The sequence below is a fragment of the Marmota marmota genome, unplaced genomic scaffold (genome assembly GCF_001458135.2).
Source record: "Marmota marmota marmota unplaced genomic scaffold, marMar, whole genome shotgun sequence".
NCBI lineage: Eukaryota > Metazoa > Chordata > Mammalia > Rodentia > Sciuridae > Marmota > Marmota marmota.
Window position 1 is genome coordinate 4,821,696 of NW_025999913.1, and position 60,039 is coordinate 4,881,734.

The window sequence follows — 60,039 nt, forward strand, 5'->3', positions numbered from 1 at the left end:
ACGGCCCCTCCCGCAGGCGGACAGCTTGGCCTTGCTGTCCTTCCCCTGCCCAGCGCAGGGTCACGTTACCCCGCACTTCAGCGTCCCAGGGGGACCTGCAGCACCTGGCCCCCACACGCTGCCTAGAGCCACCCTCTTCGGGCCCTCCCACCCGGGAGCTGCCGGGAGCTGGCTGGCGAGCCTGGTCCCTGGGGCACCTGGTCTGCAGTCCCCGCTGCCATCTGCCTTATTGAAAGTTCCCATCACTTCGCCAGCCTCCCTATTCCAGCCTCCTTCCTCGGGCAGACCGCAGGCCTGTTCTTACTCTCTGTCTGCGATTTTCTACTTGATCTTTCAACAGGGGACAGAATACAGAGAGGACGGGAGTCAGACAAGGTGTGGCTCCGACCCTCAGTCAAACTGCACACACACACACTATACATACACACACATACCCCACATACTACACATACACACTACACACACACTGCATACACACTGCACACACACACACACACACACACACACACACACACTACACACACACCACACACACACCACATATACTACACACACCACACACATACACTACACACACACCACATATACTACACACACTACACACACCACACACACACTACTCACACACAATACACACACCACACACACTACAGACACACTACACAGACTACACACATACTACACACACTACGCACACCACACAACACCACACACACACTACACAACACCACAAAACACCACACACCCACACTACACACACCACACACACACACACAAACACACACACACAGTCTGTGTAATTTGTTGGTATTTGTGGAGTGCTCCCAGTTTGTCACTAACTGTGCTAAGTGCCTTGTCTCCCTGAATGCTTATGCGCCACATAAACCTCTGAAGTAGCTGCTATTATTTCCATCGGGGGCAGATGAAAGATTGAAGTACAAAGAAACAATTTACAAGCCTGTTCAGGGGCGGAGCTGTCTGGGATATGGAGCCAATCACCTCAACCGCTGCCTGCCAGGAATTCATGAGCCTGTGGACTTGAGCAAAGCTACTTGACCTCTCCAATCCTTGACATTCTCACGGATAAATAGGGATGTGAATGTCTACTTCCTTGGGATTAATGGGATTATGGACACTATGGCATTCCAAGAGGCTCCATGAATGTTGCAGTCTCCTTCTGTTTCTGCTCAGTTATTCGCCAAACGTCTTTCACATCTGCCTCTTCTGTGCAGCCTCTCTGGAAGATGGAATGACCTATTGACCTACAGTGATTTCTTTCTTTTTTCTTTTTTGGTACCGGGATTGAACTCAGGGGCACTCAACCACCGAGTCACATCCCCAGCCCTAATTTGTATTTTATTTAAAGACAGGGTCTCACTGAGTTGCTAAGTGCCTCACTAAACTGCTGAGGCTGACTTTGATCTTGCAATCCTCCTTCCTCAGCCTCTTGAGCTGCTGGGATTATAGGCCTGCATCACCGTGCCTGGTTATGATGATTTCTTCCTCTTACAAAATTCAAAAGTGCCAAGACTTAGTGTAAAATCATTTTCCAACTATTTCACTTAGGTTTTAGCCTTTACTTCCTCAACTAAAGTTTTTTTACAGGGCAGTAGCCACATTTACATTTCATTGATATCTCTTGTACTTAGAAAAGTACACAGTGAGAAATAGATAAATATTGACTGGCTTAGCAACACAGCTGTTATTTAAAATAGCTCCTGCTAGAAATGCATATAAGTAGGTATACGGCGAATGTAGATTCATAATCTACCATTTATCCAGAAAGGGTAAATTATCCAGAAAGGGTGAATTAAAAACGAGGAAGGAGTCTTAACTTTCTTACCTGTAGATAGCCTAGGCTATGATGTACCCAGCTGTTGAAGGCTAATAGACTCTTGGTTCCTTATTAAAAAGTGACACTGTATCTTTCGGAACTGCTGTCCTACCAGAAAAATAATCTATATTAAAAAACATGTGTCCACCGACCTTCGATGTATATGGCAGCCTATTAAGATTTAAGTGCTTCGCGGACATGCTGATTATTCATGGCTGGTGTTTCCCTCTGGAGTGAGTTATGAAGACCAGTAAGGAACTGTAATTTATAGAGTTGGCTAACTATTGTGTTAAGCCAGTCCTGGGAATGAGCCAAGATAAGAACGCCAGGAATGATTCCACTGATACAAACGAGAGCCTGCAGGGTTAGCTGCAGACGCAGTTCATTGCTGGGGAATTATTAACGAGGCCTGAATCAGGTTCCAGCATATTCCCCAGAATGAGTGAGATGCCAGGGCCTCACGTCTGGTCCTTTACCATCCTGAAAACCTAGCTGAACTCCAACCCCAGAGCTGCCCGTGGTCCACTTTGTATCCATCGTGCGAGATCACACAAGCCCTTCTTTTGCTTTTACCTTTGTCACTGACCCTTCAGATGTGATGAATTTTACCTATGGCTGTTTTTAATGAAGCAAACGGACCCGTTTCCACATCTAGTTTCTCCATTTGAGTTTCTTGGAGGGAAGTGAGTCAGTGGGAGTTCAAAGGACACAGAAGCAAGAGGGAAGGAGTTCTCTACCGAGGACATGTGGCCAGCCACACTGTCCCATCAGGCAAAGGCAGGGCTAACTGGAGAGAGATCTTAAAGAAGAAAACCTCACTGTGACTCTATGTCAGTGCCCTTTCCATCACGGTCACAAAAATCTGATCATTAACTTATAAAGAGGAAGGATTTATTTTGGCTCAGGTGTGGAGGTCCCAGCCTATGGCTGGTTGGTTGGCCCTGTTGCTTTGGGCCTGTGGCGAGGCGACACCTATGGCAGGCGTGGGCGGTGGAGCAGAACCACTCCTTCTCATAGCTAGGAAGCGAAAGAGAGAGAGAGGAAGAGACCAGGGTCCCACAGTCCCCAGGCAGTGACCTGAGGATCTCCTACTAGGCCACAACTGTTCAGTTTCCACCACCTCCCAACAGGACCATCCAGGGGACCAAGCCTCTGGGGACACCTCGGCATACCACAGCAGCTCGGCTTACGACTTATGGGAACTGGTTGGTTTCTGATATAATAAAAACTAAGTGATTTTAATTGTAGATTTCATACTACACTTCTAACAATTATATATTTCATTCAAGAAAAGGTCAGACAAGTTGATTCTGGTGCATCAGAAGTCAAAATCAATAGCCTGGGCTTCCAAAAAGGGATAAGATTGATGAATACCCAAATAAGCCAGACTGAGAACAGCAGCCAGCCTTTGGGGAAGCTTCTGGAGCCAGCCACACACCCTCCCTAAGGAACCTTGCAGAGAGCGTCTCCCTTTTCTCTTCATCCTGCTGGGGGGGGGGTCCCCACGGTTTTTCTCAAGATACCAAGAATGGATGTGCCCGGCTGATGTACCAGTTTCCCTTCAGATGAGAATTCCAGAAGACAACGTCTAAATAGTAGCAATCTTCTTGTTCTTTTTCACCATGACTACCGCAAAGCGACCTTGGTGATGTTTAGATTCTTAAGGATTGGAGAAAAGACAGCTCTGAGGAGCATCTGCTAATCCACATCCACAACGAAGGAGCCAAGGGGTTCAAGAAGCTCTCCCACTACGACCCAACATGCTCGGCTGCAATGGATATGCATTCTTTCTAGAAAGTGTTCATTTCTTATCTAGAGAGTCTGAAACAGAAGTCCTGAATCCCCTTTCAGAGTAAAAGTCCTAAAATAAGTCTAACTGCAAGTAATCCTCGGGTACCTGGACCCCCAACCCTGCAGGAGTAAGAAGGCAGTACCTTGTTCACAGACCACAGCCCCTCTCAGTGACACTGAGTGGAATTAATTGTCTCTGGTCACTGGGTCTTAGTGAAGGAAATTGGAATCTCATACCTTCATTCACAACACCGGCTCATGGAATTATTTTTTCCGGATTCCTTGGGAAGTTTAAGTATTTGAGAAGAATATCAGGAACTGTTGTTTCAGCCTGTTTTGTGAGCAGATAATTGCCTTCCAACTCCATTATTTCAGGAAATGATGTGTGCGGCATTGTTCCTAGGTGTGTGGGGGTGCAGCAGGACCCATATGCATGTTAAAGCAAAACAAAACAGAGCATGCCATCGAAGTCACTTCGCTGAACTCAGACTTTTTGAATCTGGTCTCCAGATAAGAGGCTGGCCCCAGACAACGTACCCACATACCAATCACATTCTTTTGAAAGGGTGTAAGCATGCCTTGTTTTGAGAAATGAGAGATATCACCAAAATTTCTAAATGTGGTCATGAATAACTTGGGTACATTAAATGCTATCAAAATGAGTTCAGCAGAGATCTATTGGAAAGGGTCAACTTTTCTCCATATTGGGTCCAAATCCAAAACCAGCCTGGGAACTACAAGTAAAACTCATTTCATCCCAAGAAGTACCTTTGATTCCATGGAATATATTAGCCGATCTTCCTGAAATGTGACATCATTTGTGGTACCAGCTGGATGGGTGTGCCATCTAAGGATTTACAAAACTAGTACTTCTTTGCCTTTAATGTGTATTTTAAGACCATAGAAAGCAGGCTAATCCAGCTAAGTGCTCCAAGGGGAATCATTACAGACTTCAATTTAAGAAGCTTAAACTTTTTATGATCAGAACCTATCAACCTTTTTATGGCTGATCACACAGAGTTATTCCCCAATGGACATCTCAAATCAATGATGATGATGATGATGATGGCGATGAAATTGCTATAAAGCAAACATTAAGTGAAATATTTCATGTCAGGTTCTTTAAACATTATATACATGAACTCATTTAATTCTCCAAACAAATCTACGAGGAAAGTATTGGTACTTTTACGTCTCTCCTTCACTGAAGAGGAAACTGAGGCACAGAGAGGTCAAGTAACTCGCCCCCCGTTGCCTAGTTAGCAAGCAGCATAGCTGCTCTGGTGACACTTTTATCCCCTCTGCTCTGCCACCTCTCATGATGTGAAGACAGTTTTGTTTGACTCAATAATGAGACAATGGTTACATCCTAACAGAGGATATTGAACATACTGACATTTTCTAGTGAGGCTCTAAGTATTTTCAATATCAAGTGTGAGAAAGTCCAGGTGAAAAGAGCCCCAGACTGTAGCCACACACCTGTCCCTCCAATCAGTAAATTCCATTTTCCAGGCACTGGGAATATAGGACAGATGAGGTGAACAAGGTTCCTGCTGTCACAGAGTTTATATTTCAGCGGGGGGACATTGAATAAGAATGGAAAGGCACTATTTAGACTGGGTGACCAGGGCAGGCCTCTCTGAGGAGGTGATGTCTGAAGAGAGCTAGAAGTGAGAGGAGGTCTTGACAGGACCTGAGGGAAGAACAGAGAGGCGGGGCTCCCAGGTGGACGGGAGCCTGGGCATGTCTGAAGGCCAGCAAGAAGGCCAGCAGGGCCAGATGAAACCCAGCAAGTGCCAGGGGTGGGAGGTGAGGAATGGGACAGACAGGACATCAGAGGCCACGGCAGGGACTGTGGGTTTCATTGTGTGGGAGAGTCAGCAGTGTCCTAAGGAGGAAAATGACATGGTGTGGCCGGTGTTCTGTAAGACATGGCTATTTTTAAAAATAGTTAGTGGGAGCAACCATAAAAGCAGATTGGTTAAGAGGCACGGCCTGGACTCGGGGCAGGGGAGATGGTGGGGATGGGTGGCTTGATTTGGGAAGGAGGCAGGGTCAACCTGACTAGCTGATGAGTTAGATATGGAGGAGGAGGGAGAATCAAGCATGATGCTTAGATCCTGGCACAAGCAACTGGGTAAACAGTGGTGCTACATACTGAAATGGGGAAGACTGGGGCAGGGAAGGAAGAGGCGTGGAGTTCTGGGTAGATACTGAAGCTGGAGACGCAGACTGAGTATCCAAATGTGATGTTAGCCAGGCTGCTGAGTGTGTGAAGGGGAAAGTGAGGCTAGAGGTGTCAACTGGGAGTCCACAGCCTGGGGACTGGCTGCAGGGAATGGCCTGTAGGGAAGAGAGGAGCCAGAGGTCTGTGCTTAGGGCCTATTAGTCATCAGACATTGGAAAGAGGAGACGTGCTCAGAGGCAGAAGGCAAGCCAGGAACAGGCTGCAATCACAGCCAAGGGAAGAAAGTGGTGTGCTCCACGGAGGATGCTGGTGATCCTGATGAGACTGGTTTTAGGGAGGAGTGGAATTGAAAGTGGGTTATAAAGGGGTCAGGGGAGAACACAGAGTTAGGTAAGTGGAGACAGCAGAAAATACCAGCAGCTCTCCCCAGACATTTTGCTGTACACATGAACAGATACTGGGGCCCTAACTGAAGGACAAATGTGGAGACTTGGGAGGGCTTCTTGGGCTTGGGTGGCAGTCACACCACACTTGTGATATGTTCAATGATTTTTAAAATAATCTCTAAATTCCTTTCTCTTCATCTCCTAAAAAGATGAAAATAAAAATTAGTTTAGTTGATAACAGTTTGAAATATATTTTTCTTCTGTAAACATTTAATCTGTGTACAGAATATTATTATTTTTTTGAGCCATGAGGTAGCATACAAATGGTTGTGTGGACGTGGCTCAGCCGGTCAGCGGGGCCATTGTAACCTTGAGTTGACCACTTACTTTTCAGGGGCTAGCTGGAGTTCTGCTTTCTCTAGCACTTTGAAAAGGGAACTTGACCTCTTCTTTGCTGAGATCCAGTGTAGTCGCCCCTTGTAGGTGAGGAGATGAATCTGCCAAGGAAAGTGGTAACGAGCTCACAGGCCCGACACCCACTTCTCCTCAGAGGTCACTGCCAGCCGTCACGCCCCACACGTTTGATGTGGAGGGAGAGCGCCTTTCTTAGTTCCCTCTGCACAGCTGAGATCATGTTGGAACATTTAAGCAAGGTTTCATGGAGGACCTGGGGGTTACAAAATGGAAACAGCCACAAATAAAACTAGAGAATCTGGTTTACAAAGCATAAATCACTCATCCTTGGCTCGGGCACTCCTCCACAGACGGGGCCTGCCGACTAAAGTCCACCTCCAGGTGGTAGGGGTCATCTGAAACTCCACCCCGTGGAAGAAGAGGCAGAGAGAGAAGGGCAGGTGGGCAGAGTGAGAGGAAGTGACAGAGGCAGGTCCTCACACCTGCCTGGGCCTCTCTCAGGATTCACCGTTTCCTCAGGCCATTGACATCAATGACGTCCCCTCACTCCAGGACTCAAGAGTGGCTTGAACTCTGTAGCCTTAACAAGATACCTCCATGAGATTTTGAGACAGTAACTCAACATCGATCCAGGGGACACACATCGGCACGAGTATCAGATACAGAAGGTCGGAGAGTGCTGTGCCACGTGTGGGACTCACGTGTCTGTGAGGACAGGTGTGGCTGGTGCAGACAAGAAGAGAAGTGGAATTCTTGGGGGGCTGCTCCCTACCTCAGTTGTTCTTTCTCCAGCCCCAGGGTAAGACTGTAGGCAGTAATCTCATGGCCAATGTAAGCACCTCAGAGTATCAGAGACCCTGGCTGCAATGTTATGGAAGCTCACTGAATCTGCAGGTGGAGATGCCTTGACCTGGTGACGGGTTTGAAGAGCATGACCGCCAACTACACACACTTAAAAATGTGGGTATTTGTGTTAGGGGTGAGGAGAGGGGTCCTTCTCGTCTATTTCTTATTCTCAAGAAATCACATTATAAACCTCAAAAACCTCTTTTAGCATCACTTAAGAAGGAAACTGAGACTCCTTTTTTTTTTGAGATGAAGAACTGTTTTGAGGCAGTAGGGTAGCAACAGAAAGGGGAGTGTATTGGTGGGAGGCCAGGGCTGGGGCCAAAGAGGACTTGGCCCTCAATAGAAGCCTCCCTCAGTGACCAGGAACTAAGAGATTCTGCTTCCTCTGCTCCTACCTGGCAATGTTACTTTCACAGCTGCAGCAAAAGCCTACATCCAGCTCCTACTAGGCAAGACTGTGGATCAATTTTTTAAAAATCATTAAATGTAGTGGCTGATTATGAGCTTTTAGCATTACAGACTGCTACTGGTGCTATAATATTTTGAGACATGATTGTCTCTGAGGGCCAGCTAAGAGCCTAATCACCACGGACATCATTGTTTCTATTAGGAGACTCAGTCTGAGTTCCAAACAGATGACCTAAGTGAAGTTTTAGAAAAATAAACTATTTGTTAATTGGGGGTAACTGTTTTTTTTCCAAAGAAGTAAGATTTCAAGTTTCTATTTTAGCTGTATATAATTTACCTTAAAAACTTTCCAGATTTCCAGATGAAGAACTGAACCAACAGGAATTAAATAAATCAACCATTTGGCTAGGAAGTAAGCAGATCCAGATTTGGCTACCACTTCCTACCTTAATAATCTAACCATCATTCTACAGTGAAGTCCATCTAGAAAACAGTTGGCCCCACGAATCCAGAGATTTAAAATGAATAAACAAACAACAACAACAAGAAACTTCCATTCATTTAGATCCTGAAGTTCCTTTCTAGGGTACTCAGGCTGGGGACAGTTATATGCTAAGCCAATCAGCTAAGAGTTGCATGTGGCATGTTCATACAGTGATGCATAAAACAAATGGCTGAAGCAGGATATTTGAACAAGAATTGCAACATGCAGCTTTCAAGATGGATGGTGGTCTCAGCAATTACGTAGCCAACCTGTTCACTGTATCATAATCATCATTTAAAATAAAAAATATATTTAAAAACAAAAACAACAGAATAAACCTTTCCAGAAAGTTTCCAGGTACAATGGTGCAGATGTATAATCCCAGCTACTTGGGAGGCTGAGGCAGGAAGATGGGAAGCTTGGGGTCAGCCTGGCCAACTCAGTGAGACCCTGTCTCAAGGAAAAAAAAAAATAAAAAAAAAAAAAGGCTGGGGATGTGGCTCAGTAGTAGAGCATCCCTGGGTTCAATCCCCAGTTTCACAAATAAACAAAATCTTTACAGAAAGAAACAGCAAATATTTTCAATGAGGTGATCAAAGACTTAAAAGACTACTTAAAACCTGACAGTATAGATTAAAAATAATGAAACACATCTAATCTTTATATATTTCTTCATATTCCACACATATATAAATAGCAAGGACAATTCAAATATTTTTTAACCATACTCTTGATGGGCCTTATAATGAATGTGGAGAACTTCCCTTTTTAAAATACATAGTCAATGCATATCTGAAGCATGGGATATAAAAAACTCATAAAATATTCTTTGTCTTTGAACAATTTAGTCTTCTGGGAAAGGAAATGGGAAATCCTTAAATAGGAGTAGCGGCTTAATAAAACCTCATAGTATTTCCTCACCAACTAGATAAAAGCAAAATATTTCTTTCAAAGACATACAGAAATAGCTTTAATAACTTTCTTGATTTTCCTAATTTGTAGTGGTGGTGTTTTCAAAAATTCAGTCATGGGGACTAACAATTATAAATATACATAAAAAGGAAAATAGGGCAGATTATCTGAATCCCAGGCTGTGCCAGTAATTGTAAGGAATATAAATAGTACACAGACGTATCTAAATATGGGTATTAAAATTCCCATAATCTTACATTCCAAACTAAGATCTTCACCTCTACCCCTGTCTGTCTAGGAAATGCTATTTTCAGCTACATTCTGAAAAATCCTATGTGGGCTGGCAAATTCTTTGATCCATCAGTCATTCATCTGAGTCCACAGAGCAACCTTCCTGTAACATTTCTATGGTGGCTCTTACTTTAATAGTCTCATTATCTGAAGGTTAGGCACAAATTATAGAAGTTGGGGACAATGTGAGAACCATCCAAGTGATGTTTTTGAAGTCCCTGTATAAATTTAGTGATGTAAACATGGCTAAAATGCAAGGCTCTGATTCCCAACCCAGGGTGCTTTACAATTTCTGGTCTTATCTACCACTGTTTGGATATCAAGAAGTCTATGAGTTACTGTATGGATTTTCCAGGAGTATCTCTGGTTGCATTTTTGACAAAATAAGGGCAGAAAATAAGTTTGAGGCACCCTTCAGCCCTAATATCTCCTAAGAGTACAAAGTGCTGGGGAATACTGGTGATCCCTAAGTGCTCACTAAACTAAACCAATCGGAAATACTCTGCCAGCTTCCCATTACCCAAATCCTAATGAATTATTTGTCTTTATTACAAATGATTTCCTAATCATGAGTCACAGAGATGGCTCCCACTGGAATTTACTTATTTTAATCATGTACTGTTATGCTTGGTATAGAATGATCTTCAATGTAATATTCAGATCTTTTTTGGTCTTGGTTGTCAATTTTATTATTGTATGTGCACAATTGGATTGTAAAGTCCTTCAGGATACAGGGCTATACTGCCTGGATTTCTTTTAGAACACCGACCCTGCACAGGGCTCCGATAAACAAATGCAATTCTACTTTTTGCTTCCACACTAGGTGGGAAAAATTACCCAAATACTAGCTTTGAATTTCTATTGCTATTTTCCACTGGTTGCTATATTTTTGTGTCTCTAAATGCTGATTTAAAAATTTTGACTCCATCTTAATTTTCAAGAAAGGAACAAGGAGGTTTTCAGATTCTATATAAAAACATTGGAAATATTTTCTGATTTGGATTTGCCAGGAGTATCTATGGTTGTGTTTTTTTAAAATTTTTAATATTTATTTTTCAGTTTTCGGCGGACACAACATCTTTGTTTGTATGTGGTGCTGAGGATCGAACCCGGGCCGCACGCATGCCAGGCGAGCGCGCTACCGCTTGAGCCACATCCCCAGCCCTCTGGTTGCGTTTTTGACAAAATAAAGGCAAAAAATAAGTTTGAGGCACCCTTCAGCCCTAATATCTCCTAGGGGTACAAAGTGCTGGGGAATACTAGTGATACTGTTGGTTATACAAACGGTAACCTCGTGATTTGTGTACTATTCTGTATATCCATATAAAATCCAAAAACTGTGTTTTTAAACTGTTTTTATTCCCAATAAACCCATCACTTCAACTATATAATAAAGGAATCTGTATATTTGAGACATGAAGAAAGGTAAGAAAAAAATACAATTATCAAAACCATCTGGGAACACTGTGCATGTTTTGCTAAATTACACATCTTTGTCCACGAATGTAATATACCCACTACACAAAATTGCTTAGAAAGTAGAAGGGGAAAAAAAAAAAATCTGTTATCGTAGTGACACCTGCTGGTGAGTATTTAGCTACAAATTTTAGATCATTTAGTCAGAATTTTTCTTAGTAAAATAAATATCAATGTTTTCCATTTTAATAAATTATTTGATGTATAAGTAATCTTAAAAACAAAGTTGTTTCGTATACAATTTACCAGATTTTTTTCCTTTGTGACAATGATGTTACTGTAATCTTTTTTTTACTGTAATTTTATGAATCCTTCTCTTAAAAAAAAAAATACACTTCCAAAACAGCTGCTTAAGTATTTCTGATGACATAAAACTTAAAAAAATGAATCGACCTGAGATTTTCTTTTCAAACTCTTCACCACTTCTATTTTAAGGTAAGAATTATATTAAATCTTAACATTTACAGAATCTTTTCTCTGAAGAATTATGGTAGCAATCTGGGTGATTTCGTAAATGTCAGGAATCAGATTCACATGGAGCCAACCGAAGCCCTCTCTAGCCAATTTACACAATTTTCTCTCACAGTCAAACTTCACACTCGTAGATGGTGCTAATATTTGCTCTGCAGGTTGACTCTGATTCCTGTCTGGTTTCACCACATTTTCTTTTTGAAATTTAAAAAGAAAAATGATTACTCCAGGAACAATGAAAAGGCACACACCTTCATTTTCCGCAGAGCGCATTGGGGCTGAGCGTGGAGCTGCTGGTCACGAGAGACACGTCCTTGCCAGCCCCAGGTGTCCTGCACACGCCCTCCTCTCTTGCTGTCAGTAGTAAGTGCTGTGCCAGGGTGCCACTTCACTCAGCGGCTGGTTCCAAGCGGCCTTGAGTCACTCACTGCTCTCTGCAGGGTGGTACTTAACTGCTTCTTAACCTGGCCATGATCAACATATTTTTTCTTTTAAATTGCCAAACCATAACTGTACATATTTATGGTGTTCAATGTGATATTTCAATACACATATACATTGTGGAAAGACCAAGTCGGGCTCATTACCATATCTATCACCTCACTTTCTATTCTATCTTGCAGCACAGCCTGATGATCTAGTGAATGGTTAAACAAAATTTTATGTATTGATTTATTAATGTTTGTAACACAGAAGACTTTTTAGAAAGCTATGGAAAACTTTTTTGATCCATCTGTACTATGGATCTTTATGATATCACTTAGGAAAGTTTTTAAAAAGCATAAAAGTATTGTCTCATCTAGTCATGCAGTGGGTTGTTGGTAGGTAAAACACTATATTCCTCATATTTCCCTATGGTTTTTTTTCTTTAAAAGGGCCAAGTGGGTACTACTTGGTTACAAGGACAAAGTAAGATGAAATTATATATAAGGCACTTAAAAGTACTTGCAAGCTACATTATACAAATATATGCACTGTGTTTAAATACCTTACATTTATGTTGACTATTTCTTCAGAGATCTGGACCCTGAGTTTTTGTGAGGACCAAATATTAGTTCATTTATTAAGTTACTGAAATGTTGGTAATGTAGGTTTGTGTTCTCTTGCTTGTGGAACATGAATATAAATATCAGAATACTGCTTTGCTGTGGCTGCCAGAATAGTCACCAGAAAGCACTATTTGGGGGAGTTAAAATTTTAAAATGAGCAAGCCAGGCGCAGTGGCCCATGCCTGTAATCCCAGTGATTTGAAAGGCTAAGGAAGGAGGATGGCAAGTTCAAAGCCAGCCTCAGCAATTTAGCAAGGCCCTAAGCAACTCAGAGAGACTCTATCTCTAAATAAAATACAAAAAAGGGCTGGGGATGTGGCTCAGTGGTTAAACACCCTTGGGTTTGATTCTTGATACCAAAACAAATAAATAAAAATTTAAAATGAGCAGAATGAGGAAGAACAGGCAAACAGTAATTTGACTGATTTCTATTCCCTGTTCACTGAATAACTATGAGCTGTACCAAGAGAAAATATTAATGTTCACATTTTATGAGAATTGAAACTAGTGAAATAATTATAAAACATTTCTGAAGGATTAAGAACAAACCACAGAGTTACAAAGGGGTGCAAGAGAGTCCTCTGGGAAAGCCTTGTCACAGTCACATCTGTTTAGGTCTAAATTCACAGACAGCACTGGAACTGGAGAGGCAGGGCACCAAGGAGAAATTGACATTGAAGCTGCGTGGGGTTTGCAGTGTTCTGAGAAAGGTATCGGCAGTACATGGAAAAGTCCAGGGGACTATGAACTCACAACCAACAATCACCAGTCATGCTAAGACACTAGTCACCAGTCACCATAAGCTTGTTTCAGCCATAGCAACAAACTATAGGTTCAGACACACAAACACCTTACATACACCCCGCCCCCCAAAATACTACAATTATCACAGAATTCAAAATAAGGATTTAGTATGTTCAAAGAAAAGAAAAAAGGGACTAATAGAACTATCCTTAATTATAAGGAAAGTTCGAAAAAGTACCAAGGCAACACTTCTAAAAATGAAAAAAAAAAAAAAAAACCCCACAATAACTCTAAAAAATAGCAAAAGAGAAGTTAAAGAGGTGAGAGGGTGGAGAGGAGGAGGGAGAAGACAAAATTTGTGAACTGGACAACAGATCTAAAGAAATTATCCAGAATTCAACAAATAGAGGAAAAATATGTAGAAAATATGAAACCAAGATTTAGAGATCTGGAGAAGTCGGGGAGAAGGTAAAACACGAGGCTAATTTGATTTCGTGAAGGACAGAATAGAGAGAACACAGGAGACAAAAAATTCAAAGAGATAATAGCTAAGAATCTTCCATAATTCACAAAAGGCCTAAATTAAGCATTAATTTGGGATGATGACAAGAAAGCCTTAGCTAAACACATTGTGATTCGATGACACAAGGCTGTGGAACACCAAAGACAAAAATCTTAAACATGACTTGAGGAGAGAAGACAGAGTAGCTACAAGAATATTAGTCACACCGACAGCTGTCACTTCAGAAGCAAAGGAATAACTGAAGAAAGAGAACGAAGGAGAAATATCAGAGAGAAGACAGCTGTCAACCTAGAAGTGTTCACCCAGCTAGCTTTTTAAAAAAGAAAATATTTTATCTAGTTGTGCATGGACACAATACCTTTATCTATCTATTTATTTATTTATATGTGGTGCTGAAGACCAAACCCAGTGCCTTACACGTGCTAAGCAAGCAGTCTACCACTGAGCTACAGCCCCAGCCCCCAGCTAGCTTTTTTGAGAACAATAAAATAGTAAACTTGTAGGTAAGTCTAAACAAACATTGACTCTATAAAATAATTATATTTGGAGTTAAACCTAGACAGGACTAAAATTCTAGACAATAATGTATTTGTAAATTTAGGGGAGACTATCAGACAGTTCTAAAGTCTCTAATGTTTAGGATGAGAGTAAAAATATTAACTTTAGATTTTGTTAACTGTGCAAATTAAATTTCCTGATAAGCACTAAAATATAAAATTTGAAAACTTATATATATAACTATTACAAGTTAACATAACAAAACTCAATCTAAAAGAAGGCAAGAAAACAGGGCTTTGAAAAAACAGAAAAGGCAGGACAGAAACCAAGAAATAAAATAAACCACAAAATAATCCCTAAAATTAGTAATTTCAACAAATGTAAATAGATTAAACTCCCCAATTTAAAAAATAACCAAAAAGAAAATTATACTTTTAAGTAATTTGACTGCAGAACTGTATTCACTCAATGAAGTGATGGAAAATATTGAAGTTTATCATGAGTTCTGGTTTGAGGAAGCTACAAATTTGGCACCCAAACTTGATGTTTTAATGTAATTCCCTGGGAATTCTACAGGCCCAGTGAGGTAACCTGGAATCTCGGCTAACCTCTGAGGGCTACTGTAAAGAAGCCCTAAGTGTTCCCACATGAAGCACCTTACTCAGGAACTTATCTCAGAAAAGTACCTTCAAGGTACAAGCTCTTCAATGCTTATCTCTGGCACCTTCAGTCATGGAACAGCTCAAATTCTACAGGTCAGTGGAACCCCATGCTGACATGTATGAAAGTAGTGTACCTAATCCCATCACATTCTCGGCCGAGCTTCAGTGTGGAAAATAAAATGAAAACCCAGAGGGAAAGAGAGCCATTTATAGTTTTGAAGAGACCTATTTAAAACCTAATAGAGAAATCCAACAAAAGGATAAAAATCCCATATAAATACTAGTTTATATTTAAGGCAATGCAAAATGAAGCATCACTAGAAATAGATGCTATTGAAATTAGTAACTCCACTAGAAAATTCTAACATGTTTCAGAATATGAGAGATCAAGTAGAAGGAAAAAAGGTAACAGTAAAATAGAGAATTTGAGCAATACAAAAAAAAAAAATGTTAGTCTAATGAACAAGCAACATCTGGAAAATATGTATACTTTTCAAAAACCATTTATATAAGTTGACCACAGTCTAGGTCTTAAAGCAGTTATCAACAAATTTCAGCAGATCAGTATTATATGTATCTATTCTCTATAATTCCATTAAAGGAAGAATCAATCAAAATAGAATTTTAAAATCTGTTAGGAAATGAAGGAAAAAAGCCTCCTGCAGTCAGACAAGAAATCATAATGAATATTGGAAAATACTTAGAATTTAAAATAATTAAATAATTCTATAGTGCTTTAAAATCACAAAATATTACTTCATTTAATCGTATCATAATCCTGTGAACTTCAGAGGACCCACAGTATTTCTGTTCAACATAGCAGAAATGTAAATTATGAAATGATTAATATCAATTTTTACATAAAATAAATACATAACAAAAGTAGTTTGGAAAACTGGGAAACAGAAGCAAAAGTGTTCAGCACTAAAAATATCAAAAGGAGGATAAACGAACCACCCTTTTAGAAGTTAGGTTGAATAGCTAACAAAATTACAAAGAAAGGACTGAGTATCTTACTGTTTAAAGCTCAAGAACCCCTTGAATTTGTTTTGGTCTAGAAGTCTCTTAGATACTTGTGTAATATATACAAACTTACAAGGTAAAGTATTTATTCATGTGAGATTAACAAAAACTATCAGAAAAGTTTTCCTGTGCCAGTTGAGCAACCACAGAGTACATTCCCACTCACACATATAATCCCGAGTTCTTGGCTACAGCATCTGTTCAATGGTGTGTTGGCGATTAATGGCATTCCGTAAAGTGCCTATGATACAAAGGGAATTTTCATTTAAGGCTCCCCTCCCTTTTTATGTGTGGGATATTTTTGGAAGTTTTTTTTTTTTTTTTCCATCCACTGAAAGAATTAAGAAAATTCCAGCATGCCTTAGTGTCAGCAAGTACTCTTTTTAGTCCAGGTACCAGAGGATGATTGATGAATCTGTCAAGCCTACAGTAGCAGACAGAGAAAGTTGGCAGAAGTTCAGTGTTATTGAAAGAAATCTCAAATACTTATTTCATCTCCTCTATTAACTTTAATCACATTTTCAACATGCAGCCAAGAATGAAGCTTTGACAGTAAGCCATAAGTTTACACAGTCAAGCATTGTCAATTTTCTGCAGTCGCAACACTGAGATGAGAAAGTTAGGTATTTTCTTTCTTGTACCTTTCTTGACTGAAAAGCAATGAAAACTATTACAAAGATTTGGCCATACCTCAAATTCATTTTCCATAAATCTCCTGAAATTATTGCATTTACTTTTGCTTGGTTTATGGCAAACAAAATCAACTTAGTTCTTCAATTCAACTGTTAAATGCAGAATTTTAAAAATCACAGTGATGACAAAATTGGTACATGTTTCATCATAATACACCTGCTTATGAGAACAGACGTGAACATTAAAAAGGATTTACATTTAACATGGATCATTTGCCACGTGGACAAACACTTCTGGTTCATTCAGAGCCAGAATGCTTATATGGTTCCAGAGGGATTCCTTGGCAGAATTTGCTAATTACTCATTAAACAGTTGAACATGTATAGACGTTATTTATCTTATAAAGCTTACCCACAGAAAAACAGACACAAAAATGAGGTAAATACTATGGGCAAGATTGTGGTTCTTGGAAAAAGGCTAAAAGCCAACATATATTTTTGGTAAGCTTTTCTTCCTAAGCATGTTTCAAAAGATGAAAATACTAAGAGCTGGAAGGCCACAAAGCTTAACACACACGTCTTGTCCTCCAGGGAAACGAACAGCACGAAAGGCACTCTGCTGCACTGCAAAATCTGATCTTTCCCAACAGGCAGTGCCAGCACCACCGTGGCCATCTTTGTCATAGTGGAGACAATGCTTTGATCATTCCCTCTTTTAAATGTGATCTTTGTTCCAAGGCCAGCTGTTTGTTTACATTACTCACTGAATAACAGTTTATGCATCCTTAGGTCTCTCACAGCCAGGGAAGCTGTGGGAGGCAGCTATGCTACCTGCCTTTTAAGCTACAGTAATTAACATCAACCCTGTATGAGAATGAGTTGAAAGATCCTTCTAAGAAGTCTGTAGTTATAGTTCTCTCAGCTAATGATCAGAAAACAAATCAAATTCTGACAAAGAGTAAATTCGTCTCATTTTCCTCCTCTTCTTCCCCTCTCAAATGATCACATTTAGGCACTTGAAACAGGAATGGTAGAGCACTCTTCTTCTATTGGCCATTCAGTCAGGCTCCAGCTGCAGTTTCTCTGTGTGCCACTGAAGAGTGCCACTGAAGGTATTGCTAAGCTTGAAGCAGAGGCTAAATGTTGGTGGGAGTATTTTGTGGAGCAGTCAATGAATTCTTCTCCTCCATTTCTGAATGTTGTGGTTCAAGTTCTTAAAAAGTTGAGAATTTTGCTAGGCCCTTCTCCATCTCAGCATATTGTTCTTTAAGCCTCTCCATGGCTCTTCTGTGTTCTTCATCCACCTCAGCCTGACGGCGGGGTTGTTCTTTCATGAAATCCTCCCACTGGAGTTGATGCTGTTTCTCAGTAGCTATTAAGTGGTCATGATACATCTGAGAAAAGAAAATGTGAAAATCACCTAAGATCTTCTATACAGTTATTTTTATATGCAGATGAGACAAATGTAACTTTATTGCTTGATGTTTGGTTACTGTAATGATCAACTATAAATCACAATAAGAAAAATTACATTATCATTTTAACATCCAATAAGAATAGGACACATTAGAAACAGTGAAGGCTTTTCTTATTATAACTGAACATGAGTATTCACATTTTTTAAAATTCATAGGTGTTTAGTATCCTTAAATGACAAAAATCCAAGTAATTTTAATACCTCTAGTTTTCTCAAGTTCCAAACTACATATACTTTATCAAGTTTAAAGAACATATGCTAAGACAATCATAAGAAATTAAAATGTCTGTCTTACATAATATGTTTTGAGTACATTAGAAGGAATCAGATCATTAGCTACTGAAGGAGAAACCGAGAAATCTCTTCAGTTCAATTCTAGCCCTTAAAGCAAATCAACATCTAAAACAGGCAAATCAGTGTTTTCTCAAATATTTAAGGTCGAATATGTCAAATATCTAAATTCTTCTTGAGATGGTCCTTAAAATTTCTCTAAAGATGAAAGGGTTTTTCTTTGGAGCACCACAGCAACAAATAGGGAATACTACTGTAGAAAAACAACAGCAACTTAATTTTCTACCCTGAAAGAAAAACTTCAATTATTATCTTTGAACACACACAACAAAGAATTAAATAAAAAAAAGGGTATGAAAAGTAACTTTCTATATTTTCTTCAAGTATTCTACATGCATGTTAGAAGTTTTGATGTGGTTTTGATTCCCGCTACGTTCTTTTAAACAAACCAAGGGAAACTGTCAGAAGCAAACCACAGAAGCCTATAACGCATCTGAAATCACAACTGATTCCTCCATATTAACTCCACAGAGCTCTAATGGAAAGGGACACCTGGTAGGCTCAGAGACTCGACTGGCCACTCAGAGGCTGAAACCTGAAGCTTGTATATTAGTAGTGGGGATCTGAATAAGTACTAGAGTGGTGGTGGGAAAGGGTTCATAGACCAGGGGAAGAGAAACAACTTCAGCACACTCCTTTTTAACTTCTCAGCCTTATGGATTTCAACTCAAAAAAAAAAAAAAGGACAATACATGAAGAGTTTAATTAATTTTTTGGTAGGACTTCTGCCAAAAACTATTAATAGTCTCACAGAAAAGTCACAGATTAAAAACAATAAAAATTAAAACTTCATCAATATTGTTATCTTGCTTTAACTTATTTATTTACTTTGTTATTTATATACTTATTTATTTATGGTTGTGGAGATTTAATACAGGGACACTCAGCCACTGAGTGTCATCCCCAGCCCTTTTTGTTTTTTAATTTTGAGACAGCCTAAGTTTCTGAGGCTGGCCTTGAACTTGCAATCCTCCTGTCTCAGCCTCCCGAGCTGCTGGAATTACAGGCATGTGCCACAGACATAATTGGCTTAGCTGCTCTTTTGATCTGGCTGATGGCCTGGGTTCCTACTCCTATCAGGCAGCACTTTTTATCCAGAGCAGCTCAATGGAGAAAAATGCAGACTTGGGAACCATATGAATCTCACTTCAAGTTCTAGTTCACCCATTGCCAGTTGTCTAAAGACACTAAGTTAAAGTTTAATCTAAAAATGAGAAAAATATTACTTTGTTCAAAAATAAGTAATATTTATGAAGACTAGAGGTAATACATGTCAACTTCCTAGCTCAGTACCTGAGGTGCTTAAGAAAAGTTAAATATTATTGTAGAAATCACAAGCACAGCATCTAGAAGGCAGATTACTCCACTTTTTATCCTCTGGTAGTGAAGTTTTTGTTCTTTAATTAATTAATTTAATTTTTTTAAAAAAAAATTTTTAGTTCTAGGTGGACACAATATCTTTATTTTATTTTTTTATGTGGTGCTGAGGATCAAACCCAGTGCCTCACGCATGCCAGGTGAGCGCGATACCACCTGAGCCACATCCCCAGCTCCTTTAATTTATTTAACAATAGATTCTTGTAATAAATTGAAGCATACAAGTAATGCAAATAAAGTAAGTTTGCCCCTCCCATTTTTCAAATTCACTGCATTCCTCCTGGATATAGCCACTGCTGATGAATTGGCTGCCAACAATCAGTGTCTCCATTTTGTACTACACAACGTTATAACTAAAGACATACACACCCAAGTGGCCTTCCCACATCAGTTATATCACTTCTTTCCCTCAAGGTTCAGGAGACAAATTGAAAGCTGACAATTCCCCAGCCCAAAATGAAAACCCAGTCTTGCTTTCTTCTCCTGAAGTTCCTGAGGTCAGTCCACTTGACCTAATTTCTTAGTCTCTCACCATTAAAAATAATAATTGCTATGCATTCTTCATAAAAATTACACACAAAAAAACAGAGAGGTTGATTATATGTTTCCATATTGACAACACTGCAGTCTTCACATATATAAAACTCAGCTACCCGGGAAGAACATCCACTTGAGACTTAGTTGAGGAACTATGCAGCAGGGTCTTTGAGCTATCCAAAAAACAAACAAAAAAAAAGATGTAACAAAGTCCATTGGCAAGAACTGCTGTTTTCAGAATATTCTGAACCTATCACAATTCTAACTAGTTAACTGGTTTTCAGGACTACACCATATGAAAAATCACAAATAAGAAAAAGAAAGAGCTGATAAATGAGATATGAAGAAATGACAGTCAGCCTATGGCAAAGGAGGAGACAGAAAAACCCGAAGCACAGTATTTGAAGGCATTTGGTATAGAAACACAATCCTCTCTCTCTGACCCCAACCCCGCTCTCTCTCCATGATATAAAACTTATGCATAGAAGAACATATTTTTAAAGATTTTCATCCAAAACAGTTTTAAAAAGTCATATAAGAGCTCCATGTTTAAGGAAGACAAAAACTTGGGCTTTTTGGTAAACCTAGCTATATAATATTATAGAGGTTCCTCCAAACGTTAAATGTAGAATCACACATGACCCAGTAATTTCACTTTGAGGTCATACCCCAAAGAACAGAGAGCAAGAATGTAAACAGATATTTGCACACTCATGCGTACAGCAGTATTTTCCACAACAGCTCAAAGGTGGAAGCAACCCAAGCACCCATAGACAGGTGGATAGGTGCACAAAATGTGGTCTATACACATAATGGAATAATTCTTTAGCCTTAAAATGGAACTTAAGTCTGTAACATGCTACAAACACAGATGAGCCTTGATGATATAATACTAAAGAAATAAACTAGTCACAAAAAACCCAAATATTATATGATTCCACTTTGAGCAGCCAAATTCAGAGACAGAAAGCAGAACGGTGGTTCTGAGGAGTGTGGGCAGAGGGAAGTGGGAGTTAATGGTTAGTGGATACAGAATCTCATTAGTTTTGCAAGATCAAAGAGTTTTACCGAGAGTTGGTGGTGATATTACTGCAGCACAACAATGGGAATATATTTAAAGTCACTGCAATGTAAACTTAAAAATTTGGTTAGGGGGAAAAAAATGGTTAAGAAGGTGAATTTTATGCTGTACATATTTTACCACAATAAAAAAAATTGAAATCAAGTTTCAGATGAAAACAATTGCATTCTTAAATGGATATATTTGCTTTCTTTTGGGGATAAACTTAGAAAATTCTAAGTTTAAAAGAAAATGAAGAGGCAGTTTATCAGTGAGCTACAACATGCAGCAGAAGTCATAAGCGGCAATGGTGTTATATCTTTCTACTGAGTAAATTGTACAAATTAAGTCACAACAGAGAAAGAAATAGTAATAATATACTGAGATACCTATCTATATCTATTTATATCCCATAAAAGATAAATTTAAATAAAAACAAATCCTGAAGCTAAACTATATCTAGAACCAGTTCAATAAATAAAGTCCGGAATACAAACTAAAGATAGTTTTGCTCACATTAGTTAGAATCAGTGAGTCTCAACTGGGGTGGGGGGAGTGCTTCTTTCTCCAGAGATTTTTGGTCATTGTAACAGAGGTCAGGGGAGGAGCTACTGGCAGCCAACCCATGGTGTACTGGCAGCAATCCTCAGCAACAGAACAAAGACCTTTCTATCTGGTCCAAAATGTCAACAGCATCGAAGTGAAAAATGCTGGTGTAAGAAACAATTCTGAATAATCCAACTAAGGTTTAAAAGGTATTCTGGAACATATGTCAGCAATATACATGCTGTTAATTTTACACACACTTTACCCAGGCACAGAAAAAACTACTTTGGTAAGAAATATCAGTACAAGTGCCAAAAATTATTTTAAAGAGAAGAGCAGGAAATATTACTCAGTATTCTCCAAATCTTTTCAAGAATATGGCTTTATATGATCTCATCTCCCTCATAAAAAGAAATTATGAAGAAGCATAACCAAATCTAATAAATATCTGTGGACAAGACTGAAACAGTTACATTTATTTCACTGTCTCTGGCGTGGCTGGACGGCACTTCAAGAGTGGATGCTGCACATGAACCTAAATTTAAATTATTGACGATATCAATCACCTTCTGTCTCCTAATGGCCTATTTTTCAGAGCTAGTGAACTTTATAAACCAATTGCATTTTCAATTCACTACTTAGTGCTAGCACGCAAAATGTAACCTTTGTATTAATGGCAGTTCTCAAGACATGTTAAATAAGTAGGGAATGTGCATTTATTGTTCTTTTGAATATACTTTTAGATATCAATTGTGGGAAATGTGATTTGGCTGAATGATGCTTATCAATTTACTTCCGGCAGAATTCCACAAATTGTCTTGGCAAAAAAGAAGTAATGATTAATGGCAATAGTCTATTTTATTCCATCACTACTCCCATCTTTCTTTGCTTTTGAGAGCCTTTCAAATATACAAAATGTGGCCAACAGGATAAGCAAAAGCAACAATTAACATTAGCCTGTAAAATGCAAATAGAAGTCATTTTTATTTTCTACATATTTATCTCTCTCTCTCTCTCTCTCTCTCTCTCACACACACACACACACACACACACACACACAGACACGGAGGTGGACTGTACATATAGTCCAACACCCTGCCATGTGAAAATTTCAGAAAAAGCTAGATATGACAGTTAAAAAAAATCCTAAAGATCCATACTTCAAATTGTTCTAGTAAGTAGATAAACATTTAAAAAAAATGAAAATTTAAGACACAAGGCTCATTGTCCCACTAAGACTATAAAGAATTTTCACTTTTTGCTGGGCTGTGAAAATGCATCCCTTTAATACCTTTAAGCTGATTAATTTTACTAAACCATCTTGAGAGAAGAAAATCAGGGTGGTTCCTCACTAACAGAGGTTTCATATACTCTACAGTAATTCTCAGTGAAACTCAGCTTTGCAGTACATTCAAAAACATTAACTTTTAGTATTTTACAAAAATTAGTATAACAACATTCTCAGACATAAAGACAGTTAAGAAATATACTGGTCTAATTCCTTGAGCCACCCCCCACCCCCCCACCTTTTTTGGTCCTCCTCTCCTCCTTCTTCTTCTTCTGCCCCCTTTCCCTTCTCTATACTGAGGTCTGAACTCAGGGACACTTGACCACTGAGCTACATCCCCAGTCCTTTCTATTTTATTTTGAGACAGGGCTCACTATGTTGCTCAGACTGATCTGGGCTCAAGTGATCCTCCTGCCTCAGCCTCCCGTGTGCTTGAAGCTTAGGGACTCGTCCAAGGGCATACAGTCAGCTAATAAAAGAACCAACCATTATAAACAGAAGAAGCCAGATATTTTTTATGCAGTCTGGTCATTTTTCTCCTATATAGAGAAGGCTAATATGTTAAATATGAATATAATTCAAAGTGATAAGAGGAAATATTCCAATTATGGTTTAAGGGTTCATCCTACTCAAGAATAAAAAGAATTTCTGTTTATCAGAATTGTAACTGTTTTGACATGTCTGAAAGACCAACTCAGGTGTGAGTGCAAACTCACCCTAATCTGCTTACGTAACATTGCAACGTGTCAGAGAAGTAGATGAGGCACAGAATGCTTTTCCATTTTGAAAGCCAAGAGAACTACATGTTAAAATGTATAGCCAGTATTCTATCAGACAGTTATTCTGCTGCTTAATAACAGAAATGCTCCTAGTGCCTCCAGTAACAGATGGCTTAATAGAGCATTTCGGCTGGCTCCTCTAATACCTCCAGAAATAACCACCTGATGCTCACACACCAGCTCCATGAGACCACTGCTTTCCTGCATCTTTTGCCCTTGCATAGGTTACATTCCTTCCCTGCACTATCCTTCTATCATCCAGCAACTGAATTCTTATTGACTGATCAAGGTCAGGCTTGAATGTCACCATCTTCCTAATAAATTATTCCTTTTGCCAAATTGCACAAACTTTTCTTCAACTTGATCACAGTTCTTACTATCCTACATTGTGTTAGCTTTAGGGGTTTGGAGCCCCCCAACTTTTAACTCCTTGAGTGTAGCAATTGTCTTAAACTTAACAAATTAAAAAACTTTCATACACAGTGGTACCTAGCAAGAAGAGGATTAAAAAATCATCTGCTCTCCAGCCTGGCATGACCTACTCAAGCCCCCACGCCTGCCTTCGCAGTTTTAGGAGCATCATGCTGGCACTACACCCCAAAATGGACAGTCCGAACGAACTATGGCTCTATGACTTGCTATTTCATCCATGTGCTCAGCAGTGGCCGTGCTCCCTGACCCTGCCTGCTGGGACTCTACTACCCTTGGGCAGTCTTCCCATCAGTTGAGTCCTTTCAGTAAGACTTAAATCATCCAAATGTTGAATTTTCAAACTTTACATCTGGAATTGAGTACAGAGTGTAGAAATTAAAGCCCTGGAAAGGTTCATTCCATTATATACTTATGTAGTAACAGATCTGAACTTTGTACTGTGGATTAACTACAACATTTCCAAAGAGAGAGAGATAGTAACATTTACTGATATGCACACATGCAAAAAGGAATTGTTTTCAGAGTGACTTAGTATTTTCACATGTCTTAGTGTAACTGTAAGGTGTATCTTTACTTAGAGTGATGAATAAGTTACAAAAGCACTTTATGAAAAGTCCAAGTGAAAACACCAAATTATCACAGAAACTTAAATTTGTATGCTGTTTTCCACATCTGAATTTAGTTAAGATATAATTCAAATAAGCAAAGCACCGCCCATCAAGTGATTCACATACTCCTATGACTATTCATTAAATAACCCATCTGCAGGCATGAATGCTTCCTTTTCTAGAAGAAATATACATAATATATTCTATGCTTAAGGCTCAAAGGAAAGATTTATATTTCCAATCTGGTGGGTATTTTTTTGCTACATGTAAAACTTCTATTTTCTCTCTCCTTTATGAGACAAATACCACTTTCAGGGAAAAGGTGAAAATGCTGAAAAGATAAAAAAGAGATCTACAATTTGAATTATAAAAATATTGATGGTGTGACCATGTGACCACATCTCCTCAACCCATATTCAATAAATTAACTCACTGTATAAATCAAAATAATTCAGAGAATTTTCTGATCAAAAGCAATTGCTAATGATATGATGATAATAAACACCCAGAGAGCTGGGTGTTACAGTGCACGCCTGTAAGCCCAGTGACTCAGGAGCTGAGGAAGGAAGATCACAGGAAGAAGCTAGTCTCAGCAATTCAGAGAGGCCTGAAGCAATTTAGCGAGACCCAGTCTCAAAATAAAAAATAAAGAGTTCTTTAGCTGGGCATGGTGGCACATGCCTCTAATCCCAGCAGCTTGGGAGGCTGAGACAGGAGGATTGCAAGTTCAAAGCCAGCCTCAGCAAAAGCAAGGAGCTAAACAACTCAGTGAGACCCAGTCTCTGAATAAAATATAAAAAACAGGGCTGGGAATGTTAACTCAGAGGTTGAGTGCCCTGACTTCAATCCCCAGTAAACCCGCCTCACCCCAAAACAAAAGCTGGGGATATAGCTAAGTGGTAGGGTGGATTCAATCAACAGTACCAAAAAAATTAAAAAATGAAAAGAAACATCCAGGAATCACATGCTCATTATCTACTTTTACCTTTCTTCGTTCCTGTTCCCTCTGCTGGAGTCTACAGACGGAGTCATTAGCTGCTTGCACTGAAATAAAACAGACAGTTGGTTTACAATTGTTAGCCTTTAGTCAGGAGAGACTGACTTGGATTCTGTTAATCTCAAGAAACTACAAAAAAACCGATCATTTTGATGGCTGGTGGATGGCTAAAAGGGAAAAACAAGTTTTGCCAATATATTTGGGATATTGTAATTAGAACGACCATCATCGTTGAGCGTTGAGATATGCAAGCCAACGGCATATGAGTACTGACTTCAATGACAAGTGTCAAGAACAACCTCAGAATTCTCTGATCACTGCATTCTGAGGAATTATGGCTTTCCCTCATCTCTCCAATTCGCTGACCCCCACCCTTCCTCACCCACACCACCATTTTCTTGCAGGCAGTGCTTCACCTCTAGATAGTTTCAACAACTTTCTACCATTCTTCTCACCCCTGCTCTTTTGTCTTCTAATGCATCCTGGCAGCCCGGACAAGTTTAACTCTCCAGATCATTTCTATTAAGTCATTTCCATTTCTTAAGAACCCAAACTGCCAGTACAGGATGAGTACCCCTAATCTGGAAATCCAAAATCTAAAAGGCTCCAAAATTCAAAACATTTTGAGCACTACCTGGGTGTAGTGGTGCACACCTGTAATCTCAGAGCTAGGGAGGCTGAGGCCCTAAGCAATTTAGTGAGATCCTGCCTCAAAATTAAAATGAATAAATAAAAAGGGCTGGGGATGAGGCTCAGTGTTTAAGTGACTTTGGGTTCAATCCTTGGTACCAAAACAAAACAAAACCCTTCTGAGTTCTGACAACACAAGTGGGATATTCTACACAGACTTTACGCAGTAGGTCTCAGGCAAAATGCAAGCACACTAAAAATACTGCATAAAATTACCTTTGGGCTATATGAATAAGATATATATGAATTAGAGGCGAATTTCCTGTTTAGACTTGGGTCCTATTCCCAAGAGATCATATGTGCAAATATTCTGAGATCAATAAAAGAAAAAAAGCCAAAATTCAAAACGATTCTATTACCAAGCATTTCAGATAAGGGATACTCATGTATTCATTACTGAAGTTATTTGAATATTTACTATGTGCCAAGACCTGCACTAAGAAATTCACATGCTTGCCGGGTGTAGTGGTGCACACCTATAATCCCAGCACCTCAAGAGGCTGAGGCAGGAGGCAGTTGAAAGCTAGCCTCAGCTGAAGTGACATGCTAAGCAACTCAGTGAATTTAAATGAAATACAAAATAGGGCTGGATATATGGTTCAGTGGTCGAGTACCCCTAAGTTCAATCCTTGGTATTCAAAAATGAAATTCACATGCTTTAATCCCCTTAATCCTATTTTTCTCTTAGAAAACAGACCATCCCATTTTATGGATGACACATCTGAGGAACAGAGAGGTGATCCTGTCACTCAAGAAGATCATACAACTAATAAGAACAGGAAACAGCATTTCAAATCAAATCTTTCTGACTCTCAAAAGACTTGGCTCCATACTTTACTGCCTCTTAATATTTCATCAATGAAACCAGTTTCAATTCTTCAGTCATTCAAATTTTTTCATTTACCAGATCTATTATTTCTGTTTACAGGTGTTCTCACTTCACTCAAATAAAGATGTTTGGTATGCAGGCTGAGGAAGCCTTGGTCAGCCCAATCCAGGCTTGAGCCCTTGGTTGTGTGGCTGATCCTGGACATGTTTTCTCAGTCATTCATTCATCAAATATTTACTGAGCATTCACCATGTACCAGCACTGTTCCTGGTGCTGCTCCTACTCCCTTCACACCTTACTTCCTCACTTATTAAACGAGCATAACAACCAATAATAGGACTTCAGGACTGACATGATTGTTACATGAGATAACAGCAGAGATTATGCTTATAATAATTCAAATACTACTAATAAAATCACCCAAAATAGCTCTTTGCACACAGCCATTAGTCCCAAAATGTTATTGTTACTATTATTCTATTTACTGCACTACCCTATTGAAAGTGCTTTCTTTATTCCTTTCCTCTTTTTAAAATGTTTTGATTGTTTCAAAAGCTGAGTTCAAGGTCATTGCCTTCACAAAGCCTTCCTAGATTAGTTATTCTCTATAAAGATTTTTCCTGATTTGAAATTCTTTCATCAGATACACGTGTATGTGTATTCTACCACTTTATCTTGCATTTGCTTAAACTGGAGGTTGATCTAATTGTTTTACAATTATGCCTTCCTACCCCACCCCAGGCTGGGCCCAACTAGGTCACAAGTTCCATAACAGGGCAGGGACTGTGATTACTCTTTCAGAAAAATGTTAGGCTTCTCCCTCTGGGAATATGGTAAAAGAGGAGGAATTTGTTTTCAAAAAGCTATGTTTTTATCAGCAACCATTAATTTTAGTTATTATCAAAGATAATATTTAAGGACTGAAAATTAGGTTCCCAATCATTGTTTTTTCCCTAAAAGAAAAGATGAAAACAAAACAAAATAGGAGTTGATTAGATCTGCCTCCTTTCTGCAGCATTTATTAAGATGACATCATCTTTCCCAGGCAGTGGTTCTATCATTTCCTGTTTTTTTCCCCCTTCCTGGCTCTGTGAACATAACTTAAAAATCCAACTTGCTGTCTTTAGTTGGTTGCCATTTTCAGATCATTCTGAGCTTACTCTAAGAGTTACAGGACTGTGCCACTTATTTTGTCATTTGTTACATCCTTTAGTTATGACATATCTGACAAAGGCACACTTGTTTCTCAACAGAATTTTCTTTATGTCTGAATAGAACATCCATTTTAAGAAATTTCAGCCCCTGTGAAGTAACACATTTTAACTCATTAGCTACCCAACAGATAAAATTTCTTTTCTGAATTCTGAAATATGCTTTTGTAAAATCTAAGAAAATCATCTTCCTACACCAAACACTCTCTTCCTTCATAATTACTGATTCCAAGAGGAAAAAGTCCATTTCTCGGAGCTTTCCTATCACTTCCACATCTCTTACTGGCTCTACCTAATTCAGTACAAAGAAACTTCCCGGCTGTCTCACTGTTTTAGGAGGCTATGTTGACTTAAAGAATAAAAGGTCAGGAATTTAGCAGATGCCTTTCTCTTAACCAAGATTTTTCAAGGAAGTTAGCACCTTGATAGAGTTATTGTGCCAAACATGCAGCTAGCATTGTCCCGATTTTCCCAACATAAAGGAGAAACTCTATCATAATAATTTTGGTTTGGTGTTAGAAGCAGATGTTGGCTCACTCATTCATTTTAATGAAAAATAATTACTGAGCAGCTACAAAGTGCCAGACACAGTCATAGGTCAGACTATAGTGAACAAAAAGTCCCCAAGCTCAAGGAACTTGAATTTCAGTATGGAAAACAGGCAACATGTAGGTAAACATTCAGCATGTCAGCTGGTGAAGGATGATATGGATAAAGAAAGCATGGCAGAGAAGCCAGTGAATGCCAAGTGGAAGAGGTGGCCAAGAAAGGTCTCACACTAGCATCTGGGCAGAGACCTACAGCAAATGAGGGTGCTCAGGCATCGGAGAGAAGAGTGTTCCAAGGGAGCAGTATGTGCAAAGATGCTGAGGAGGGAGGGAGTATGCTCAGTGCATCAGAGGAAGATGAAGGAGGCCAGTGGCTGGCATGAAGGGAGGGAAAAGGAAATGGTAAGAAATAAAAGTCAGAATGTGGGACATTATGTAGAAACTTCCAGGTCATCGTGAAGATTTGGGCTTTTAATCTATGTAAGATGAGGAAATTCTGAGGTCAGTTATGACAAGAACTTAGTTATATAAAAGGATCGTTCAGGCTTCTCTGTGGAGGATGGACTATAGGGAGGAAAAAGAAGAAGTAAAGAGATCAGGTATGAAGTACTAGAATAATCTACATAAGGGATGAGAGTGGCTTAAACCAGAATGGTAGCAGTTGGTGAAGTAGCAAGGATGATCAGATTCTAATTAGTCTCAAAGTTGAACAAAAATAATTTGAAGTTTGGTTCTAAACATGTTATAGTGAGATGCTTATCAGACCAGGCAGTTGTATATGGAATTCAGAGGAGTGGCCTAGGCTGAAAACAAAAATATGGCATTATTGATTGGCATGCAGTTGACATTTAAAGCTATGATTCTATATGAGACCACTAAGAAATTAAGTATTGATGGGATGGCAGTTGGGGGTAACCCAATGTTAAAGTCAAAGCTCTAAGTGGGAACTACAAAGCTAAGGAGGAGCCTGGGTTAGAAGGGAATCTGAGAGGGTGAGTGAGGTCCCAGAGGAAAGGAGGACTTTTATTGGCTGTACAGAAGGTGATGGCCTGAAGCTGAACTTGGGCTCTGGAGTCAGCAGAATTTACTTTGCACTATAGTTCCTCCCATAGAACCAGGAGTATTAAACCACTACAAATTTCAGTTTCCTCCACTATAAAGTGGGGAGGATAATAAATATTTATTTTACTGGGTTTTATAGTTAAATAAAAAAAGAGGTGAAAATTCTAATAGCAAAATAGTATAAAAAAAGTTGAAAAAAGGTAAAAAATTCATCGCTTAGTAAATACGAAAAAATTATGACTGTGTACTACAAACACTGAAAAGTGGTGGCCAAGAATAGGAACAGATTTTAGTAAAGAATCAAGAATACAAATCCCATCTATCCAAGTCATCCCCCAAAAGTCAAAATAGGATAGAGAAAACAAGTTGCCAAAGCCCTTAGAATTCGAATGTACTTTCATTATAGATGAGCGAGGGGAGAAAGGAACATGATATGTGAGAACATCCATTCTGAAAGAAAACCTAATAAAATTCTTGATAGGTCCTTTGCCATACAAATCAACAATATGAGTTTAATGAAAGAAATCAAATGTGATGATAAAATACAGAATGAAATAAAAAGTGAGACTGCAGAGCTAAGTAAATAAATTGAGAACTATAATACCATTACAGATATAATAAATGGAAAGGGAAACTTAGTAGTAAGAGGGTAGGAGAGAGAAGTGAGGGGACAGGGACACAGCCCCACCACCCTCCCACTGGGGAGGCGTGCATTCATGCTGCCAACAATGGAAACAATAAAAATAAACAGCAGCAAGAACACTGCACCTTCTAAATGTTTTTTTATAGTTATTCTCCTTAGAATGATTTTTTAGTAACTACTATCTTTTATAGTAAAAACACTTGTTTTAAGGTATTGCCTTCTGTTTTCTTTAAATTTTTGTTGTCAAATGTAAATGAAATTAAAAATTAATACTTCAATTTAAAAATTACACAATATCATTGTTGCCAAATGTCCTTTCTTCTTTCTTCCTTTCAATCCTTCCCTATCTACTCATCCAATGATCGCTCCTCCATCTATCCTTCTATTGGATTAAACAAGCAGATGTCTGGAATGATCTTCACAAAAGTTGAAAAGCACTTGTTATTTTTAGGTAATTATTTAGTGTGATTTATTGTTTTCCTTTTTTTTTTTTTTTTCTTCTTTCTTTCTTTTAAAAAGTTCTCAGTTAGGGGTGTAATAACACAGGGGTAGATGATGTGCTTTCTTAGCTACAGGTGTAACTCAGGGGTAAATCATGTGCTTACATATGTGAGGCCCTGGGTTTAACTCAGGAGTTAGGGGGGGAAGGGAGGGAGGGAGGGAGGAAGAGAGAAAGGGAGAAAGAATTTATTTTTTCTTCATTTCTTATCACTTAAAAAGATCCTTTAAAAAATAAGAAAAATCACTGTACTTAAAAAGAGGGAGAGGGGAGAGAATATTCTCCAACTTTGGCCATGTAAGGTTATCTGAGGAACAACCTAGAAGCTTTTTGTCCTCCTTACTCTCTAAAATCAAGGACCCTTTACATTGAGGCAAGATCTTTTGACCTCAAACTTGGTGAAATTTATAAGCCTATTGAATAACCAATAAGTGGAACCCAGACACCACTGGTGTATTCAGAATGAGAATATGTAAAGGCAATATTTTGATGACCTTCAGGGTTGCTTTCTTGTATCCTGGTAGACTCATTTACTTTTTGTGGTTTTTAAGGAACCATGGATGAGTTTTGGCCTAAAATCTCTGCTCACCCAATCCCAGAACACTCTGCAAAGTGAGTAGTAATGTAGCCAAAAGCAGAAACGATACCAAGCTGAGGATTCTGGCCCAACTCTCCACTGGGAGACTCCTAGAGGTCCCTGGCTTCCTGTTCCACAGTCTGCTGTGTGTACAATGTCAGACCAGTGGAGTATGGTCCAAATCTGCAGGGTTCTAGGAAGACAATGGACTGAATCCCCTGTATGTTCTCAAACATGTATAGGAAGATACAGACATGGCGGCTTTATTAATAAGCACAAAACTAAACTCAACTCATCACTAGTCTTGTACTCTTTTAGAAAATATTCAATATATAAGCTTGCTTACATGATTTTGCAAAACTCCTTGATCAATCAGTACTGAAAATAAATAAGCTAACATATAATTTAGAATGTCAAGTTTTTAAAAATAAAACTTGCTAGGAATGACAGCCAGGTCCAGACTAATTTTTAAAACTACATCAACTTTAAAGGCAGATAATTATCTCCATTGTAACTGTTGACAGTCAGCATAATAGGCACAAGGAAATTCTTATGTCGGAGCCCAACTGAAGAAGCTTTTCCTGCTGTTAGCAGAAAAACAGCTCCAAAAGCCATTGCCTGGTTTCTAATGCCAACAAGACCAAAGTATTTCACAGATGTTAGAACCCCATTAACTTCACATTTTGTGTTTTAATTCATCCATTCAAGAAAATGTATTTTCAGTCCAGTATCCAAACTGTCAGTTAATATTTTTCTATTTCACTGGGAAGACTTTACTTTCAAAAGGCTGTCCTTATTCAGAGTTTCAGACCAAGAAGGCAACCAGTCAAAATAGCTGTTCATTGTTTTCTACTGAGTTTCACCCAATTTACTTTTATATAATCAAAGTGTGGAAAAGAAGAGTTATAGGCACATATCAAATGCATACATAAACATTCTGATTAATAACAATTGCAGTTTTCCTTTTAGCATAGTACTGGAACGTTTTTTGGGGTCTGGGTTCTGTACAAACATATAGACTTCTTGCTGTTCCACTCAAGCCAAATATGATCTCGGGAATTTACCCTTCCAACCCTCTTTTAGTATTAGAGTACATCAGCCTGGACTTAGTTCCACACAAAGCCATTTATCTCCATTATGAACCAAGGTCTCTGCTGATCTCCTTCACGGCCATTCTATTATAGGTCAGTTTTGTCCCCACCACCATCAAGGATACTTTTCCATTTTGTACTTCAGTAACCCATCATTATTTGCCAGTATATCATACCTCAAATGTTCTCAATATAAATCTGAGAAGCCTTAAGTTTATGATATACTGCTAATTTTAAAAACAGCTACTCATAAAGCTTCTCTATGTTATGATATTAAAAATACTAATAAATAATCTTTTGATCAACTATCACTCTACATTAGAATGTCACTTAATAAAGAAAAGTGATAAAATACAAACATTTATGAAAGGATTATTTTTTTGGGGGGGAAAAGAACGGAACTAAAACCTCTGATAGTCTGTTTGGAAAAAAATTTCCACTTCATATTCTAATTCCACATCATCAAACATTTTCTTACAGGTAACTTTTTAAAAATTTTTTTATTTTTAGATGGACACAATATCTTTATTTTATTTATTTATTTTTATGTAGTGCTGAGGATCGAAATTATGCCTCATGCGTGTGAGGCAAGTGCTCTACCACTGAGCCACAACACCAGCCCAGTAACTTTCTTTTTAAAAGGTAAAATTGTTTTGATTTTTTTGCATGCTAGAAGGACTGCCTTGCACACATCTTGCTTTGGAGATGCATGCTCCTAATACCAAGGCAACTTGCATTAGTCACTAGACAACCACTTTCATGTGTCCTGATTAGAAGTTTCTTCTTTTCCTTTCCCACCATAATACTTCAGAAAATAAATTTGTCATAGCATTAATTTGAAATCAAAATCAAAAACTTACATCTCTGGAGAACTTCTTTCAAGTTGTCCTGCATCGTTTCTCTGCATTTGGGAAGAGTGTGTTCATTTGTTTCATGGATCATATTCTTCAAATTTTCAAGAACTCGCATTTCTCGAAGACCACGTTTTTCCTATTAAAAGGAAGTAAATGACTAGTACTTATTGTGTCTGAAGTCTTAATAATTATTTTCTGAGCTTTCCACTCAAGTTCTGGTTGTTATGTTATTACTTACTATTGAAATTTACAGCCTTCTAATTATTTGGCAATAAATGAGGTCATAACCTGGAGGCATTTTTTTAATTATGAAAAGCTCCAAAAATTGCCATGAGTAATATTTTTATAGCAATGTTTGAAAATGGGCAAGAGAAATACTAAAAGAACAAGAGACTTAAGAGTACCACATATTTCACTAGGAAGAAATTAGACACTTTGATCCGACTTTAAATTTCATTGTGCATTACATTTTTTTACAATTTTTTTTTTACTCTCAATAATAAAAATGGGTGGTAAAAGTAATGATATGTAGATAACTCCCCTGATAGAATAGAACGAGCAGCAACAGACTGAGACTGCTGTCCTCAGAAAAGCCTGCTTGCAAGGCTGTCCTTGGCTGAGGACTGGAATCCTGACCAGTAATCAGTGTCCTTCACTGGTATAACTTTCCATAAATTATAAAACAGCTCACTGTGCCTAAACTGTTTGCACAAAGACTGCGGTTAACACTGACACCTTCCTTCTGGCGCATGGAATTCTGGTATTCGCTAGGCTGAGGATGCCTGTTTGACTAGTCCAAGTAGAAACCCTGGACACCCAGGTACTCTGAATGCACTCTGTGCGTGTTGTCACAACCTGTTGCTAGGGGAGTCAGGCACATCCGTGGAATTGGGACAGAAGTCTTGGGAGTTTCTGCCTGGTTTCCTCCAGACTTCTCTCAGCACCTCTTCCCTTTCCTGGCTTTGCTCTGGATCAACTGTAGCTGAGTCCTGTGAGCTCTTGTAATGAATCACAGCCTGGGGAGAGTCTTGGGGATCCTGCTATACCCACCCCCCAGAAAGTAGAGCTTAACTACCTTCCCCACCCAACTTGAGGGTGGGCTAGACTTAGTGACATGCTTTGAAAGAACAGACAAGGGAAAGGGGAAACCCTTCACTTTATAGGGAGGAGAAACCTAGCCAATGTGACCTCAACTGGGCCATGAAGGTTCATGCAATTAGTGGAATCATGTCCATAGCATGTAGCCCTGATGTGATGCTATGGGAAGGGGACTTCAACTCTGTGGTTTTCTTCCCTCAAATCCATAACCCCAAAAGCCTAATCATGAGAGAAAATCAGACAAACCCAGATTGGGAGGCATTCTATAGGGTACCTTGCTAGTATAAGACTATCAAGGTCAAGAAAAACAGAAAGACTGATAAACTGTCTCAGCCAAAGAAGTCTTGGGAGACATGATAATTAAATGCAAGGTGGTACCCTGGATCAGAGCCCAGAACAGAAAGAAGGCAGTAATGGAAAAACTCATGAAATCCAAATACAGTCTGGTGTTTCATTAACAGCAATGGGCCAATGTTGATTTCTTAGTTTCTTCAAATGTGGCATGGTAATATAAGACATCAGTAATGGGCAAAATTGGGTGAGAAGTATATGGGAACTCTATACTATCTCTGCAAATCCAAAATTAATACAAAACAAAAAGCTCATTAAAAAAGGGTGCTAAATTTGATTATAATAGTAAGTTCTACTACTGGGATTTTTATTTGAATCATGCTTATGAAACAGCTGTGGCCAGTTTTTCACTTTTTGTAATTTTCCCATAATGAAAAATTAAAAACTTATAAAAGTTGAGAAAGGATAATATAATGGACCCTCGTGTACTTGTCAACAAGCTTCAACAAGTCTCTACTCATGACTGATTTTGTTCCCTTTATAATACTTCACTGATTCCCCTAGAACATTTTGAAGAAAATCCTAGGTAGCGTATCATTTCACTGTAAGTATTTCAATATATCTTTGTAAAATAAAGATTCCTCTTAGGAAAAGAAATAAAGGCACATATTCTCCCCCCTCCCCCGAAAGACACACACACACATACTGTACACAAGGTCAACAATCCTTTAATATCATTAAATATCAAAGTAGTGCTCATATTCCCTCAAATGTCCTATAAATGTTCTTTCTTATCCCTCCATTTGTTTGGACCAAAACCTAAATTAAGATTCATATATTGCAACTGGTTAACATTTCTTAAGTGCTTTTTAATCTACAGATTTCTCCTCTATCATATTTTTTCCTTGCGGTTTGTTGAAATAAAGTGAGTCATTTGTTCTGCACAATTTCCCATAGTCTGTTTTTTAATGAATGAATCCCTGTGGTGTAATTTAACATACTCTGCTGTCTCTTCCCTTTCCTGTAAATTAGTAGTTAGAACTAAAGGTTCAAGCAGATTGAGGATTTTGTTTTGTTTTTTTGTTTGTATTAATTTTTCAGAGGTGGGTTATGCACTCTCAACAGGATGTTGGCATTCTGTCCTCATTTATCAGCAGGGATTCTTCTATGAAAGAGAAACTGCCCTTCCTCCACTATTTGGTTACTCTGAGGAATGTTCACATATGAAGGAAAACAAAACAACAACAACAACAAAACCACCCTTGATTTTCTCTCCCTTTATTTACCAATTTAAACAATAATGAGTTACTTCCTTAGTATTCTCTAGGGATGATTAGAAAGAGTTTTTGTTTATATACATCCTAGAGCTTATAGATTTAAGCCTACTTGGGATTTTCCAACCTATTTCAGTATTGCTCTTCAGTGATACTCAAGACTGTCCGAGCTTTGTCTAGTGGAAGTCTCTTCAAATTGGCTGTGGGAGGCTTTTTAGGGAATTCCACTATTCTTTGTCATTCTCTTTGCCTTCTGGTATAACCTGATGCTTCAGACTCATCCTATACATCTGCTCCAGAATCAGCAGTTCTCTAACCATTACACCAGCACCAAGAGACGGAATTCAGAAACTGAGCACAAGGGCTGCTGGCTGCTACCGGTTGGCCATTATTTCTAACCTTTCAGTAGACAAGGCTGGGAGCTATGTGAAAAAAAGGAAAAAAGGAAGAAAAGAAAAGAAATACCATGAGGTGATATTGACAAACAAATTCAGACTACAGAATTTTTTTCTGCCCTGTACTGCAGATTGAATCCAGTGACTACCATGGAGTTACACTCCCAGCCCTTTTTATTTTATTATTTTTTGAGACAGGATTTCCCTAAGTGGCCAAGGCTGTCCTTGAACTTGTGATGGACCCTCTTGTCTTAGCCTCCCAAGTAGTTTGGATTACAAAGTGTGCCACAGCATTCCCCAGGACTATAGAATTTCAAATTACCTTCCTCTGTTTTAACTGTTTCTTTCCAGGTTTTCAAAACACCAACCCAATTACTCATTTACCTTATCATAAATTTGATCAAATAAAAACACTAAATATTAGCATTAACAAAATGATTACTAAAAACAATTTAATATTTTTAAAAAACTTATGTGTTTTGAAAGTATATTACATTAGAAATGTATATTTAAGCCAGGCAATCCCCAGTACCAAAGAAAGAAAGAAAGAAATGTATCATCCAATCACTGTGTTTTAACATTATTAGGAATAATTTCTTTCTAAAACACAATTTGTTTCTCTACATTTAATTTGATGTTTTGAGATTGTTCCTTAAAGTTCAATTTTGATTTAAATTATGTAAAATACTTACATGGCTCCAAAACTACATCTGTGAAACAAACAAAAAATTCAAAGAAGCCTAGCTTTCATCTTTATGCTTTGTACCTTGTGTCCTCTATCACTTTCTCTTCAGGTAACTATTTTTAAAAATGTATCCAACCACTATTTTAGTGTAAGGATATATACATCCATACACATGTGTATGCATGTAAGTTGAAAATAATGTAAGTCAAAATGCACTTAATTCATCTAATCTACCAACATTCTAACTTAACACATACACTGGTGAGTACTGTTTGTTTCCTTTCATGATTGTGTAGCTGACTGGGAGCTGTGGTTTGAAGTACTGGCCACATGGTGAGAGGACTGGACCTCATGTCACAAGCCTGGGAACAGATCCAATTCAAAATATTTGAAAGATGGTTTCTACTGGCTGTGTATCACTTTTGTTCCACCATAAAGGAACATAAAGGTGAAAAATCTAAATTGAACTACTTAAAGTTGGAGACTGTATTTTTAAGTCAGCATTTTTGTTTTCATGGTTATGTATATACCAATTCTTTATGCAATAACCTTGTATATAATACCTCCACTTTTTCAGCAATAGTTTATTTGTTCTCTACATAAAGAATATATTAGGTGACCATCTTTTCTTTCTCTAGTCTTTCCTTATTCCTCAGGATCTAATTTGAAATACTGTCTATTATGGGTTGGGCCTTAAATGTCTTCCCACAAGCTCATGTGTTGAAGCCTGATCTCCAGCTACTGGAAGGTGGTGGAAACTAGGTGATGGGGCCTTGCTGGTCACTGGGATGTGCCTTTGAAAAGTATTTTTTCCCAGCCCCTATCTGTCCCTTTCCCTTTGTTCCCTGGTGGATAGGAGGTGAGGAACTCTGTACCACCATGTGCTGGCTTCCATGACATTCTGTCTTAACACAGGCTCAGAACCAAAAGAACCAAGTGACCGTGGACTAAAACCTCTGAAATAGTAAGCCAAAATAAAGCTTCCCTTTAAATTGTTTTTCTCAGGTATTTTTTTTTCCCACAGTGACAGGAAGTTGACTAATACAGTATCTTTTTATTTTCAGTTAATATTTATGAGGCAACCAGCAAGGGAATCCTGCTTTTCATACACCTTCCCATCTCCTTCCATTTGCTGATAATTATGCTGCGTCTTCACTGTTAGAACACGGAGCCACTGCATGTCACACTGTTCTTCTTCTACACTGTTCAGTCTTAATTCTTTAGCTCAACATATCTTTAATGCTTACTAATTCACTTTTTAAAAATATTTTTTAGTTGCCAGTGGATTTTTTACTTTATTGGTTTATTCATATGTGGTGCTGAGGATTGAACCCAGGGCCTCACACGTGCCAGGCAAGCGATCTACCACTGAGCCACAACCCTTACCAATTCATTTTACGAGGGAGTCTCTCCAAACATTTTTGTTGTCTGAAATTCACTCTGTTGGAAATGCTCATTTGAACAGTATTTCCAGAGTCCTGCAGACTTTCACAGTGTGTCTGTGGTCCTTATGTCTAGGAATCATTTTGGCTAAATATAAAACCCCCTATTGTTACTCCACTGTCTTCTAGCACAACACAGATAAATCTGTTAACGATCTGATTTTCTTCCTCTCATAAGGGACTTAGCCACTTTGTCTGGATGCCCAGGGGATTTTTTTTTTTTTCCCCTATAAAACCCAACAGTTTTATCTGCAAATGTCTCTGTGTTGGTTATACCAGGTTAATCTTCACATAAAGCAGTGTGCCCTTCAATACAATTCCAATAGTATTGTTAATATGGGAAAGTTTTCTTGAATTCTTGTTTTTACATTTGTCCTTTACATTGCTTTGGTTTTCTTGTTTAGGAGCTCATTATCACACATAATCTTTGATGGTCTGTATTTATCATCAATGAACATTCTTTCCTTTTGAGTCTTTATCTCTTCATCCCTGTCTCTTCGATTTTAAACCTATTTTCAGTTTCACATAAGGACTAGCCATTTTATTCAGTCTTGTCTTCTTTTTCATTTAGTTTTCAATTCTAAAATACTTCTAAAATTTTCTTTTTCCTGAATTCGTTCATCTCATCTTTTATTTCCCATTTCTATTCTATGCAATCATTTGGATAGAATTTTTCTGACTTATGTCATCATTCTCTCCTCACTTCCCAAATTTTCTTATGTTCTCTAAGCTCATTTTGAAGTATTAGCTTATAGCTTTTTATCTTTCAGGGTAGTTATTTTTCTTATTTTATTTTCTTGAGGGATACTATTCTGCTCTTTTATCTTCTAATAAATTTCTATGGAATTTGACTTCTGTGCAGGTTTAACTGAAGTTAGGTTTCCTCCATTTTTAGAAGGAAGTTCAGCCGAATTTCAAATTGTAGAACTTACCTCTTAAAAAGCCTCTATTTTTCAGCTGCTACTAACAACTACACACCTTCTTACTGATATACCTAGGTATTCAATAACTATTCAAGAAAGCACTAAGTGTATGGGGTTTGCTAAAAACTACACTGGGATTTGAATAGCACTATTTCATTTGTATTTCATAAAACTCATAGACTAACATGTATCTCTCCTCAGCATCATGAGAAAGGCCAGCTAGAAAGGTAATGGCACAGAGGACAACACCTTGACTCATAGGATTCCACCTGAAAGGAAGACCTTTCTGAACTTCTGTCCATAATTTTTGCAGAAAATCAGGAGCAAGACAGTCAACTCTCCTTAAACACTAATGAAAATACAAGAGCTCACACTACCAAGTACTTCAATAATTTAAGTAATGCTGCCACCATGTGGCACTTATTTCCTTCTTCTACAAATAAGATTTAATCAAGGAAAAGAAAACTGTTGCCATATGCATTAAATCTTTTAAATATATAAACAATTTTAGTTTTAAATGCTAGCCAACTTTTCTTAAAGTGAACTATATTTAAGTGGCAGAAGGAAGATGAAACTTCCAGGAAGTACTGATACCCCTGCTTCATCACCTTATCCTGTACCCCAGGACACTCTGAACAAAGGACATTTTTATTAAATATAGGATATTATTGTTGGGGCCAAAATAGTTTAAAAAATGTGTAAATACTGCAGATATATATTCAAACCTGAAGCCTCTCAGCTTTTCCCTTCTAATTTTAGAGGAAATGTGCGAAGATAACAAAAGAAAAGGGAGCTGAGCCCCATATGCAGAACAATTTCTATGCTGCACTAAGCCTGGGAAAGACCAACTGGGGTGGCAATTGTGTGAAAAGCCCAGATCAAGTACTCTTTAATGGGATTGTGGCTCAGCGGTAGAGTGCTCACCTAGCATGGGCGGGAACCGGGTTCGATTCTCAGCACCACATAAAAATAAAGGCATTTTGGGCTGGGGATGTGGCTCAAGCGCTAACGCACTTGCCTGGCATGCGCAGGGCGCTGGGTTCGATCCTCAGCACCACATAAAATAAAGATGTTGTGTCCACCGAAAACTGAAAAATAAATATTAAAAAAAATTCTCTCTCTCTCTCGGAAAAAAAAGGCATTGTGTTGTGTCCACCTATACCTAAAAAATAAATATTTAAAAAAGGAAGAAGAAGAAGAAGAGCACTCAAACACAGCTGACCAGGAACTTCAGAGCCCTTCAAGATCATTCCTTAATGACAGAGACCCTTCTTCAAAGCAATACGAGAATGCTCTTACATACAGGATACAAATGTATTTTTGGGTCCTGACATTATGTCTTACAAAATAAAAAAATTTTTTTTTTGTTTTACTCTATAGAATAAGCTTTTCACATCACAGCCAATGTGAAAATTTTATTCTTCAGTAAACATTTTCTAAGACAATGCTTATGCCAATAGTTCAGGTAAACCATGTTTTCCCTTGAGATATTAAAGACTGGACCTAAACTCACTTAAGTTATTGCAAATTCTGAATTAACACATTTTTGTTTGCTTGTACTTATTACAATCTTTTTCTTTTTTTTAATTCTTTTTTTGTAGTTGTAGATGGACAGAATGTCTTTATTTTATTCGTTTATTTTTATGTGGTGCTGAGGATGGAACCCAGTGCCTCATGCATGCTAGGCAAGCACTCTACCACTGAGCTATAGCCCCAGCCCTACAATCTTTTTCTTAATAGTTAGAAACATTTGTCTAACATCTATATACCAAGGATTTTTTAGATGACAGATCATTAAATCCTCATAAAAACTAAAAAGTTCTGTAGTGTATATTATTGTTCTCATTTTAATGACAAGGAAAATGATTCTTATAAACCAAGTAATCATAACTACCTGGATGCCAGGATTTGAATCTGGACACGTCAAGTTCTAAGGCCTATATTCTTCCTACCCTTCTATAGTGCCTCCTCTTCAAAAAGATTTTGAAGGACTTATTAGTGCAGAGTGCAGGTGTTATGGTTTGGATGAGGAATGTCCCCCAAAGGCTCATATATTGAAGGCTTGATTCCCAATGCAACAAGGTTCAGAGATGTGTCTCTAAGTATATACTAAGTAGGTTGAGAGGGCTCTGACTTCAGTGGATTAATCTATTGACGGATTCATAGGTGATGAGTTTCTGGGGGAGGTGGTGGAAACTTCAGGAGGTAAGGCCTAGCTGGAGGAAGTAACAGGTTACTGGGCATGCCCTGAAAGTGTATATCTTATCCATGGCCTCCCCCGATCCCAGCCCCAGGGCCCCTCTCTCTGCTTCCCAGTGGCCATAAGGTGAGCAGTTTTACTCTGCCTTACTTTAGGCCTAAAATAATGGAACCAGCCAACTATGGACTGGAACCTCTGAAATCGTTGAGTTTAAATAAATCTTTCTTCCTTCAAGTTTTTTTTCTAATTGATTTTTAAAAAATAAATGATAGCAGAATGCATTACAACTCTTATTACACCCATACAGCACAATTTTTCATATCTCTGGTTGTATATAAAATATGTTGACACCAATTTGTTTCTTCATACATATACTTTGGATAATGATGTCCATCACATTCTACCATCCTTGCTAACCCCCTGCCCCCTCCTTTTCCCTCCCACCCCTTTGCCCTATCTAGAGTTCATCTATTCCTCCCATGCTCCCACTCCCTACCGTACTATGTTGTTTTTCTCAGGTATTTTGTCACAGTGAGGAAAAGCTCACATAGCAGATAATGCATCTCTTCTCAAAAACATGCCTATTTTCTCTTGGCCAGCTATCTTCCAGCTCAGTTAAACAGGTGATGGCTTCAACAAGAAGCCATCTTGAATACAACATATTTCAAAGCATATATAAGGTATGTTTTGAGGTAAACTTAAACATTTCTTTCCTCTTCCATTCAAGACTCAAAGTTTTATTTTTATAGTGTTTTTACAGTCCTATTTTACACTAATATAGAACATGAAAAGAAGTATAATGACACTTGTATCTTAAGGACAACTCAGACACTAATCAATTAACTTTTCGACTTTATTTTTTGCTCTCCAACTTTGGGCTCAGTCTCTATGAGATGAAGGGTTTAGATTAGAGAAAAACAACCTAATTCCAAAATTCTATTTTTCTTTTAATATAAATATAAATTGGACCTTCAGAGGTATATTTATAAATATTGTTTTAATAAAAACTATTCAGGGGCTGGGGATGTGGCTCAAGTGGTAGCGCGCTCGCCTGGCATGCGTGCGGCACTGGGTTCAATCCTCAGCACCACATACAAATAAAGATGTTGTGTCCGCCGAAAACTAAAAATAAATATTAAAATATTTAAAAAAATAAAAACTATTCAGTATTACAAATTGACCAGATTAACAAAAAGATGACTCATAAGAAAGGGCATATTAAATGTCAAGAAAACCCAAATTTAAATCCAAGCTCTGTTGCTTGTTCTTTTAAATCATATTAAGCACCTACAATGTGCCAGGTATTTTTAAGCATTTTGAACACAAGAATATGAAAGATAAGCCCCTACTATTATGGTACTTACATTCTAGTGAGAGAAGACAGGCAATAAATAGTAAATAAAAACAATAAGTGCTTGTGGCAGACAAAATTTTAAATGGTCCCTAGATCCCCACTCTTAAGGCACATACACTTTCTCCCGGTTAACTCAATCAAACTCTAGTGCTATGGTGAAGGGATTCTGAAGGTGTAATTAAAATCTCAAATCAGGTGACTTTAAGAAAGACAGATTACCTTCAGTGTGCCTGTCTTGCCAGGTGAGTCGTTAACTGGGACTGAGCTCTTCCTGGCCAGAAAGATTTGAAGCATGAGAGGAATTTTCTGAGGGGGGAGCTCTTCACTTTTGGCTTTGTTGATGGGAGGGGGTCATGTAGCAAGGGTTATAAGTGTCCTCTGGAAGCTGAGGAACTGAGTCCCTCTATAATCATGTCAGTCTGGAAAAGAACTCTGAACCCAAAATGAGAACACAGCCTGGCTACTACCTTGATTTTAGCTTTGTGAGAACCTGAGCTGAGGTCCTAGCCATGCTGTGACCACATTTCTGACCTGGAGAACTCTGAGCTAATTAATGGGTATTGTTTATTAGCTCCAACTTTGGGCTCAGTCTCTATGAGGTGAAAGGTTTAAATTAGCAAAAACAACCTAATTCCAAATGCTATTTTTCTTTTAATATAAATTGGATCTTTAAAGGCATATTTATAAATTTTGTTTTAATAAAAACTATTCAGTATTTCAAATTGAAATAAGCTACTAAACTTCTGGTAATTTGTTACATGGCATTAGAAAACAAGAATAGCATCACAGTGGGTGAGAGGATAGAATGCCTTAAGGACTGCTGTGAATTAAGGGACCAAGTGACATTTAATCTTTAACCTAAACAAAAAATAGCAAGCTGTACAAAAAATGGAGAGGAGCATTTAGGAAAGATGAAATTGTGGGAGCAAAGACATCAAGATGTGTTAAAGAAAGAAAGAACGTGGCGGAAGCACAGTAAATGCATAGCTATGTGTAACAAGGTATGAAAGACAACTCGGAGTCTGTGATCACCCAGGATTTTTAAGCACAGCTAAGGAGCTAGATTTACTCTAAGTGTGAAGAGAGGACCTGGGTGCCAGACATAGACCCATTTGACTAGTGTGTGAAAAACATTCCACTCAGGTTGAAAGCAGGAAAATCAGGCAGAAGCCTATGGCAGGTGTCAGGGGACAGTTGGTGGTGGGCTGGATAACAGTAGGGGCAGTGGGAAGAGGGCTAAGTAGGAAGAGTTAAGGTATGTTTTGGAGGTAAACTTGATCATGTAGTTGCTGATTCAACTATAATTCTCACATTTGAGTATAACTAAATCCACAATTCCTATCTGAAACATTCAATGCAATTCTTAAAACATATTTATACAACACACTGTAAAGGAACATAGCAAGTTTCCATAGAAATTTCTATTATGTTCTCACAAAGAATTGGTGACAATCTTTACACAGCATATAAAGAATAGTCTCAAGATAGCTTTCGGTGTGTCCTACCTATTCTTTTCCTATAAGGACAATGAAAATAACTGATGGTTATTCCTAGGTACCACACAATATTCTAAGATACACACATGCACACACATGTGTACAGACATACACACTCACACATCTTTAATCTTCATTATCTTGTGAAGAAACAAGGAAATGACAGTTTTTGAGTTAGTCTGCTGAACTAAAAAATGTTTGTCTAATGCTACAGCTCAATCTATCTTGAGTGCTCAGTAACACAGGCTTCCTGTAGTTTTAAGGGTTTATTAAAGAGTCTTGGCTTTTGGCAGATTTAGACACCCTACTTGGTTGAAGTCTCATTTGAAAAGAGAACCCCAATATACACAGAGTCACAAAATAGTGTAATGCCATTTATCATCTGCCCAACAGTAGCTTGGGAAGTTATTATCTAACGTACAATGAGTCAATTACACACGTGCAAAACTAAGAAGAACAAGACAGCATATTGCTGGTAGTCAAATGCAAGGTGAACAGTGGCAGGTGGAAAAGCTTGGACTTCACCCTGCAGCTAACAAATACTTATCAAAGGCTTTTAAAAAGTAAAATAATGTTAGATCACTGTAGTAGCAAGGCAAAATCTTGATCTGACTTGGTTGAGATAACAGGCACACCAGTCAGAAGGAACTGGAATTCTAGATGCAGTAACATCTAAAAGACCTGCCCACTGGATATGGGCCCTCAAGGGAATTTGTGATTTCAACTTAAGTGTGTCAGTGAGTGCTGATGCCCCAACCGAGGAGAAAAAAAAAAAAGAATTCTCTATAGAAAGTTTCTTTCTAGAAAAAAAATTTTTTTTGGTACTGAAGATTGAACCCAGAGGTGCTTTACCACTGAGCTACATCCCTAGCCCTTTTTATTCTGAGACAAGGTCTTGGTAAGTTGCTTAGGGCCTCACTAAGTTGCTGAGGCTGTGATTCTTCTGCCTCAGCCTCCAGAGTCACTGCGATTACAAGTGTGCACTATCACGCCTGGCTATAAAAAATTTTTCATTTTCTATAAAACAAGCCTGGAAAATTCAGACCCATCAAGCCCTAAAATTTCTTTTTTGGCTATATTTCATTTTATAGATAAAACCCCTGCAAGCCATTGGCATTAAATACCTTAGAATAAGCACTAGAACTTGAACCTGAGTCTCTTGCTATCTGGTCTTGTACTCATCAAAGTACAAAAGTAAGTTTTGGGGACTGGGTATATAGATTAATGGTAGCCTAGCATGCACCGGGCCCTGGGTTCAATCCCTAGCACTCTCTTTTCCCACCAAAATATTTTCACCTCTTTGTACATAATAATAATAATTTCTACTCAGTATATTTTCTAAGCCTCTGAAATAAAACCAGAGGAATTTCCTTTCTGTATAGTATTATGTTAATGATTAGAGTAGTATTTTTACAAAATAAGCTTTTGATACTCACTTCAAATTCTTTTACAAAATAACGAGTTTCACCTTGAATAACTGGTCTGTGATCCAAAAGCCTTGAATGAATTTCTCCAAGATCTAAAAAAGATAAAATAAAATTTTGGGTTAATCCATGGTAAATGATGTAATCTCTAGCTTGTTTTATTCTTCCCCTTCCCCACAAATAGATGAGAAAGTAGGTTAAAAATCCATTTCTGACCTTGTATTAGGAGAAAATCTCATCCACTGCCAGTTGGTACAAAATTGGTACAACTACTTTTAAAAGCAACTTGGCAATATCTAATAAAATTGAAGACATATGCATCTAACAATTTCATGCCAAGATATACATTCAAGAAAAAAATCTTGCGAAAATGAATAATCCATCTGTAATTATTTACTATGCATAGGTATACTATCAAAAGAAAAATTAAAGAGAGCATCCTAAAAACATTCACACAGTGGGATACTACAAATCAAGTAAAAAATGAATAAGTTACACATAACAACATGGATAAATCTCACTGACATAATGTTGAACAAAAAGCAAGTTTCAGAAGGATTAAATGCATTTACCCAAACTTTAAAAATATGTAAAATAATACTTCAGACACACAGAAGCAATAAAAATAAAAGACATGCAGAAGAATGATAAACACTAAATTCAGGATAGTGGTAACCTTTTCAGAGGGGGAAGTCAATGAATGTAATTAGAGAGGGGTGCACAGTGGGTCTTTTAATGATTTATTAAGGTGGGTGGTGAGTGTTCATTATAAGTATCTTTACTTTTTGGAAGGTTTGAAAAAGTCATAGTTAAGTAAGAAAGTTCTGAAGTTTCAAAGATTTTGGTGAGCCTACTCATTCTTCTTAGTAACAAATAGTTTAAGATGTAAACCACAAAATTCCTGGAGAAACTGAATATTCCAAATAAAAATATGTATCATCATATTCATTTATCAGGTTAATTAGTATAGCTCTCACCTCAAACATTCAAAATCTTCTCAATTGGCTTTTCTGAAATATTCAATAGTTGTCAATTATAGTTATCCTACTGTGCTACACGACGCTAGAAGTTAGTCCTAATGTCCAATTGTATCCCTGTACTTGTTACTTGCTAATCGTTCTCTACCTTTGGAAGTCATTTTAAACAGAGAAAGCACCAATGAAAAGTCTCAAAATGTGAAAAATAAGGCACTAGCCAGAAAGTGGAAAAAGAGACTTGCTTACAATATGACTACTGAGATAAAAAGTAGAGCATCACTTTGACCTCAGCTGGGAAACGTGCAAATCAGATGACTCAAACTCTGACATTGCAGATGAACTTGAAATCACCACCAATATTGATTTTGGAGTTACAAGTTTGTTTTAGCAATTAAGTGAATTCAATGAGGATGGCTGTAAGTAACTAAATACTATATTTAAAAAACAAATCCAACCACATGGCTCTTTATCATTGTTCTATAATTTCCTACTATTCAAGAAAAATCTCATTTTCCTTAAAAATGTAAGAAATCCTCTATGGTATGATTTCCCCTAGCCTCACCCCTCAGTCACACTGAAGTAGTATCTGTAGTTCCCAAATACACCAGCCTGTTTCAGAACTCCATGCATGGCTCATGCTGTTCCAAACTAAGTCCCAAACACTAATCCTCTTTCTTCTCAACCCCCCAACACTGCATTCTTTAAGACCCAGACCAGACACTCATCTTCCAGCAGCCTCCGCAGTTTCCCAGTCCTCTCTTCCTACTCCCAACCAATTGCTGGCAACTCTCACAGACCCAGGGCATAATATCTATTTACATATTCACTAGAATCCAGCAATAATATTCAACAAATAGCTGTTTATACCTGATAGTCTTAAAATGAGATGGACTAAAAATTGTTTTCAAGATGAAAAGGTCCCACGAGAGAAATCAAGAGGGTGGAGTGGATAGATAGCTAAGTGGTGAAGTGCTTGCTTAGCATATGCAAGGCCCAGAGTTCTATACCTATCACTGCAAAAAAATGGAGTGGGGTGTTCCTTGGAAATTTTTTTTTCTTCTCTCAACTTTTATTTATTTATTTGTTTATTTTTGTGGTGCAGGTGATTGAACCCAGGGCCTTGTGCATGTGAGGCAAGCACTCTATCAACTGAACTATATCCCCCGTCCTCAACTTTTATTTTTTATCTTTTATCCCCTGGTTTTATTTGGGTATCAATTGACAACAAAAGTTATATACATTTAAGGTATAAGAAAGTGATGATTTGATACACATACATTGTGAAATGATTACCACACTTAAGCTAATTAACACATTCACTGCTTCATACGTATAATTACTATTTTCCCCCAAAGGAGAGAGTACTTATGATTTATTGTCTTAGCAAGTTTCAAGAACACCATACAGGACTGAATTATCTTTTTTTTTTTTTTTTTTTTTTTTGGTTCTGGGAGTTGAACTCAGGGGCATTTAACCAGAGCCACATCTCCAGCCCTTTACTGTATTTTATTTATAGACAGAGTAGCACTGAGTTGCCAAGTGCCTGGTTAGTTGCTGAAGTTAGCTCTGAACTTAAGATCCTCCTGCCTCAGCCTCCTGAGCTGCTCTCAGATTACAGGTGTGCCCACCAGGCCCTGCTGAATTACCTTTTTAACAAAAAAAGTACTGCCAGGCACCGAGGTGCACACCTGTAATCCCAGTGGATCGGGAGGCTGAGTCAGGAGGATCACAAGTTCAAAGCCAGACTCAGCAACTTAGCTAGGCCCTGTCTCAAAATGAATAATAAAAAGGGTTAGGGATGTGGCTCAGTGGTTAAGCACCCCTGGCTTCAATCCCTAGTACCAAAAATAAATAAATAAATACAAATAAAAAAAGCACTACCTCAAAGTTTAAAAACTTCTGTACTATACATCAAAGTAGACACAATCAACAAAATGAAGAACAACTGACAATATGGGACAAAATATCTGCAAACTGCTTTTCAAGGGAGTTAAGATCCAGAATACATAAAGAACTACAACTCAATAACAATAATGAAACTAACTTAATTAAAAATGAGCAAAGGACTTGAATAGACATCTCTCTAAAGAAGATACATAAATGGCAAACAAGTACATGAAAACATGCCTATGATCACTAAATATTACGGAAATGCAAACCAAAACCCCAATGAAATACCATCTTACACCTATCAGGCGTCTACTACCAAAGATAGAGTAACGAGTGTTGGTGAAGACATGAAGAAATCAGAAGCCTTGTGCTGGTGAAAAGGTAAAACACATGAAACACAGTATGTCAGTTCGCCAAAAAATCGACAATAGAATTACCATAAGATCCAGCGATTCCACTTTTGGATATAAATCTCAAAGTACTGAAAGCAGAGCCTCAAAAAGACATGTACATTCATGTTCACAGCAGTATTACTCACAATCACCAAAGATGAAAGCTACCCAAGCGTTCAGACAGATGCATAAAGTATGGTATATACATACAAAGGGCTAATATTCAGCCTTAAAACAAAAATTATGATATGTGCTACAACATGGATGAACAATGAGGATATCTGTAAGTGAAAAAGTCAGTCACAAATGTACAAATACCTTATGATTCCACTCATACGAGTTAGACAAATTCAGACAGAAAGTAGTAGGATGGTGGTTGACAGATGCTGGAGAAGAGGAGAGGGGGAAATGGAAGTTACTATTAAATAGATACAAAGTTTCAATTTTACAAGGTGAAAAGAGTTCTCTGGATGTCTAGTGGTGATGGTAGCACAACAATGTAAAGTTACTGAATTATACACTCTAAAACTGTGAGGATGATAAAATTCGTTCTTTATTTTATCATCATAAAACAACTGAAAGTCATATTTCACTGATTGCACACAAATATCATTTGACCCTAAGCCCTGTGCAACCCTTCCTCGGGACGCTTTCGTATGTCATTTACTCCTGGCATGACCCAGGAGCAGACAGGGTCGGTAAAGGGAATAACCCGACTCCTAAAACAACTCCTAAGTGATTGCCTGGGAACCCAAACTCTTCCCAACTCCCAGGTCGGTGCCCTCTGCGTTACAGGTCGGTGTGAGACTCTCCACAATAACGCTGCCCTTCTTTGGGTTGCTGAGCTTGGGGAAGAGACAGAAGGCAGGCCTGGTGGCTAAGGGCTTTGGAAGGAAAGCGAGGAAGGACGAGCAAGTGGGTTGGCTGGATTCGGGGAGGCGGCTGGCTGGGAGAAAACGCGGCGACCAACCACTGCTCACTCCAGCCCGCCCCGCTCAAACGCACGCGCGCCCGCCCGGAGCTGGGCTCGGCCCGGGTCAGAGGGCGCAGTCTGGGAGGCGGGCTGCCTTGGGATCCGTCCCAGGGTCGAAAGCCCTGCCACTGCGTACCCTTGATAATGAGGTGTGCTGAGCCCGCAGTCCCCAGCGAGTCCCTCTTCTTGCCGCCGCCACCGCCGGGGGCGACCTCACAACCCACAAGGGTCTCTGTCCCTCCGCCACTCATCCCGACTGGCTCCGCCTACTTCGCTGCGCCTGCGCAAAACCATATGGTCCGCTTAGGAAGAGCGCGTAGGTGTTTTCGTCATCAAAAGGCGTCGGAGTTGCGTCTACTCAGTGGGCGGTTCCAAAAAGGGGCCTGGAAGCGTAGCTAGGGATGTACTGGCAGTAACGGGTGCCGCCATGTTGGACTAGGGCATATGCTTCTGGAATAGAAGGTGCCTGAAAGTTTGAGCGGAAAACTCTATTATCCCTCCCTGAAATCGCTGGGACTCGTTGTGTGTCAGGGACAGTGGTGTGCACTTACGGCCTAATTCTAATAGTAGTATATTTCTATATTATTATCTACCACCAATTTTTAGAAAACATTTTGGCATGCGCTGTCACATTTGGTAGGCATTCGGGGAAACCCCTACAATTTATAACAAACGAAGTAACAGGGTTAGAGGTTAAGAGACTTGCACAAGTTCCTTGTCAGACTCACTTATGCCCATGTGAAAAAAATTCTCTGGCTTTTGTATTTACAAAATTGCAACCATTTTTTTTTTAAACGGAGTAAGATAAAATATATATAATTATGGAAGGGACTGGTTTGCAAGGCTTCTTTGAATTGATGTAGTGAAGAGAAAACCACAGGATTGCCATGTGCCTATCTTTTGCCATTTGATAAACTCCACAACGTACATCTTGTCTTTTTAAAAAGTCTTCATGCTTTCCCAAGAACCACGTGCAACTTCCCAGGAGTTTCTTTACCTCCCATGTTATCCAGTGGTTCTAAGAATCATCTCTGCTCTCCCTGTTTCTTTCTCCCATCTGCCTAAATAGTCCTGAACTTAAAAGGTCTCACAGTCTAGTGCTGAAGAAGGAAATATAACCCAACATTTTACAATAAAGGCCTTGTGAATAACTGATAGGATGGAGGAAAGTGCGGCATACATGCAGGATACCTGGGGTGAGGGGTCAGAAAAATTCCCAGAGGAGGCAAAGCTTGGTTCCCAGGCCTTAGCGGTAGGCATCAGGGATGGGGTGGGATGGGCAGGTGAAGAAGGAACTTGGGGTTTCCTAGCAGAAGACACAATAAGCCCAAACAGAAAAAATACAAAGCAGATGAATTAATCAACAAAATCTTAACTTAGTTAATTGGAAATAATTGGGTCTGACTTAAACATTCAGTTCTTACTTTCATTTCCTTACCTTTATTATCAATCTCTAAAGAGCGTAATTCTTTTTAACGTCATTTGGTATTCTCCACACTTAAGCACTTTCCTTAGTCAAGCTTTTTTTTTTTTTTTCCTGTTCATGTAAATATTTTTCTTTTCTTTTTCTTGTTTTTGGTACCAGGAATTGAACTCAGGGGTGCTTAACCACTGAGCCACATCCCCAGCCCTTTTTAATTCTTATTTAGAAACAGGGTCTCACTGAGTTGCTAAGTGTCTTGCTAAGTTGCTGAGGCTGGCTTTTGAACTTGGGATCCTCCTGCCTCAGCCTCTGCGCTGCAGGGATTACAGGCATGGGCCATCCCACCCAGCTGTTCCTATAAATCTAAATGACTTCTAAGCCTGTCTTCTTAGTGTCTTTGAACTACTGAAAAACCTGAGAAGGCTCACAATTGCACAGTAAGGATGGATGCTCCTCCTATGTTACTGTGGATGTTTTTTAAAAATGCAGATTTCATCTCCAAAGTTTGCCAATTGATTGTGTTATAAGTGATAAAAGAAATTCTGGCTGCATTAGTTTAAGACTTGAGAATCAACCAGAATTTGGTTCAAACTCTAGTTCACCACATAGCTGCAGTTACTTTCTGTAAAATGGCAACAAAATATTTACCTTGTCAGGTTGTTGTGATGATTAAAGATGATAATACCTTTAAAGCAGTTAGTAAAATTCCTGGAACATAGTAAATAACCCCCAAATATTTTTACCTACAGTAACCTCCTCTGCCCGCTCTTAAAGTGCTAGATATTCTGCTTTAATTCTTTTTAATTTTTTTTCTTTTTAGTTATACATGACAGTAGAATGTATTTTGACATATATACACATATGGAGTATAACTTCCATTCTTGTGGTTGTACTGATGTGGAGTCTCACTGGTCTTGAGTTCATACATGAACATAGGAAAGTTATGTTTGATTTATTTTACTGTCTTTCCTATTTCCATCTCCTTCCTTCCCTTCATTCCCCTTTGTCTAATCCAGTGAACTTCTATTCCCCCCAACCCCCACTTATTGTGAACCAGCATCCGAATATCAGAGAGAACATTCTGCCTTTGGTTTTTGGGGATTGGCTTATTTCACTTAGCATGATAGTCTCCAGTTCCATTCATTTACTGGCAAATACCATAATTTCATTCTTCTTTAGAGACGAGTAATATTCCATTGGGTATATGTATCACATTTTCTTTATCCATTCATCTGTTGAAGGGCACCTAGGTTGGTTCCTTAGCTTAGCTATTGTGAATTGCTGCTCCAATTCTTCTAATCAACCGTTATCACCCACCACTAAAATATCTTCTACTTGCTTAGCACTTAGAAATGTATAAAATGCTATCACATATCATATGCTATATATCTCCTAATCCTCTCATTAACCTCATAGAGAGTTTGAGGAGGATCAATTTCAGAACTCCCTCTGAAACCCAAACCGGTAAGTCCCTTATATAAAAGTTAATTTTTTATAGAAGCTATGCATATTCTCTGCATAGACTTTAAATCACCTACAGATGACTTATATACCCAACATGATGAAAACACTATATAAATAATTGTTACGGGCTGGGGCTGGGGCTCAGAGGTAGAGTGCTCGCCTGGCATGTGTGAGGCACTGGGTTCAATCCTCAGCACCACATAAAAAAAATAAAATAAAGGTTTTGTGTTCACCTACAACTAAAAAATACATATTTTTAAAAAAATTGTTATTCTGTATAGTTTAGGGAATAGCAACAAGGGAAAAAGTCTTCATATGTTCCAATACAACCATCATAGGCCTACCTACATGGAACATGTCAGTCATAATGTTAAAAGATACTTTCAATCCTGGTTGGTTGAATTCCCAGATGAAGAACCCATTGACTGGTAAGGAGGGCCATTCTCAGATGAGGAAACAGCAGGTCAAGGACAGTGGTAAAATCTCCAAAGATGATCATAGTGGTTCCTCCCCTCCCCGCACACAGGAAACATGCTGCTTGCTCTGTCAAGAGACAGGGCTCATGTTGCCTCCCCTTGAATCTGAACTGGCCTTGTCGCTTGCTTTGACCAACAGAACACAGTGGGAAAATGTCTGTGCCAGTTGACAGCTTTCCTCCCGTGGAGAAACACAGGAAGTGATGCTACGGCGTGGAGAAGTCCTGTTAGTTGAGACCACACACACACACACACACACACACACACACACACACACAGGCTGCATGAGAGAGGAAGGAAGCAACCTGGCCCAGACATAAGAAGGAGACTTTCCTGAACCTGTCAACCCAGCCATCAGCCAGCTGAATGCAGTCACATAAGCCACGCGTGGTCCCAGAAATATGCAGGTCAGCCAGCCCACCGTCATGGGAGAAATAAAAATCTTCGCTGGTTTCGTTCACTGTCATGCATATGTTCCTGGGACATTTTCTATTGGCATCACTTTTTAATCTCCTTTTTTCCTAACCTATTTTGGAAGAGGGTTAGAAAATTGAAAATGCAAAAACTGATGAAGGCAAGGGAGGGGAAAAGATGAGAGAGTCTCTTGGGGTAAGATGCTATCTATCACTGCATATGAATTCCCTGAAGTTTAGGAAGTCATGTGACACACTGGGCACCAACATCCCTTTGGTGTGGAGCAGTGCACTGTGAATTAGCATCAGTGGTCTTCCTTTACCAAATCCTGCTATTCCCCCAGAGATGCTTCTAGTGAAGACATCATTTGGAAAACACCTTCAGTGCCTTCCTGCTAGAGCTACCGAAGACAAACTGCTCCAGTGACAAGCGCCACCCCATTGGCAGGTGGAATGATTCAGCTGTGCAAAAAGCATGATCCTTGGATGCAGGCAGCCAGCTCCCAAGTCCACCGTGTCCTGAGCTCTAATAGGTGCAGCACAGGTGTTCTCATAGTGTGGACATCACATTAGAATCACCTGGGAATTTGTTAGAAATGCAAAATATCAGGTCCCACCCCAACATTCCTGAATCAGAAATTTAAATCAGAGGCCAGACCAGAAACCTGTTTGAAGAAGCCGCAGGTGATCGCCACGCATGCTAAAGGCTGAGACCCATTGCTTGCGTGCAGGATGTTGCCTACTCCCTAGACATCTGGTAATGACGGTTGAGCACAGTCATCCCCCTTATCCAGTTTGGCTCACCACTATCTCGGTAACCTGAGGTTGACTGCCTCTGAAAATAGTAAATGGGAAATTCCAGAAATAACCACATCTTAACTTCTAAACATTTTTCATTACAGTATAGTCATATTTTATTATTAGTTATTGGTAATCTCTTACTTGGCCTACTTTATAAATTAAACTATACTGTAGGTATAAATGTGTAGGAAAAAAGTCTATGTAGGGTTTGGTACTGCCATAGTTTGGACCTGGAATGTCCCCAAAGGCCCATAAGCTAGTTCTCCAGAGTGGTGCTACTGGAGGTGACAGACTCTATAAGAGGTGGGGCCCAGTGGGAGGTCTTAGGTCACAGTGGTGTGCCCTCAAAGGGGATTGTGGGATGCTGGTCTCTTTCATCCTTTTGCTATAAGGTGAACAGCTGGCTCCACTGCATGTTGCTCACCATGATACGCTGCCTCACCACAGGCCTGAAAAGAATGGTCTGCTGGACTATGTACCGAACCTTCAAAATTCTGAGCCAAAATAAACCTTTCCTCTTTTTAAGTTGATTATCTCAGGTATTTTATTACAGTAACAAAAAGTTGATTAATATAACTACTATATGGGGTTTCAGGCATCCACTGAAAGTCTTAGAACATATCCTCCTTGCGTAAGTGGGGCTGCTGTGTGGAGTTCATTTACCTGAGGGAAATGGCTCAAGTCCAATCAGGAAAAGTCAGGAACTGGAAATCTGATGAGGCCAGCCTGAAAATTAAAAATCCCTAAGGACCTTTAAGACAAGGTATGTATGTGATACAGAAGGCGAGTAAGAAATGGGGCAGTGGAGAAGGGATAACTTATATTATGCAAACAGACTAGTCCACGGACGACCCCAGAGGAGCTTTGGAATCTGTAATCAGGTGGTTGGAAAGTTTTTCGTTTTGGTCAAAGCAAGCCTGCGGCCTTATTGTTTAGAGCTATGCCTTGTCAAATTAGTTGTATGGCTACAGTATCTCAAGCTTAACTTGGACAGACAGGCCTGCCAGGCACAAATTTCTCAAGCAGATGATGTGAGGGAGGGCAAAAATTATCCACAGCAAGACCGTGAGGACAGATGACACTCAGCAGGAACGGCAGGCCAAATCTGCAGGATCCATAATACAATTGGCGAGCCCCAGGGACCAGGCCTCATTGAAGTGGAAGAGATAGCACGAGAGAGCCACCAAATTAACTGACCGGTCTGGAAAAGATGCAAAGCTCTCATTCCCCCCAACAAAGAAGCAAAAGTTTAGAGAATTAAAAGATTCTAAAGGAATCGTGATAATGGAAACAGAGGTCCTAGGAACCTAATAGCAAAATGGGCAACATCTCAAATTCTCCTGACTTCCCATCTTACCCTCTTTTAGCCTCTCTCCTGTATGTGAAAGATGAGTTTTGCTAGATTAGGTAGCAGTTGGAATTAGTTTTATTCACCAGCAGTGTTGGGAATAAAGGCAGAGCCTGCAGGAATGTGGGCTTCGTAACAAGTAATCATTATTGCAAAATCAAATTCCCCATCTCATCTCCGATATGCCTGTATGTAACCCTAGAGCTGGGCCTCTCGGTGTTATAAATCCAGCATACAAGACATGGAACCGTGGGATATGGAGCCCCTTGTGTATCTAAAAGCTCTGCCCAGCAAGAGAGATATATGATGGTAACTTTCTCCCCATTGCTTTTGCAATAAAAATTCACCCAGCGCTCCAGGAAGAGTTAGGAATGTAATTCAGCTTCAATAAATCAAGACTAAAATTAAGATGGCCAGATATGTAGCAGCCCGCTCAGGTGTATGGAGAATTTGAAATTTAGTGCCCTGGTAATGGGTAGCAGCAGATTATCTAATTATGGGGAGAAAGAAGAAATATTGCTCTCTGGGGTAAAAAGCTAAATGCTCTAATCCATTAAACCACCACATCTCTGCCAAAGCTAGATTAATATTAAAGTTCATGTAACATCGGACTTTTTTTTTTTTTCTTATAAGGAATGAAGTCAAATGTTAGGGAAAAAATACAAATGAAAAAGCTATAGTTCACAATCATTCTCATTTGACTACTTGTCAAATCGTTGTGTATTTTATCTTTGGGTGTGATGTACGTGGACCTAAGTATAATGGAGTCCTATTCTTTCTTAACAATATATCTGCTGAAATTTTTATCAACATATCTTGAAGCTATTCTGGACAGACTTTCAGCAGGGCTCTTATGAATTAGATATAGTTGTGAGGGACACAGAGGTCGATGTGCTGGCAGTGGGCAATCTTGTCCATTCATTCTACCGCTATCTCTGCCTTTGTCCCTGGGAGAAACCTGAGGTACCTGTTAATGACCTTGGTGAACCATGATTGTGGGTATAAATGAAGTCATTGGAAGACCAGCGTTTAACAGGGAGTAAAAATGAGAATTCCCACATACGGTATTCCTCCTCCAATCCAAGGTTTTACTTTCCAATGCTTTAGTTGTGTACAGTCAACTGTAGTTACCATTAAATAGAAAATTCCAGAAATAAACAATTCGTGAGTTAAATTGTGCAAGTTCTGAGTAGGATGATAAAATCTTGCCCTGAACATGAATCATCCTATCGTCCAGCATAGACATGCTTTATATGCTACCTGCCCACCAGCCACTTAGTAGCTCTTTTGGTTGCCAGATTCACCTGCGTAGTATCATCAGACTATTTGAACTAGTCTATTTATTAGTTAATGGTTAATTTCTTACTGTGCTTAACTTACAATTAAGCTTTTAACATAGGTGTGTATGCAGAGAAAAAAATTAGTACACAGGGTTTGGTACTATTTGTCATTTCAGGAATTGACTGGGGGTCTTAGTGCATATTCCCCTGCAGATAATTGGAAACTACTGTTATCTGTTAAAAACGTGAGTGAAATGATCTTCTTGTTATACTGGATGGGGAAGAGGTGTTTAACTGGGAAGTCACATCAAGCATGAATGATTTTCTTGAAATTATGTCACCCATATTGGGACAGCAGTCACTGAGATTTATAGTCACAAACCTCACAAACTACTTCAGGATATCTTGGATGCTTTGGGTAGAACTGAGCCTAGAGACAAATGGCTTTTTATTATTGCTTCCAGATCCATTATTTCTATCTTTTAAAGTTAGTATTTACTCTTTACTAATTAATAAATGTATGGATCCTCAGCTGAAGAATGATCCCTATTTGGAATTTTTAATGTTCCTGAAATGTGCATGTGGAACTGGGACATGTAACTAATTAAAGGCAGTCAAATCAAGTCCAGTGAACAGTATGGTGACAGGAGGTCTTCCAACCCTAAAGTCATACAATTTCATTTCAGCCCCTAACGGAGGTCAATTTGGAGGTTTCTGCCCTCTACGAGAGTTAGTCTTTGTTCTCCTAGCACCAAAATTAACATGAGATAAGGCTAATATGAAGTGGCTAGTACAGAGCCCAGAACACAGAAGACACTGGTAAGTGACATCCAATTATATTTATTTATTCACTTTCAAAGAAGCTGGAAGCTGGCAGCCTCCCAGAGAAAGCTTCATGTACCCTGCCTCAGGAATTTGTTCACAGATCATTGGATTATAAACCCCATGAGGGCGAGGATCTAATTGTGTTATCTCCAGGCCTAGCAGAATGTCTGGTACATTGTAGGTGCTCAATAAATTCAGAGGCAGTCGTTGAATGGCCAGTGCTGTAAGCTTCCGAGAATTACAGAAAGAAAACGGTTGGAAAGGAGCATTTTCAGAAGGAAAAGCATGCAGATGAGGACATTCTCTTTTAGATGAATCTTACAGATCTTTTACAAGCAAAATAAGAAAAATGGACCTTTTTCCCCCCAAATGCTTGAAAGAATGAGGGTCAGATTTTTGAAGTAGCAAGTAATATGAATTCATGTTTTACTAAAATGACAACATTCTCTGCCATCACATGCCCTGAGAGGAGCTCACTGTTCAGCAGGGTGGCATTTCAGGGATGGCAAATAAAAAGACCAAAGAGTTTGGCTTTAATAAAATTGTAGGTTAGGTTATGATTTTACAATCTGTCTTTCACTGATGATTTTCTGTGTGGTAAACACCAGGCTAGGTGATTTTTATAATTCCCATGCAACTGAAATATCAGTCATCTTTTACTCATTTCATGAGGAATTTCATGGGTAGTTAATTATCCAGTGTCTCAAAATTGATATACGGAGAGGGTAGTATGTTTGACACTCCCTGCCCCTACCGCGCAAAATGCTTTAATGAGCTATAATTCTCATAGCACAACATTTACTAAAGTGCACAGCCAGGCGCGGTTGTACGTGCCTATAATCACGACAACTTGGGAGGCTGAGGCAGGAGGATCACCAAGTTCGAGACCAGACTCAGTAACTTAGCGAGACACAGTGCAACTTAGTGAGACCCTGTCTCAAAATAAAAAATAAAAATGGCTGGAGGTGTGGCTCAGTGGTTAAGCAGCCCTGGGTTCAATTTCTGGTACTTAAAAACAAAAAAGGCATCAACAGATCCTCATAATGACAACTTTGCATATCGTAGGATCTGGAATCTAGCTTCTGAATTATGAGAGTTCAATTG

General features: G+C 38.8%; 1 protein-coding gene across 2 annotated transcripts; it reads right to left on the bottom strand.

Moving 5' to 3' along the window:
• Positions 1-10,895: 10,895 nt before the first annotated feature.
• Bloc1s5 (biogenesis of lysosomal organelles complex 1 subunit 5) lies at positions 10,896-51,199 on the bottom strand. Of its 2 annotated transcripts, none has more exons than XM_015493989.2 (5): positions 51,042-51,199; positions 46,686-46,768; positions 34,098-34,227; positions 26,076-26,134; positions 10,896-11,968 (listed from the first exon to the last, which is right to left on the bottom strand). In XM_015493989.2, exons 1-5 carry the CDS (start codon positions 51,154-51,156, stop codon positions 11,897-11,899), a joined length of 459 nt encoding a protein of 152 aa, XP_015349475.1. In that variant the 5' UTR covers positions 51,157-51,199; the 3' UTR covers positions 10,896-11,896. The 2 variants fall into 2 exon arrangements, with proteins under 2 accessions (XP_015349475.1, XP_015349474.1); XM_015493988.2 differs by lacking the exon at positions 10,896-11,968 and adding an exon at positions 16,493-18,029.
• Positions 51,200-60,039: the final 8,840 nt, after the last annotated feature.

Excerpts from the sequence above, each read along its gene's own strand:
- Bloc1s5 (XM_015493988.2), bottom strand. The coding sequence starts at position 51,156 with ATGAGTGGCGGAGGGACAGAGACCCTTGTGGGTTGTGAGGTCGCCCCC. Across the intron at positions 26,135-34,097 it reads GAAAGAAGTTCTCCAGAGAT|TGCAAGCAGCTAATGACTCC; the intron begins GTAAGTTTTTGA and ends GTTTTATTTCAG. Across the intron at positions 18,030-26,075 it reads GGGAACAGGAACGAAGAAAG|ATGTATCATGACCACTTAAT; the intron begins GTAAAAGTAGAT and ends TTCTTTTCTCAG.